The sequence below is a fragment of the Gastrolobium bilobum genome, unplaced genomic scaffold, assembly GCF_033153095.1.
Source record: "Gastrolobium bilobum isolate Gb01-03AN ecotype WA unplaced genomic scaffold, APGP_CSIRO_Gbil_v1 utg1211, whole genome shotgun sequence".
NCBI lineage: Eukaryota > Viridiplantae > Streptophyta > Magnoliopsida > Fabales > Fabaceae > Gastrolobium > Gastrolobium bilobum.
Window position 1 is genome coordinate 396472 of NW_026898913.1, and position 58309 is coordinate 454780.

At 35.2% G+C, this 58309-nt stretch overlaps 4 protein-coding genes across 9 annotated transcripts; 1 reads left to right on the forward strand and 3 right to left on the reverse strand.

The window, feature by feature from the left end:
- Positions 1-718: 718 nt before the first annotated feature.
- LOC133285365 (transcription repressor OFP14-like) lies at positions 719-3835 on the reverse strand. The gene is made up of 2 exons (XM_061482575.1): positions 3000-3835; positions 719-1124 (listed from the first exon to the last, which is right to left on the reverse strand). Exons 1-2 carry the CDS (start codon positions 3833-3835, stop codon positions 719-721), a joined length of 1242 nt encoding a protein of 413 aa, XP_061338559.1.
- A 32015-nt stretch (positions 3836-35850) lies between these two features.
- On the reverse strand, positions 35851-37180 carry LOC133285389 (uncharacterized). 4 transcript variants are annotated; one of them, XM_061482598.1, is made up of 3 exons: positions 36560-37180; positions 36186-36257; positions 35851-36086 (listed from the first exon to the last, which is right to left on the reverse strand). In XM_061482598.1, exons 1-3 carry the CDS (start codon positions 37049-37051, stop codon positions 36084-36086), a joined length of 567 nt encoding a protein of 188 aa, XP_061338582.1. In that variant the 5' UTR covers positions 37052-37180; the 3' UTR covers positions 35851-36083. The 4 variants fall into 4 exon arrangements, with proteins under 4 accessions (XP_061338582.1, XP_061338581.1, XP_061338584.1 ...); XM_061482597.1 differs by having other exon boundaries at positions 36515-37180; XM_061482600.1 differs by lacking the exon at positions 36186-36257.
- A 3652-nt stretch (positions 37181-40832) lies between these two features.
- On the forward strand, positions 40833-43584 carry LOC133285341 (ras-related protein RHN1-like). 2 transcript variants are annotated; one of them, XM_061482548.1, is made up of 7 exons: positions 40833-40981; positions 41509-41586; positions 41700-41867; positions 42271-42319; positions 42742-42815; positions 43075-43168; positions 43427-43584. In XM_061482548.1, the coding sequence occupies exons 1-7, from the start codon at positions 40943-40945 to the stop codon at positions 43525-43527; spliced, it is 603 nt and encodes a 200-aa protein (XP_061338532.1). In that variant the 5' UTR covers positions 40833-40942; the 3' UTR covers positions 43528-43584. The 2 variants fall into 2 exon arrangements, with proteins under 2 accessions (XP_061338532.1, XP_061338533.1); XM_061482549.1 differs by having other exon boundaries at positions 40887-40985; positions 41489-41586.
- Positions 43585-44173: 589 nt separating this feature from the next.
- Positions 44174-54006, reverse strand: LOC133285339 (protein ROLLING AND ERECT LEAF 2-like). 2 transcript variants are annotated; one of them, XM_061482547.1, is made up of 5 exons: positions 53192-54006; positions 52873-53137; positions 52348-52523; positions 45524-45747; positions 44174-45245 (listed from the first exon to the last, which is right to left on the reverse strand). In XM_061482547.1, exons 1-5 carry the CDS (start codon positions 53876-53878, stop codon positions 44459-44461), a joined length of 2139 nt encoding a protein of 712 aa, XP_061338531.1. In that variant the 5' UTR covers positions 53879-54006; the 3' UTR covers positions 44174-44458. The 2 variants fall into 2 exon arrangements, with proteins under 2 accessions (XP_061338531.1, XP_061338530.1); XM_061482546.1 differs by having other exon boundaries at positions 52873-54006.
- Positions 54007-58309: the final 4303 nt, after the last annotated feature.

A 58309-nucleotide genomic window follows, 5' to 3' on the forward strand; every position in this document is an offset into this window, starting at 1 on the left:
ATTTTTTTAAAAAAATTAGGTGGGAAGTCATCTTATTCCAAGGTCAAAGCATGTTGTAAGTCTTAAGTTTTACTGCGATATTTTTTTAGATGACTTATTAATGACGGATTACCAAAAAGTTTTAGGTTGACACAGTTGAATCTTACAAACTAGATGACCTTTAAAGTTTATTCACTGGCCTTTTAGGGGGCGTTTGGTTGAGGAGAATTTTTTTGAATACTAGGGAAATGTAATTGATAGGGAAATGGTTGGAAAATGAGTTTGGTAGGAAAATGTAAAAAAAGTTGTTTGGTTGAAAAAAATTTACTGGGCAAATTAGGTAAGATTTATAAAGTCTATGTTTGGTTTGAGGTAAAATATAGATGGGGAAATAAGTGACAATTACGAAAATATCCCTGTTTTTAAATTTTTTTGAATCAACGTTTACCTTTTGTTTATTTTTTTTTACCAACCCCTCTAATATAAAAATTAAGGAAGTTGCTAGAGAAATATAATATAAATATCCTTTACCTAAAAGTTTAATCTTAACAATGTTCCACATTTTCCAAACTTAGAAAGACGCATAATCAGTATCTTGTAAGCATCCATTGACATCAAACACACCCTAATTTTCTTGTCTTCTTGTAAATCATCAAAGCAGCATATGGTGGACCATAGCTACATAAATATTTGATGAATTGAGTTATAGTCCCCGTAGAAGGCACAACTCCAGAACTCCTTACCTTAACATCTCATCAAACACCAGAAGCGCATCTGCCACTTTTCGGGCTCTGGGAAAAGCAGTAGGTGTATCAAGATTAGGTTTACAATTATCACTCAACATCCCATTATAATACTTCATACATTCATCAAAATCTCCAACTGATATGAAATTGAAAATCATTACATTATAGGCAGCAGTATCTGGCTGGCAAGTTTTCTTCTTCATATTACAGAAAACCTCAACACCCTCTTCCAATCTACCTGCTCTGCCCAAACCCTCAAGAAAGAAACTAAAAATCGTGCAATCAGGACGAAAGGCATCAGCTTCCATTTCCTCCATAATCCTCTCAATCTCATTCACTCTTCCAAACTTAGACCAACCACCAGAAACAGCATTGTATGTAGTAACATTTAAAAGGTATCTTGCCTTTCATTGAATTAAAAATAGAACTTGCAGTGCGAGCGAATGAAGACTTACCAGAGGGTATCAGAGGGTATATTTGGGATGATATGTTGTGGGCCCATGTGACATAGATGGGTTTCTTCAAAAAACCACCCCATCCTTTGCTTTTCAAACAGTGCCGATGCATAGCTAAATGGGGAAATAGGTGGAATGATATGCATTGTGTTTCCGTGGGCATTGAGCAAAATCTGCTTCAACCAAACGCATGCTTCCCATAATCCTTGATTCATTTGCATGGGGTAATCCAAAAAACCCCCAACCAAACACCACCTTAATCTTGAAGAAACCTATAAAATTTCTTCCATTATCATTTTTCTTTTCTTTCCTTTGTGGTATATACTTTTACAAAAAGCGAATTGGCATGCTCAGCCCAAACTTTTGGCAAAAGAATATGAACGCTACTCGTACATTTGACAGTTCGCAGCAATCTGAAATATCTCGATTAGAATTTCTGAGGGATGACTTTTAACTTCTGTGAACTGGCCCACTTAAAAAGACAGGTTTGTTATTACTTTTTTACAAATAATTTATACACTTCCTAATTGAAGCATTATTGATAGAATAACACTTCAAGCTGGCTTTGTTACATAAGTGGCTTGTAGAAAATTGTTTGTATGTAGTTCCGTGAGTAGCTTTACTCACCTCTAACCTGTCTGAACATCAGCAACTCCGGTAAGTACAAAAATTTGCTGATAAATGTTAACTAATTTAAAACGAGGCAGTATGGTTATGTTTTGAATTAAATTGTAAAAAACTAATTGTTAAAAGCGAATAAGCGATAACGTTACTTACCAACAAAGTGTTAAGAAATCGATTGTGAAATGATGCAAAAAGTCTTTCCAAATAAAAAAGGGATGTAAAAACTTTGTTATAGAAGATTTGATTTAGAAAATTGATTTTAGAACTTCGATCGTTTGGACTAAATTAAATTTTAAAATTAAAATTTAAAGTATTGCACATCGTTTATGTTATATATACTTTAATAAATTTAGATATTTTAAATTACTGACTCTGATACAATTTAATGAAAATTGGCATGTCAAGGATAATTTTTTAATTTGTATGATTTTTCTTCTTTTCTCAATTACTTTATGTTAATACACACACGCATAAATTATAAACACTATTTTCTATGCTTATTAAGATAATATGTACCATGTGGAACATCGTTAACTTATACAAGCAAGGGAGACTTCGCTGTAAATACTAGGGAACAAGTGATAGACAATTTCACCATCAATAACAGCGATATCTCACCGAAACCCACAAAATTACAAAGCTTAAACCATAAACAAAGTGCTCATTTTTCTTCAGGAACACTCAAAATCATATGGTACAGCTTACAGCACGTGATCCCTGAGTAAAATTAAAAACCCCGAAAATAAAAACACTTCAAAGTTCAAACCCATGTGGTCTTTCTTGAACCTCGTCCCTCGCCCATGGAACATTTCTGACAAGCTTTTGGAAGCTAAGAAGATTTTTTCTTATTTCGGATGGATAACCACCCTTGGATCTTTACTTAACTAAAATATATACATAACGTTAGTTATATTAATTTTTAATAAATAAACATTATTACATATATCTTTTAAAATATGCATTTCATTTATCAAATTTGTCCTACACGCTATTAACTCGATGACTCATTTAACCAATACAATGCATATTTTAAGGATTCATGTCATACTTTTTATCTTTTAATAACTCAATCCATTTAACGAATAATAAGAAGAAGAAAAAAAACATAAATTTAACGATTACCATTTCATAAGATGAAGAAAAACACATGTCAGACCTTGTCCTCTCTCAAGTTTACTAGGACATAAATTCTAACGTTGTTTCTCTGGTCTTCTTCCTTAACTCCCTTCCAATCCTAACAGTTCGAACACTCCGTGGCTTCGCCGGAGCTGTCTCCAAATTCCGACGCATGACGGTGGTGAGATCCACAAAAGCAGCGAGAATGAACTTGTGCGATTTCTTCTCATTCAGGTTTAGGTAACAAAACAATATCTCCTCCATGAAATCCCAATCGATGACCCTTTCACGGTTCCAGAACCTCGCTTCCACCATTTCTTGCATGGAACGCCGAAAATCCTCGTAAGGGTTCGGCGAGTATGTCAAGAGTGCGATGCAGTTCTCAGGAAGAGTATGATCCATGGCTTCCTTTAGATCTTGAGAATTGGAAGGTGAACCATTGAGGGTTGTTGTGGTAATTGAGGTTGATCCTGCTTCGTCACATGTTGTGGTTGTTGTCATGCTCGTGAGAGCATCCTCCATCAGTGACCCTGAGAACCCTGGACTCACGAAGAATCGTGCGGAGCCACAAAGATCACGTGGTGTTTCCAACAACCTCGGTGATTCGAACAAGATGGAGGCTAGTTTTGGAGATTCCTCGTTGCTTTCTTCGGAAACCCTTTTGGTGTTGTTTTTGTTTTCATTTTCTTCTTCATCTTCTTTGGAGTATAGAGACTTGAAATTCTCAAAGAGGAAACGATCAACATCGGCTAGAGTGGCTGCATCATCGTTGTGATTGTTGTTGCATAAGGCAAAAGAAGGTGTCTTTGGATGCTTGCGGCTAGAGAGAATGTTAAGGGGTGATTGGATTTGAGGGTGAGGGTTTTTGATCTTGAAGAGGTAATCTTGAAGGGTCTTTTGAATCTTCTTGGGCATGGTTCTCGCTATTTGCTATTGTGGGATGAATGAAAAGGTTAAGGGGAGAAGTGTGTTTTATAAATAAAAAAAGGACATGGAAAGGAGGAGAACGGGGATAACAGGTAATATACCATATTAAAAGCTAGCTCAAAGGTGAGAGTGCCCAAAGTGGGGGGCGTGGGCCTACCTGTGCGAACAAAGAAATTCCACTTAAAAGAAAGTGGGGGGCGGCGATGATCGAACCCGGGACACGAAATTCCACTTGAAAGAAAGTGGGAGGCGGCGATGATCGTAACCGGGACACGAGGGTCTGATACTATGTAAAGAACCTTGAAGGATGGGAGTGCCCAAGGCCTTATAAATTTCACATTAGTTGCTCAATCTATTGCTTGAAGAAAAAACGAACCAATTAAAAATGTTTGACAAATCTAGGTTTATGTCTTTTATTAAAATTATTTAGTTAGGGGAGAATTTGGTGAAACGCACAGACTTGGTTGAGAATCATGCTTCTTGCCAAATCCATAATCTTTTTTAAAAGTATTATTAGATTCAATGAACACGAATTTCTTCACTAAACCTTTCGCGTGATAGTGAATGAGATATTGTCTCTTTCTCAGTTGCTCTACAAATCTTTGGATGAGGATTGTGGTAAAAATAAGGAGAATGATATTTACACACCTAAAGATTTACGAATTAATGATTTCTCATTGTTTAAAAAATAATTTAACAAAAAAGTTGTATGAATATCATCATTATAAAAATAATACCTTCCCAATATGGTTTAGACTTTAGAGGCTGTTTATATGCTTTGTCTTATAACTTATGGGAAAAAAATTTGAACTTCAATAAATAAGAAGAAAGAAATTTACGAGAGCATTAATGATGAATATAGTACTATAGTAAGAACGTTCACGTGACTTGTTTTTCCATGAAATTTTCATGTTATTACTGCGACTTTCAAACTACATTAAATTTGGTATAGGACGTTAAGTTTGACTTCGAGTTTCAAACTAAATTAAATTTGGTATAGGACGTTAAATTTGACTCTATTTAAATTTTATACCATTGTAAATTATATTATTTATTAACGTGGGTGTGTGGATGTCACTTTTATCCAATAATTTATGTGTGTGTGTGTGGATTTCACTTTTATCTAATAATTTATGTGATTAATAAATTAAAATTGTTAGATATAAGTAAAATTAATAGCTACTAATAATTTGTTGGGATATGTTATTCTACCTACTATTTTTTCTGCCTACCTTTGCCTATCACCCTCCAACACCGTTAGATCAGAATCTCAAGAAGAGAGAGAAAGATAAATGTTAGTTAAGATTCTGATCTAATGGTGTTTTAAAGTGGTAGGCAAAGGTAGGCAGAAAAAATGGTAGGTAGAATAACCTATCTCTAATTTTTTTGTGATTAATGTTTTGATGAATATATTTGATGACTTTAAGACAAGATTCGTCAACTAGTGAATCCTTAAATTGTATATTTGAAAAAAAAATTATTTAAAAAAAGTAATTTTGTATGTACCAAAAAAAAAAAAATTGTATATTTGAAAATTAGTGTATCGTTATATATTAGTTTTTGATATTTTTGTCATTAAATTAATTATTTAAAATCTAAGATATTACCACTTTTATTATTATGATAATTAAAGTGGGGATATAAGAAAAAAAATATTATTGTTTTTTATCTTTGAAAGATTAAATTAAAATAAAAGTCTGTAAAATGCTAATGTGATACTGTTTCATTATGTCTTCTATTCTAAGATGTAATAATTTCAACCTAACAGTAGGCTACCTTCCAGTGTTTGGGTGGGAGGAGTGCTACACTACCCGAATATAAATGCGTTTGAGGGATGAAATTAAATAATATGAATTATTCAACTATCCGAAAGTCAACAATCATATTATTATTTGTAATATTTTGTGTGCACTCAGTGTATTAATTTAATTATGATATTAAGTGCAGTTAGATTTTTCTTTTTATTTTTTATTTTTTTAATACAAAAAAAGTTTAAGTGGGGTTAGACACCGGTGTCTCACTAGGGTCAGGGAAGACCCCCAACCTCTTTGAGGATTTCTGGGAGAAATTACATATCATCCACCAACAAAGTCCTCACATCGACCAGCGGGATTTGAACCCACGCTCTTGAGGGGTATGAACCAAACCCTTAGCCAACTGTGTCCACCTTTGTTGGCAGATTTCTCTTTTATTAACTAATGTAAAGTTATGAATAAACTTTTTCTTTCCTTATTATGATATTAGACTCGACTACTGGTGCCATAAAGTCCATAAGTATTTCTATTAAAGAACAATAGAAAGAAATATACTCTATAATTGAATTAAGTACCGAACAACTAATACTATTTCCAAGACTAAAATTATATGACACCATCGTTAATTCTAATATTTTACTATGTTAAACTAGACATCTTGAGCTTTCTAACAAGGTATAACATTAACAGTTTGACTAAGTATAATATGAGTCACGCAACTCGCAAGACAATTGCTTGACTTCTGGAAGGAAAGCAACAACTTTAAAATAGAACAAGGATTTACCCACTAATCAATAGGTCCTAATATTTTGTAGGGTTGTAGTAGGTCTTTGAATTAACTTCACATAGGTTCAAACCTCATTTTATTTGAAATTTTCTAACTCAAGATATGCGCGTTTTAGTGCGCTATGTTGAAATTTTTTGTATGTTGGCACCAGAAGTGCCAACCCGGCGTTCGAAGCATTGTGGGACTGTTAGCTTCTGTTTCTTGGTGTTGGGGGCACCAATTCTGGCACACGGAGTGCCATGAAATAGGGGATACTTCAAAATTTAAGTTTAAAACTCTCCAAATAATGTTCTAGACCACTTTCTAAGTGTATAACTCCAATTTTGTACCTAATAACCATGACAATCAATTAAACTAACCATTCCTTATGACAATCAAACATCAATATACACATTTATTCATCTCCTTTCACATCTTATGATATTCAACATTCATCAAAATACATTCCTTTCAAAAGTAATGTCCTAAGTTTATAAAAATAAGGCTTATGAGCCTTTCAATTCCTTTACATGTATGCCATTCAAGTGAGGCATCAAAATATGCAGATTTATACACACGTGTCAACCCTCATACCTCGTTATGTTCAAGGTTATAAAAATAAAGCTCATTGGCTCTCCTTTTGACATATATATATATATATATATGTATATATATATATATATGTGTATATATATATATATATATATATATATATATGACAATACATGCTTCCTCATAATTCAATTGTACAAACAAAAAAAGGTCTTAACATGTTTCTATGTCAAGAGGTTCTAATCAAAATGTAAAGCTCCATCCTTAAACTGACCTCTTTCCACGAGAGATCTCATATGCATCACTTGGTGTACTTGAAATATGATTTCTCACACGAGATGAGATACAATCTCAATAAACTAAGGGTCTTTGGAGATTTCTCTACCTTTAAGTTCATTCAAGATATAGGCATTAAATAAGCATGGCATATCTTATATACACAAACATGTATATATATATATATATATATATATATATATATATATATATATATATATATATATATATATATATAGCACTAGAGCCATTCCGTTGGCCAACTTGACAAACTCAGGAATGCTCATATGACACTTTCAAGAGAAGTCCCTATGGGCTTCTCATCTCAGTTTTTAACCAAAAGGAATTTTCTCCACGCAACTATTATCCCAAGGGAAGTCTATAATAGGCCTAACTTGTACAATGTCTAATTGTATAAGATTAATTATTTAATCATGTCTAACATGGATTAATTAAGTGAGAGGCTTAATAAAATTAGGTAATGTTAATCAGGCATATTGTAGATAAAATAAATTGAATACTTAGTTCAATCAATGTGGAATGTGATTTATGAGGAGAGCCCACTTTTGAAATGGTTAAGTGGGTATAGGTGAGGAAATGGGCTTTTACGCTAAATGGGTCTGGCAGCCACTCCTCACTGGAGAGATCGCTCAAGCGAGCTGTCTAGTGAGCATTGCAATTACTCGCTGAGGAAGCTCCTTAGAGCGAGGGGATCAACTAGCAGTTGCAGAAGTGGTTTAATTAGATGGAAATCGAGACAAATTTCGGGGAAAGAGAAAAAGAAACACGGAGAAGCCATTAATGTGCATTTAGTGACCCAAAAACCTAGTCTCCTCTACACTCAATGAAATCAAGTAAGGTTGGAAGAAAAAATGAATAGATTATCACCCTTAACAAAATCCATAGCTTAGAATACATTGTGAAGGCTTGTGGGTGGAGATTTTGGCTTAAAAAAGTGGCAAAAATTTTGAGGTTTGAGGAGCTTGAGGTATTGCATTGCTTCATTGGGTGTTGGAAGATATTCCTAGTGCCATTGTGGAGCTATTTGTGGTAAGCATTCCTAACCTCTTTGTGTTTTAAGTTGAAATGCAAAGTTAGAGTTTTATGCAATCAGTGTTGGTTTGCTATGTTGGAATAGGATTAAGGCTTAGGGTATATTGGAAAATATGCTAAGGATGAGATTTAATCAGTGAAAATGAGATTAAAAAACCTTTTGAGTAATCTTCCTTATTTTCCATAAATTGCATACCTATGTGTTGGTGTTGCTTATGTCTCAAGTAACGCAAATGGATTGTATTGATGGTGCCCATGGTGTTTCTAGGATCGGGACAAGTGGCCAAGAGCTAGGTGGCTAAACCCCGGTTAAATCCATGGAATTGGATGTTGAAACTTGATTGAAATCAAGTGTAGGTGAGTTCCTAATATCATTGTGATTTCATGATAGAATTGCCTATGTTGATATGGATGTAGATGTATGTTCATATATATTGCAATTTGATTCATTTTAAACTCACCTTATGGTTAAGTGTTTTGATCATCGAATTGTTTGGTTATTTCTTCGAGCATAATGTTTGTTGTGAGGGACTTTGGTGCTTGGAGCAGGCATTGGTGAGATTTTTTACAAGTAAGCTTTCGGACCTTGAGATTTATTCCTTGACTGTTCCACCAAGCTCGTGTGGGTTTTGGTTTATATGGTTGTGCAATAGATTGAATATAATACATGTTATGTGATGCTTGTTGTGTGGTGTAAGAGGGACTTTTATAATGGTATGTGGCAAGACGGTTCTTGTGTAATTCATACGGTATATTGCACGATTGCGTAATTCATACACTGTACTTTGGCCTTAAGATTTTGTCTTAAGCATTATGTTTAAGGTATGTTTACCACGAGGGATGGCCAGGACACTGTCGTTTGTATTCCGAAGACGGTGCGAGGCACTAGTAGGAATATTAGACAATTAACTTGCACACTTTGCATGTATACATACATTCATGATTATAATGTTTATTGCTTGTATCCTGAAGTGAAGTTTGGGGTGGAGAAGTCCTCCAAGGACTCCTAGTTTACTGATATGTCTATCTCACCCCATGTTGCGGGGGCCCTCTTTCAGGTACTGATGGCGTTTGGGCATCTATTGACAGGAGGCCACAGTGGATTGCATGATAATGCTTTATTTTGATGTATTTTGGGATATCCTATGTATATGTTAGTTGAATATCTATAAGATTTACATTTGTAGTCTATTTCATATATCATGATTATTTTGGTGGACTTAGCCTATGATCAACATCCTTTGGTATCCTCATGTTGTTGGATGGAGCTAAGGACCTTAATCATAGTCATTTTGTATAGCTAAGTTCCAATATGTATAATTGAGTTATTTGATGTAATCGGATATTGTGTAATCATGAACTTATACATATATAAAGGAAGGGCATGAGTGCATATTTTGCATGTTTGAAGTCTATTATATATATATATATATATATATATATATATATATATATATCTTGCTTGTATATTGTTGACCATGTGTAAGGAATATGCATGAATGTCATAGAGTAAAAAATGCTAAGTAAAAGATACAAAACTTGTCAATCAAGAAAAGATAAGAATGGTCTTGCATTTTTATACTGGTTATGGTGTAAGAACACCCTAGTTTGTTGGGTTAAGGGTTGCCATTCCATATTTATTAGGTACTCAAGTGGTGTGCCAAATGTTGACGAAAGAGCCATGAAACAAAGAGTATTTGTCAAAAATCTGGCTCTGCTCGCTCCAACGAACTAAATAAAATTGAGATAGAAGCTAACTCGAAGCAGGGGACCCATCGCTCAGCGAGCTGGTGAGCGAGCGAGCGAGCTGTTGGCCTCATTCCAGCAAGGGAGGCTGCGAGGAAACAGAGCACCTGGGTAGTAGCTACTGCTTGGGGATTTAATTTGCTCGCTGTAGTGCTCGCTTGAGGGAGTAGTACAATGAGTTGAGCAATGTGCTTGCTAGAGAGCTCGCTTCAACGAGGAGCCCAGCAAGCTGTCCAGTTTGCTGAAAAATGAAAATAAGGCTGTGGGGCTTATAAGAACCCCATAGTTGTGTCTAATAGGACTGGTATGATATGAATAAGCTATAAATTATTATTCCGCAATGTCATTGGGTTACATTTACTGCTTCAGTTTACTTTAAATACGGTAATTATTGTAAATGAAATGAGCAATGTTTAAAAGAAAAAGTTCAGCCGTATTTTTAATTGAACTATTGTGATTGTAACTGCGCTTAATATCATAAGTAATGATAACACACCAGTCCAGTAACAGGGTGTTACAAAGTCCATATTTTATATTCTTCTGGCAGGGAACCTCCTCATTCATGCATTCATACAAAGCATATATCATCATATCAAGCATCACTACTCATTTTAACACACAATGCATTTAAATTCATAAAACTATTACTTCTCATGGAGTATGATGGAACAACAAAGGGGATTAACCCCAAGGTCCAAGAGTTTACCTCTCAAGGTTATATCCTATACTTCCTCTTGGTCCAAACAAGTCAATATCAACTAAGCAACGCTAATCCAACCTATATCAATGGGTGGATTTCCATCAACAACATATATACATAATAGAATTACCAATCAATGGTTACCATTCCTTCAAGAACTCAATTCAAACAACTTACCCAAATTCTTGAAGTTTCAAGAATTACAATCCTAGATCAAAGGTGGTCCAAGGTTGCTCTTTTATTAAAACACCTTAAATTTTCAATACTCCTACAATATGGCCATAACATAGAGCATTAATCTCATCATCCAAACACTCATTCTCCAAAACTCTAACTTCCCTCATGCACCTTAACCCCAAAGTCATGAAATCCGACAAAACCCTTGGAAATATATGCTTTCTTACATTACAAGTCCTAAAGCACTTGAAAAGGATGATTCTTAACCTCCAAGTGTGTGAGAGGCTCCTCTCTTGCCTCACTCTTAGGGATGCACGAAAACGGGTTTCAAAAACACAAGGAAATTGGTTTCTCCTTTCTTGGTTCCTAGCTTTAGGGGTGAAGGAACTCGGGTCTTTATGATGGAACCAAGTGGGGATGATGGTAAAGCTTGAAGAAGGAAAATAAAGGTGACAATGGAGGGGATAGGGGAAGAGGAGAGACTATGGGGGAGGGAAAAAAGAGAGAAAGGGAAGTGAGGGATGAGAGAGAGTGTTTAGGATTTTTGAGAAAAATATATCCCATGGTGAATTGACTGTTTTGCCCCTCTTTTATTTTTCTCCCACACCCACTCAATTAAGTCTCCTAACTTATGATTATGGGTATAATTAGAGTGTGTCACACTTAATCTATTTTTGGGTCTTACCCACTTGGCTTAATTTTTACTTTTAACACAACACTCTTATTATTTACACTTTTATCCCTAAAGATTTTTAATTATATATTGGGCTCTTTGTCTAATTAAACTTCTGATTACACTTTAAATCTCTAATTAGTGTAATTTAATTATCTAGGTTATAATAATACCACAACATTCAAGTAAAAAACATTATAACAAAAATGTCTTCCTTTTTGGTGTCCCCCTAAATTTGTTTTGTTGATTAATTTTTTCTTTCTTTCATGTCATTCAAATTTATTCCAAGAATGTTATCAAATAGCCTTTTGACGAATATTTTAATTATTTTCACAAAAAAGAATACTATAATTATATTTGATTAAATTACCCTTTGTTAAGATACTTGAACTATTATAATTAATATTTCCTCTTATTTTATTTTATTAATAAAGATTAGAATGGAAAAATATAAATTAAAAAATAGATAAAGTACCTTTTAATTTTTTCAAATAGCAAAATATATTGGGAAAAGAAATGACACAACAACTGTATTTCAATTAAAATAAGGGAAAATATTTGTGCTTTTAAAGGAGAGACAATCATTGTTTTTATTCAATATTTAATTTTAAAAACAAATGTCTCACTTTCTCTTACCATAATTTTTGTTTCTCACACTTTAAAATACTTTCTCCTATAATAATTTCTGTTTCTCACACTATAAGGGTGTGCATGGCAACCATTATATTCTTTGGCACTGTTTCTGAAAAGAAATAATTCTTTTCTATTTCGGGTGTGCATGACAACCATTCCGGAATCAATATTTTTTTTTAATTTCTGCTCCCAGGAACAGAAATGGATAGAAAACTCGTTTGGTAAAATCAGTTTATTTTTTTGTTCCCGGGATGAACCGGTTTAATTTTTGTGCTAGGAAATAGAAAAAAGACTAAAAAATTTTCTGCTTTTTTGTTCTTGGGCACAAAATGAGAAACACTTATCTCTCTCAATTACTCTTCACCACTACCATTATCACCATCACTACCACCATCCCGACACAACCACCGCTACCTGTAACGCCCGACCGCTTCAAGAATCAATGACTATCCTCACATACTAACACAAGACTTTTCAGTGTGTTTTTTCCTCACTCGCAACTGTCCTAAGGATACTCAGATGCAAATAGTCCTACTGGCCAGCTAAACTACTAAGTATGAATTACGCATCGTCATGCAACATACCAACATAGGGAAACACCATCCTATGCCACACCAAATGCATACACATACGTATAACAAAGCATTAAACTATTTCATTGCATTTATATACACTATCACAACCACTACCCATTCAGGGCTTGGTGGAACAATCAAGGGAATTACACCCAAGGTCCGAAGGTTTACCTCAAAGCTTCAGTTCAACCTTTGTTCTTCACCAATAAATTTTACCACCAGTCAACTTCGATCTTAACTATAACTTGTAAAATACACACCTACACCAAGGTGTCACAGAAATCAATCATGCAAGTAAATGAATATTTGTATATCCATCAACACTACAACAACTCTACACTATCAATTAGCATGAGCTTACCTATTCCAATGAGCTAATCAAGCTCCATAGCTTCCTCCAATGGTTGGTCAATCAAGATTGGTCCAATTGCCTCAATCCTAGACATAACATGGACACAATCAATATCCAACCAAACCAAACCATTGATTACTAATGCAAGAAAGTCCAAAATCAAGTATATAATCTTGCAATTTTCAAAGCATAATCAATTGACTATCTAAGCTCATTTTCACCGATTATCATCAGATCCGAATTAGGCAGGAAGATATTCCGAAGAATGCTTTCCGATCTAGATATGGACATTATGAGTATCAGGTAATTCCATTTGGACTCACTAATGCTCCGACAATATTTATGGATTATATGAATCGCATTTTTAAGCCGTTTCTGGATCAATTCGTGATTGTGTTTATTGATGACATCCTGATATATTCCAAGAGTAAGGAAGAGCATGCAGATCACTTGAGAATGGTGTTGAAAATTCTTAGAGATAAACAGTTGTATGCAAAGCCTTCCAAGTGTGAATTCTGGCTTTCTCAAGTACAATTCTTGGGTCACGTCATTTCTGCTGATGGAGTGGCGGTTGATCCTAGCAAAATAGAGGCAGTTATTGATTGGGAGAGACCCAAGACTGTAACAGAAGTAAGGAGTTTTCTGGGTTTGGCTGGTTATTACCGGAGATTTATAAATGGATTTTCTGCAATGGTTTTGCCATTAACCCATTTGACCTGGAAGGATACTCCATTTATTTGGACGTAGGATTGCGAAGAATGTTTTCAGAATCTTAAGGAGAAATTGACCACTGCTCCGGTGTTAGTACTTCTTGATCCGGAAGGTGAATTTGAACTATACAGCGATGCTTCTAAAAAGGGATTGGGATGTGTGCTGATGCAAGATAAGCGAGTGGTCGCGTACGCATCAAGGAAACTGAAATCCCATGAAGAAAACTATCCGACCCACGACTTGGAACTTGCTGCAATTGTTTTTGGACTGAAACATTGGAGACATTTCTTGTATGGAATGAAATTTGCAGTATTTAGTGACCACAAGAGTTTGAAGTACTTGTTTGATCAAAAGGAATTGAATATGAGACAGCGACGGTGGATTGAGTTCCTAAAAGACTATGATTTTGAATTGAAATATCATCCCGGCAAGGCTAATGTTGTAGCTGACGCATTGAGCCGGAAATCTGTGAGCGTAGCAAGCATGATGATGGGGGATTTTGATGTGATTGAGAGGTTCCGAGATATAAATTATCTGAAGTCTTTCCAGGCAGAATTTGTAGTATCGAAATTACGAGAATCGAAAATGAAATGATGACCATAATTAAAGAAGTTCAACTGCAAAATGAAAGTGCTAAACGACTAAAAGGTCAGAGTGGTGTATCCTGCAATGAATAGGGTATATTATTATATCAGGGTCGTATTGTTGTACCTAGGCAGTTGACAGAGGAAGTAATGACAGAGGCCCATAAGGGTCAATTCACTGTCCATCTGGGAGCTACAAAGATGTATCAGGACCTAAAGATTAATTTCTGGTGGCCTGATATGAAGAAAGACATTGTTGAATTTGTCTCTAAGTGCCTTATTTGTCAGAAGGTCAAGATTGAGCATCAAAAGCCTTCTGGCATGTTGCAACCTCTGGATGTTCCTGAATGGAAATAGGAGAGTATCTCCATGGATTTCGTAGTGGGTTTGCCGCGAACACATGCTAGTTATGATTCCATATGGGTAATTGTGGATAGATTGACCAAGTCCGCACACTTTTTGCCAGTACGAGTAGATTTCTCTGCTGAGAGATTGGCTAGGCTCTATGTGAAGGAGATTGTGAGGCTTCATGGGGTGCCTGAGAGCATTGTTAGTGATCGGGACCCAAAGTTCACTTCTCGCTTCTCGGGAGCATTGTAGGAGGCTCTTGGCACTCAGTTGAGACTGATCATTGCCTATCATCCACAGACGGATGGTCAGACTGAGAGGACCATTCAGACGTTGGAGGATATGTTGCGGGCTTGCACCCTGGAGCAGGGTACTGCATGGGATCGATATCTCCCGCTGGTTGAGTTTTCATATAATAATAATTTTCATGCTAGTCTGGGTATGGCTCCCTACGAGGCCTTGTATGGTCGCAGGTGTAGGACACCTACTTGCTGGTCTGAGGTTGGGGACACAGAGCGATTTGGATTGGATTTTGTTCAGGAGACTACTGAGCAGATTAAAATAATTAGAGATCGTCTGAAAAAGGCTCAAGATCGCCAGAAAAGTTATTATGATCTCAAACATCGGCCTCTAGAGTTTGAGGAGGGAGATCATGTATTCTTAAAGTTATCACCGATTACAGGTATAGGACGAGCCCTTGGAGTGAGGAAGCTGCGTCCAAGATTTATTGGACCCTACCAGATTCTTCGTAGGGTAGGACCGGTTGCCTACCAGCTTGCCTTACCTCCTCAATTATCAAATTTGCACGATGTATTCCATGTTTCTCAGCTGAGGAGATATGTAGCTGATCCTTCTCATGTGGTTCAACCTGATGATGTTGAGATTCGTGAAAATTTGAAAACTCCAGTTGGGCCACTGAAAATACTTGAGCGAGATGAGAAGAGGCTGAGGAATAAATCCATTCCTATGGTGAAAGTTCAATGGGAAGGAAGGACGCCTGAGGAGTCCACTTAGGAGCGGGAGGACGAGCTTCTCCGACAATATCCTGAGTTTAAGGACATGTATGTTCTTGATTTTGCGGACAAAATCGCAAAAAGGTGGGGTGACTATAATAGCCCTAACCTAATTAATTTGTAAATTACATGTAATTAAATAATTAAGCATGTATTAGTGAGTAAAATTAAGTATAGGGCCTAATTAAGTGAATTAGGGTCACTTTTGAGGTAAAAAGTGTACTCAGTGAAAATTAAGGGGTATAAATGGGTGTAGGCAAAAGTACCCAAAATATAAAAATGGAAGTGAAAATACTCCTAGAAAAATATTTCAGACCTTTGGGTAAAGTTTGGTGGTGAATGGAGTTGAATTGATAGATTAGCTAATACCCGCTTAAGGTCACTTAACATAAGTTAAGTGACCAAAAACACAATCCCATTTCATTCTTCTCCTTTCATCCGTCGAGCCACCAAGAGAGAATAGAGAGGGAGAGACTCTTTTGATTGGAAAACCCTAGATTCCACATTTCCTCACCAAGTCCATCAATTCCAAAGCCTAAACCACTTAGAATCTTCCTCTCATCCTTAATCCAAGCTTGGTTGGTAGTGGGGAGCTTTGTGGTGTGAGATTTTTCTCTCAAAAATTCGCCCCCTTTGAAGGTTGAAGGGGTTTGGGAACCTTTCACTTCTTGGAAGCTTGAGGAACCATCACTCCTTGATTATGCAACCATTGGTGGCAAGATTTTACTCCTTGAACTCTATTTTCATGGAGATTGTATGTTGAGGAAGATGATGAATAGTGTTTTTAGGGTTTCATGATAATGTGAGTGGATTGGCTATGTTCTAGGAGGATTGAGACTTAGTGTATGTTGTGAAAAATGCTATGAATGACATTTAATCGGTAAAAATGAGCTTAGATAGTCATTGATTCTTGAAGCGGTCGGGCGTTACAAGTGGTATCAGAGCAGGGCCTCTTATCCAGTACGGTGTGGTTCGAGGACGAACCAGGAGGAAGCAGGTGGGCATGTAACATCCCGACCGCTGACGAGGGCAGGGAGTAATCGCCGGTGCAAAGAGGCACAGACAAGGAGCAGCTCATGACAGGCTTCCAACGGGGGGTTACATGCATGAATGAATCGAATCGACACCCGAAAGAGAGGGATTCTAAAGGTTGTGCAGGTATAAGGCTGCACAGTTTGGGATAACTTATAAGAATTAATTGGTACTACCTATGCTAACAAGATGCATCTGCTCTTCGGTAGCCCGGATCGGAAGAACTCCACAGTTAAGCGTGTTTGACTTGGAGCAATTATGGGATGAGTGACCTCCTGAGAAGTTTTCCCAGGAAGTGTGCGAGTGAGGAAAAAGCACACTGAAAAGTCTCGTGTTAGTATGTGGGGATAGTCATTGATTCTTGAAGCGGTCGGGCGTTACACTACCATTGTCATGCCACCACCACCACCTCTATCTCACCACCACTACTACTGCCATAGTCGCCGCCGCCACCACCATTACCACTGCCACCACCATGCCACCATTATCACTACCATCGCCGATGGTAGTGGTGGTGGTGGCAGTGGTAATGGTGGTGGGGGCGGCGACAATAGCGGTAGTGGTGGTGGTGATGGCAGTGGCTATGATGTTGGTGGTGGTGGTGGTTGGTGACAGTGGTAGTGATAATGGTGGTGACGGTGATGGTAATGGTAGTGGTGGTGGTACGACAATGGCAGCGGTGGTTGTGTCGGGATGGTGGTGGTGATGGTGATAATGGTAGTGGTAGAGAGTAATTGAGAGAGATAAGTGTTTCTCATTTTGTGCCTAAGAACAAAAAAACAGAAATATTTTTATTCTTTTTTTTTGTTTTCCAGCACAAAAATTAAACCGGTTCTTCTCGAGAACAAAAAAATAAACCGATTTTACCAAACGAGTTTTCTATCCATTTCTGTTCTCGGGAGCAGAAATTAAAAAAAAATGATTCGGGGAAGGTTGTCATGCATACCCTAAAACACAATAGTTTTGATTAAAATGATACAATTTTATGTCCTTTAAAATAATAAACACTAATCTCTTAAAAAAAGAAAAAAAAGTGTCGTTTGGATAAGTTAAACGTCAGAGATAACAATAATCTTGTTCTTCTCACTGCAATGTTATCAAAACCAACTCGGTCATTGATTCGACCGAGGTATCAGGTCATTGGGTCATTGCTTCAACTTGTGGGTTACCGATTGAACCGCATAACCCAGGTTGGTACATAAAAATTTATATTTTATATATAAAAATCCCGAAAATATGTAAATACATGTAAAATATTTTGATGATGAACTTAATTAATGACATGGATAAAGTTATCAGTGTTAGAGATGAACGTGAGGCAAGTAGCAGCAGAGAACAACCACTCAGGAAGAGAGGAGAATGAATGCACGGTGAAGGAACAAAACTGTTTCATGCCAATTGCAAATGTAATTAGGATAATGCGGAAGGTCTTATCGCCACATACAAAAATCTCTAATGATGCAAAGGAAACAATCTAAGAGTGTGTCTGAATCTGAATATATAAGCTTTATAACAAGGGAGGCAAATGAGCGTCGCCCCTCTGGCAACGCAAGACAATCACTACGGAGGATGTGCTTTTGGGCCATGGGCAAGCTAGGATTTGATGACTATATTGAACTAATCATAATGTACTTTTACCGATACCATGAGATGGAGGGTGGCCGCACCTCTATTAGAGGTGAACCACTTGGGAAGAAGATTGTGGAATATGGGACTCTTAGGGTACCTTTTTTTTTCTTTCTTGCATTTACAAGTTCCACACCGACCTATAAAGAAATGAATTCATTCTTTATAACATGTTTCAGTAACAAAAGTAGCGAACTTGGTGAAAGGTGGGCCGCACGTGACTTGCTTAAAAAGTTGAATTATTAACCGAGTTTGTTTTGCACCAGCCAGCTGCGGGTTTCTACTAAAATCGGCTGAGTCAAATGGTTCTTGCCGGTTTGAATACATATCTGATTTAACAAATCACTCGGACCGGCTACATGACCGGCTCACTGATTTTTTAATCAACTTGGACTCCAAGCCGGGTTTAATTACACTAGTCTAGCGAGACAAAATTTATTTAAATATGATATAGCATTTGAATATGATATAGTTTTTTTTTTAAATATTTTAAATATAAATTTTGCAAACTAATTTTAAGGGTAGAAGAACAATAAAACTTCTTTGAATATGGTTGGATTTAAAGTTATAAAAATTGGATTTATTTATAAAAATATCATTAATGAACTTTTATAATTACAAAATTGAATAAAATAATTTAAATTTATTCCAAAAAATGTCATTAATGAATCATCATAATTATATAATTACACTACAAAAACAATAAAATCAAAAAATAACTTTTGAGAACATGTCTAACTCGTTCTCCATTTAGTTTTAAAAACTAAAAAAAAAATTATTGTTTTGGGAATCATTTGGTAAATCCTTTTCAAACAATTTTGTTTAGCTTTTTTGTACATTTTTTTTTTGTACAAACAGAAATCAAACGGGTCTTGTTTTTGATTTGTGAAACATGCTTATTCTATGAGACACCATTTCCCCCCTGATTTTTTTTGACAATTTTGGAATATAGAAATTAAATCATGTAAAGAATCATTTCAATTTAAAAAAGGAAATTCAAATTTTGTGAGTGACCCATTTTAATTGGACCATTCAATTGATTAAATTAACTTTTAATTCCAATCTCGACTTTGATCGTTTTCATCGGGTTTGGACCTTTTCGGGTTGTTTGGGCAATTTAACTATAGAGAGCAATTGGTGTTGTGAGATTCACTGGAGAAGATTTTTGAAGGGGTGAAGGAGGTGGCAGTGACAGAATGAATGACAGAGATATGGAGAGCGGTTGATGTTGTGGCATTCACCAGAGAAGGATTTAGAGGTGGTAAAAGAGGTGGGAGTGAACGATCGAGGAGATGGTGGTAAGTGGAAGAAGATTTTTTTTTTAATGAGTAGGAAATAAATTTTATTAATTGAAACACCATCGTTAATTAAGACGACACAATATTATGTTATTTAATATGACAATTTTTTTTTTTAAATATATTAAAACAAAACAATTCTTCTAAAATAACATAATATAAAAGTAAATAGTATTTTTTATATATTTTTTTTTTATGAATTTGCTCTACGATCCAATCAAGCTAGGTAGAATCACAAGAAGAGGTGGACTGATGACGCTGTTGCCTGTGTCTACACATGCAGACACAAAAATTTGAGAATTTTTTTTTTCAAAGGGGTGGGTGATTTAGGTCAAGTGAAAAAAAATTTTTAGAAAAATTGAAAAGAAAAAAGTAACACAGGCCCAACTATGGTAGTTAAAATCGGGATCTTACCTAAAATCGGAAGGAGGATAAACAATCGTAAAACGTAAAATCTTAACGTAAAAAAAAATCGTAAAATCGTAAAAGTGTTTGGAATTTTGAGGAAATCATTTTGATTAAAAAAATCGTAAAATCACATATTTAAATCGGAATTTTAACTAACATGGCCCAACTCAACCAACCCCTATAATTAAAAGCTTAAAGCTTAAACCCTATACATTTAATTTTTTTTTAAAAAAGAATCTTCGAGGGCGCTACCTCCGAATCCCCAACTTAAGTGTGCACACATAAAAAAAAAATTCTGGGCTCGCCACTGATCACAAGAATAATACTTATGACTCCAAGTTGAGACTAATGATTAAATTAGAATAATTCCATGCTAATTGATCTTTGCGTTGAGTGGTCATGTACTTAAGCTTTTCTGTTTCACTTTTTTTTCAGGTCTCGAATTTACATTCTTTGCTTTACGGGAGCCTTGAGCTGCTATCGCTCAGCCAACACCTTGTTAATTATCTGTTTCACTTGATTATATTATTATGTGTTGGATAAAAAATTGTCCCCCCTAAAAAAAACATGAATTAACCCTTGCATCTTGTTCATTATGAAGAGTTTTATTATTTTTTTCAATTAAAAAAGAGTTTCATTAAATAATTCAACGATTTTAAAAATAAAAATGTGCCGAACCAGTTTTATTATGGAATCTGTGCGAAAGTTTAAACAACTTTTATTAAAAGAAATTGGAATATTCAAACTTTCGAACATATTTTATTTATAACTGCGCGCATGCATGTTAATTGATGTCACTTAATTTTATTTGGTGAACTCTTAATCCAATTAATTTACTTGTTATAATAATAATTAATTTAATTTACAAAAAATGACTAAATAAGTTTATCTACACAAATGAAGGCATGCATATAGTGTCAACGCTTAAGAATAAGACCCATTGTTCACAAAAAAAGGACCCATTAATTTAAGTTTTTGTGGACTACCTTAATAACCGTGGCAGTCTACATTTAGTGAGTTTTGCTAACGACAAAGCTTTTATACTTCTGCCGTCATTGCAATTTTTTTTTTTTCAGCAATACACAAAAAGTAAGGATATACCGACGGATCCTGAATTTTTTTTTTTAAAAAAACCTGATGGGACCTTTTTTTTTTTGGTGTCTGTTGCACCAGAAAAAATGGTGTAACCAGCAGAAAAAAGACACCCTAACTTTAATATAAGAAACGTTTTAGTTTTTATTTAATATATCTTTTTATTTCACAATTAACGCCTTAATTTAAGGCAATTGTTAGCATATCAATATTTAATTTCAGTTTCAGTCAACGACAACTCTAATTTCTTGCATTTAACTGTGGGTCAATAGACGTTAGCAAATGTATGCAACACGGACGGGGGACTCTTCACGGAAATAAATGTTTTTTAGGATTATTTCTTAAACCTGAAGCATTTTCTTTTATGAGGATGTCTAGTTAGAGAATATTGTTAATCGTTGTTTAGCACTCGTTATTATCCTGGCTTCTTGTTGGCGATGTCAAGACTTGAGCATAGCAATTTCTATATACAAATGAGGTGGTTTTGATTGTTTGAAGCTAAAAATTGTTTGTTCATTGCATTCTATTTAGTATTTAAAATTGCATTTAAATTATTACAATAGCAATTTTCCATTAGTAAGTTCATATCATCATTGAAAAAGATGATATTGAAACTATTTAATAATATTATATAATATTTGGACTAAATTAAAATTTCATTAAAACTTTAAGTACCACAAGAAGAGCTTTTGCTTATTATTATAGGGAAAAATGTTTCTGCAGTTAATGCAGATAAGTTATCTGCATTCATACCAAAAATGACGTCGTTTTGGTATTGAAATCTTAAAAAATTATAAATATAAAGACTATTATAACCTTGAAATAAATTAAAATTACAAAAACACCATGATTTCTGTCCGAAAACGACGTCGTATTGGGCTTACTGCAGATAACTTATTTGCAGTAACTGCAGAAAAAGTGAACCCATTATTATATGTGAGATTAAAAACTTCGTAATAAAATAAAAATGAGATATATTTTTCTTATGTTGTAGAAAAAAATTATCTCATATTGTAGAAATAAAAGTATAAGTGGGACCCACAGATAAGAGGAGAGAAAAAAAGAGTGGTGAGACCCAACTCCTTTTTGTGTGTGTAGAAAAATTATTTATCTCATGTAGAATGAGATAAACATAATCCAATAAAAATTCATGTGGAACTAGTTGTATTAAAAAGATGGGGAATATTCAAGGTCTCATATAGATTATACCTATAACTATAGTATATATAATTAATGTCAGTTAATTATTTTTGGTCAACTTTAAATCCAATTTATTTATAATAATAATAGTAATAAAATTTAATTTACACAAAAGCCTAAATAATTAAGATGGGGTAGATTATTCTTATATCGGTAAAAGAATAAAAACTTTTACACAAAATCTTTACCATTGATTTGGTTTGATCTAACAGCTCATATATCTAGTAAATAAAAGTTTAAATATAAATAGAATTAATAGTCAAAATTAAAAGTGTAACTTATATTAATATAAAATAATTCTGACTCACTTAAGATTACGTACAAACTTTGGTTAAATTTGACAAAAAATATATAAAAAAATTAGAGATATGTTACATTTACAAACTTTTTTGTTTACAAACTATATTATGTTCTTCTTCTGGGAGAACACTTATAACACTATGTTCTTATAGGAGAACATAGTGTAATTTGTAAAAATTTTCAAATTTTTTTTTGTAAATAGATCCAACTAATAATGCGGTCAGGGTGCCGAAATACCGCGTGTATCTTTAAAAACTCTCTTAAATGGACAAATTAATATGAAAAAATAAATAATAGTTTTTCTGAAAAAGTGGGAGGAAAAAAAGTCATGAAACGTATCTCGTTCAGATGTAGTCATATGCAGAGAGTGACTTTGCATGAGTCAACGCTTAACAACAAGACCCATTGACGTTTTTGTGGACCACCACCATAACCGTCTGTATTTAACGAGGATTTATTGACGAGTATTGTAAACTAAAGTATTAAGGGAAGAATATACTTACAACCTATTTTTCTTATAATCTCTTATAACCATATATCTTAACCGTTGATTTCCTTCAATCAACGGTTATCATTTATTGTGATTTAATAATTAATTAATAAATTTAATTTACAAAAATCTTAACCGTTGATTGACGGAAATCAACAGTTAAGATATATGGTTGTAAGAGATTGTAAAGAAAATAGGTGGTAAGTATAACTTTTCCCTAAAAAATATTTAATATCTTTTATAAAATTATTTAAAGAATGGAATATTTAATGTTTTTTTGAGTTTTTTATATAATAAATGCTTTTTTTTTATTCAGAGTTCTGTTGTATTCTCTTGAAATGACCTTTTAATAATACTTAATATGATATTATTAAATAAATTTTTTTATGTATATTTAACATCCTGCTTACATAAAACATAAAACATTTGACATTTTTGCATTTAATATCCCTGAATGTGCAAGGTTAGGTTTCTATAGCAATTGAGGGTTACCAATAATTACTGGACATCGCAATCAAATGCCATTATCACCGTTCAAGTATTTGGTCCTATTTACACAAGGTCCGAAATCATGTTAATTCTGGTTTCTGGCATAGCAAATGATCTTATGATACTAGAATTACCATGCAAGAACCAAAGAACAGAGAAGATAGAAAAATGAAGAATCTGAATATTTCATAAACTGAATTATGAATACGAGTAAAGGAAAGTGTTTTATACTACTAACTCTAAAACCTATCATCTAACAAAACTAAACTGAACGTAACTAACTAGTTAACTAAATAAAATCAGTTAAGTTACAATGGGCTGGACTTTATTAAGCCCAATATCATTATTGTCCAATAACACCCCCCACAAGCTTGGACTGGTTGATGAACGTCCCGAAGACCAAGCTTGGCATGGAGCATGTTAAACGGAGAAGGCAGTAAAGCCTTGGTGAAGATGTCAGCTATCTGATCAGTAGTGGAAATGGGAAGAAGATGCAAGAGCCCATATTGAATCTTCTCACGTGTGATATGGCAGTCAAGTTCGATGTGTTTCGAACGCTCATGGAAAACAGGATTGTGAGAAAGATAGATAGCTGAATTGTTGTCACAGAAGACTGGAATTGGCTTCTCTCGTGGGATGCAAAAATCTTGAAGGAGAAAGGACATCCACTGAATTTCACACGTGATTGCAGCTAGAGCTCGATATTCAGCTTCAGTAGACGAGCGCGAAACAGTGGTTTGTTTCTTCGATCTCCAAGATATGAGAGAAGAACCCATAAAAACACAAAGACCTATGACTGAACGACGGGTGTCAGGGCAGCAAGCCCAATTAGCATCAGAAAATCCACTGAGCTGAAGTGTTGAGTCAACAGGGAAGAAGAGACCTTGAGCTGGTGAGGCCTTGAGGTATTTAAGGACACGATGAGCAGCATCTAGGTGAATATCAGTTAGGGTAGACAGGTATTGACTGAGTTGATGAAAACTGAAACTAATGTCTGGACGTGTTGTTGTAAGATACAACAAACGACCAATAAGTCTACGGTACCCAGATGCATCAGGCAGAAGCTGTCCCAAATCACGACGAAGACGTAGGGAAGAATCCATGGGAGTGTTGACAGCTTTGCAAGCTAACAAACCAGAATCAGAAAGCAATTCCAAAACATATTTTCTTTGATTTAGAATGATCCCTGAAGAAGATCGAGATACTTCTAAACCCAAGAAAAATCTGAGTTGTCCTAAATCCTTGATCTTGAATTTCATATCAAGAAAGGACTTAACTCTTGTGATTTCTGCCATATAATCACCAGCAAGTATGATGTCATCAACGTAGATGAGTAATGCTGTGAAGGAAGTATCATTTTTCTTGGTGAAAAGAGAAAAATCAGCTTGGGACTGATGGTAACCCAGGGACAGTAATGCAGTGGAGAGTTTTGAATACCATTGCCTACTTGCTTGTTTGAGTCCATATAAGGACTTGTGAAGCTTGCAAACCATGGAAGAATTAGGAGATGGAATCCCGGTGGCACAGCCATGTAGACTTCCTCATGCAAATTCCCATGGAGGAAAGCATTGTTGACATCAAGATGTTCCAAAAACCAGTGTTTGGAAGAAGCTAGGAAGATTAGCATTCGGACAGTGGTGAGCTTAGCTATTGGACTAAATGTGTCAAGGTAGTCCAATCCCTCAGTTTGTGTGTAGCCTTTTGCTACAAGGCGAGCCTTATGTCTCTCAATGGAACCATCAGCATTGAATTTGATCTTAAACACCCACTTACACCCAATGGTTTGTTTGCCAGGAGGAAGGGGCACAAGGCTCCATGTGTGATTGTGCTCAAGAGCTGAGATTTTTGCTTGCATTGCTCTACGCCAGCAGTCATGCTTGGAAGCCTGTATATAAGTCTTTGGTTCTATGTGTGTGGTGATGTTACAGCAAAATTTTTTGTATGTAGTAGAGCAGTTGGCATAGGATAAAACAGAAGAAAGAGGATGGGGAATAGAGGAAGAGAGATTACCTGAGTGAGATGGGTCTGGTGATGTAGCTGATAAGTTACAGTGATAGTCATGCAAGTAGGAAGGCTGTCTACTCAAACGGTTGGACCTGCGTGTTGGAGCAGGCAGGGGTTGGGGTGGAGGAACTGTGAGAAGAGATGATGGCAAAGTGGTGGTGTTAGGTGGGACTGAGGTGTCAGGTATGGCAGTTGGTTGGATGGGGACATTTGCTGGGATAGGTGGAAATGGTAAGAAATCAGAATCATGGTTATAAGGAAAGGAAGATACAGGAGATGGAGCTGTATGTGGTTGTTGAGCAGCAAAAGGGAATTGATTTTCAAAGAATGTGACATTTCGGGAAAGAAAATTTTTTCTGGTGTTTAAATCCAAAAGAATGTAACCTTTAACCCCTTCCTGGTAACCCAAAAATACTGTTTTATGAGCCCTTGGAGAAAATTTTGTTCTGTGGGACAAAAGGGTTGATGCATAGGCTAGGCAGCCAAAAACCTTAAGATGAAGTAAGGTAGGAGACTGATTGAAAAGGATGTCATATGGAGTGATGTTGTTTAGCAAAGGAGTAGTGGTTCTGTTGATAATGTGAATGGCATGTGTGATTGCATAAGACCAAAAAGAAAGATGTAATTTTGACTGAAAAATAATAGCTCGAGCTACATTCAAGATGTGTTGGTGTTTCCTTTCAACAACACCATTTTGTTACGGGTTCTCCACACAAGTCTTTTGGAGAAGTATACCCTTCTCTTGGTAAAAAGGAGTCATAGCAAATTCAGCACCATTATCGGATCGAATACATTTGACAGTTAAATGAAACTGAGTTTGGACCATTAAAATGAAATGTTGCAGTGACTGTCTGGCATCAGCTTTGGATTTAAGTAACAAAGCCCATGTAAAACGTGAAAAATCCTCAACAATGGTGAGGAAATATCTATGGCCATGAATAGAGGGGATGGAATAAAGTCCCCAAATATCAACATGAATTAGTTGAAAAACAGAAGAAGTTTTGGTAGTGCTAATAGGGTAAGGTAGTTTGTGTTGTTTTGCAAAGTGACAAGCATCACAAGGAGAAATATCTTTAGCAGAAATGAAAAGGAACTTTATTGCCATATGTTTCAAAGTGTGAGCGGATACATGTCCTAGTCTAAGATGCTATAACATGAAGGCATCAATATTATTAATAGAATGATCAGATACATGAAAAATAGAAGTATGTGGTTTGCTGTCAGTATTGTTGCCTTTAGCAGTAGCAGTACTTGAAGACTTCATCACATATAACCCATCAGTTTGATCAACTGAACCAATCATCACATTGGTAAGCATCTGTTTAATGAGGCAATAAGAGGCACAAAATATTAGATAACAAGGAATGGTGTGAAGTAGTTTAGTAACAGATACTAAATTGACATGAAAAGAAGGAACAAATAAAACATCAAGTAAAGTTAAAGTGGGAGACAGAACAACTGTACCAGCAAAATTAGCTGTAGTGTGTGATCCATCAGGAAGAGTTATTGAAACAAGATTGATTTTGAAAAGATTGGAAAAATGAGAAAGTGAACAACTGATATGGTCAGTGGCTCCTGTGTCAAGGAGCCACCTAGATGAGAGTGTACTTGGCATAGGAGCAGTGTTGACATTTAAAGCAGTGGTATGGACCAAATTGGTGGAACTAAGTGGAGTAACTTCAGTGGAAGTGCCTAGATGCAAGCCTTGAAGCAAATTCTGATATTCCTCATGGGAGATAGTCATCATTCCTTCTTGATTGTCAATTCCTTCAGTAGTGTCAATGTCTTCTTGAGAGGCAAAATGAGCCTTTGGATTTGGACCCCTGGACTTAAATCCTGGAGGAAAGCCATGTTTCTGGTAACAAGTATCAATGGTGTGATTGGGTTTGCCACAGTAAGTACAGACCTTAGGTGGACCATGCAACAGTGTTGTTATAGGCCCTGCCTCTTCCAAAATATGGTCGATGTTGGCTATCAAAGAAGCTGTTAAAAGCTTTGGTTTCACCATTGTCATCAATTAACAATCCACACTGTATTTGTCGTTCTTGTTGAACTATCAGGAAAAACACACGAATCAAGCTAGGAAATGGATCCGTCATCATAACTTGGGAACGAACATGAGCATACTGCTCATTAAGGCCTTTGAGAAACCTAACAACCTGATCACGGTCTGTGTAGGTTCTCATCAAGGCATAACCTCCACACACACAGGGATTAACACATCGACACATAGGCAGTGGTTTGAGATTGTCAAGCTCATCCCACATGATTTTCATTTGAGTATAGTACTCAGTTACTGACCTATCACCTTGGTGCATGCGATACATTTCTTCTTGTAAATCAGAAATGCGAAAGATATCTGAATGAGAAAACCTTCCGCGTAGATCAGACCATGCATCATTGGCTTGATCAATCCAAAGAATGGATTTTGCAATAGAACTCCTAATGGAACGGTGAATCCATGATAAGACGATCATGTTACAGCGCTGCCATGCAGAGAAAGAGGGATCATGTTCCGGTGGTGGAAGAAGAGTGCCATCCACAAAACCTATTTTGTTCTTGCTCAGAAGAGCCATGGTCATAGATCTGGACCAAGAGTGATAATTCCTCTCATCAAGAGGAGGTGAAACAAGCACCAAACCTGGATTTTCGCTTGGATGCAAGAAAAATGGATTTCCAGGATTTGTATAGAAATCCGGAAGAACATTGTTTGGATTTTCCATGAGTATGAATCCAAAAGAAAAATGTAACAGAAAATCAAGAAAGGAAGCAGAAGATCAGAGATGCAAACAGCAAGAATAAGAAGAAGTGAAATCTGATACCATCTTATGATACTAGAATCACCATGCAAGAACCAAAGAACATAGAAGATAAAAAAATGAAGAATCTGAATATTTCATAAACTGAATTATTGAATACGAGTAAAGGAAAATGTTTTATACTACTAACTCTAAAAGCTATCATCAAACAAAACTAAACTGAAAGTAACTAACTAGTTAACTAAATAAAATCAGTTAAGTTACAATGGGGTGGACTTTATTAAGCCCAATATCATTATTGTCCAGTAACAAATGAGCCCATAAACCTACCAACTATAATCACAAGTGGGCAAAAACGATTAGGTTTCTGTTATATTTATTTGAGCAGCGATTTGGTTGTGTATTGTTCTTGCACCTACTTTCATGTGGCTGCAATTTTAGTGAGTCTAATTAGAAGAATAGCATAAAGATAGGAACCTTGATTCATTAGTGTAATGAATTAATTGAGCACCCAAGTGAAGTTCTGTCTCTGATTTGGAAGCCACTAAATTGACCCCTAAGAGACAGGTGCACAGTAGATGTTTGTAATTGAATTGGACAGGTTGGTCCAAAATATATAGGATGCTATAAAACCTCGAGGACAATCATTAAATTCCATGAGCCCCGCTGCACAGGTCTGAAACCCTTCTCTGTGACAGTGATAGGAGTGGTAATATAAAAGGGATAGCAAATTAGGATGTAAAGCAAATGCTCCAATAACTTTTGCTATTTCTATTTATGTTTTGTTTCTCTCTTGTATAGAAGCTTCATAAGAATTCACAATGTTTAATGCAGTTTCTTCTGGCTTTTTTACCCTTATAACCCTTTATTATTAATTAATTATCGATTTGACCTTGATTATAAATTATTTCAAAAATTTAACCCCCTCAAAAAACATAACACCAATCTGCCCCTGTTTGACCGTTGACCACCAAGCCTACCCGGGTACACCCCTCTGTACCCGGGTATTTTTTGAAAATTTTTGTCTACCCGGGTAGGGAGGCGTGTACCCGGGTATTGTTCTTCGCACCTGAGAAATTGCTTGAATTATTTATCCGGGTAGAGAGGGGTGTACCCGGGTAAATCTTCAACCACCCGGTATGATTACTCTTTGGATCTCCCATGCACTCTTCTTCTCCAAGCTTTGAATATGGAGGCACCGACTATCACGTGCTCTGCCTCTGCAACTTTTTTGGGTCTGTAAAGCACACAAATATTTTTCAATGATTATTTCAGAAAGAGAATTCTCAGTTAACAGTATAAATCCACAACCACAAACCTTGTCCCATGCATGTCTTCCCTGAACGTGATAATTCGTCATTTACCAGTAAAATGAAAAGCTGCATGCTCACACTAAATTTCTGTACCATGAACCCTGTCTTTATTTTCTTTCCGTCTCACTCTCCCCAATAGACCCGGTACCACATTTATATATAGGAGCGCGATTTTGACGTACATAAAAGTAGACCCCATCATAATCGATACGAACAGGGACCGCTTTGATGAGCAGTAAAGTGTTGATGTATGGAAATTCCAAATCCATTCTCAAAGCTAAAAGCTCTTCAAATTGGTTAGGCATGCTTAACTTGATAATACTGATCTATCTCATTAGCTGTAAAAAAGAGAGAAAAAATACCAAATGGGTGGTCGAAGATTTACCCTGGTACACCCCTCTCTACCCGGGTAAATAATTCAAGCAATTTTTCAGGTACGAAGAACAATACCCGGGTACATGCCTCCCTACCCGGGTAGACAAATTTTTTCAAAAAATACCCGGGTACAGAGGGGTGTACCCGGGTAGGCTTGGTGGTCAACGGTCAAACAGGGGCAGATTGGTGTTATGTTTTCTGAGGAGGTTAAATTTTTGAAATAGTTTATAATCAAGGTCAAATCAGTAATTAATTAATAATAAAGGGTTATAAGGGTCAAAAAGCCAGTTTCTTCTCCACCTTGTATCATAGCAGAGACGCTTGGAACCGACGCAAAATGAAGCCCAAGAAAAACAAGAAAAAAATAAAAGGGGGCAAGAAAGAAAACATAACCTGAGAAAGACAAGGGAAAAATGTTTGGGTAGCATCAGCCCATGTTCACAGCACATGGTTGTTGCAGTTACTGCTTGTCTAGATTTTTCAGATATAGTGATCTAGAAAGCTCAGGAAGTACAGTACCATTATACAGTTCTATAATAATCAGCAATATAGGGGATTTTGTGCAAGATAAACATGATATCCTCTATTTTGTCATTTTCTTACAAGCAAAGACCACATAGGAGAAAGACTATAGTCCTCAATCTCAACCATATAAAATCACGGCAAGATGGAAATAAAACAATTTAATCTCAGGTTACATGGTGTTTTTTAATTATAATTTTGGGTTTAAGTGAATGTCATTTTAAAGGATAGAAGGTATTTTCTTTTAAGAGTTTTAATTATGTATCGGCAACTTATAATTATAATATTAAAAGTTATATTTTTTTGATATAATATTAAAATTGTATTTTTTTTTTCTCTCTTCAAAAAATATCTGTTGAAATGGAAAATAAAAAAATATAACTTTAATATTACAACTATATATTCTTAAAAATACATATTTAAAAATTATTGAAATGATATAAGTTGTTATCATTTAAAATACACACTTTTTTCTATAATTATTTACAATGTTGAAATGTCCTAATCTTAAGCAAAAAGAGGAACAAATACTAAACCTGTACTTATGAACTTGAGTGGCTTCTTTAATGATATTTTAAATGCAGTTCGATACTCTTGGACTGACGGCAACTTGACTAAAGTTTTTTTAGCTATAAGTCAAAGGGTCAATCAAAACAATGGAAAGGAAGTTTATCATGAATTGTAGGGTGTTCACCATTTGCATTGGGTTTTGTAAAAAAAATCATCTCATTCAATTTTTTTTTTACAAATTATTAGAAAATTCAAGTGTTTTGGATCGAATTTTTATTAACTAAACTGAAAATCGATCCAATTCAATTAAAATATGTCGAGATTTTTTTGATGTTTGATTTTTTGATTTTCGATTTATTTGATTACTGCCAGATTTTTTGTTTTTTTATTTTTTTTTTCAGTTTCGTCATCACGATTTGAATATGTTCATGAAACCCTAATCAACTGTACCGTATAGGAAATGATGAAGGAAAATTATATAAAAAAAAAAAAGATGAAGAGGAAAAGCGAATGACAAAGAAAAAGAATTGGAAAACTCAAATAACATCGATCTCTTTTATAACTTCTCATCAAAGAGATAACGAGATATCCAAATCTATGAGGCACGAGCAACCACATCATAATTCATTGAAGTAAAATTTTGAGTTCAAAAGAAATCAAAATTACACCATGTTGATCTTATTATTTATCTCCACCACCCACCATTTCACTGTTCTCAAAAATCTTGGAGGGGACTGCGAATCGAGCTGAGAATGACCGAGAAACGTTATCAGGGTCGGTGGAATAACCATCATCAAAGTTTTGTGAGTAGGAGCTGGGGTCGTATTGGACATGAACTGCGGGTGAAGAACTGAAAAACCTCCTCTTTTTCCCCTTGGTCTTCCTCCAAAAAGTTCTCCAGCTTGGCATCTTCAATCTCCTAACCAATTCATCGACACACACAATGGGATTGTAGCAGATTTTCACATATCTTGATGAAGTGTTGGTGTTTCTGTTTCTGGTGTGTACACACGGGCAATTTTCAAGGTTCATGGTATATAGAACAGAGAAACTTGGGAGCATAAAATGGTTATGGGTACCATCTACTGAGGTGTTTCAAGAGCATGCTCGCTCTAAGACTATTTTTTACAATGTGCCACCGCACCATCAAAGCACGTACTTATAATAGGAAGAGATGAAAATAAAGACTATGGAAATTGTGATGATATTGATATTGGGATAGGATATTGTGACACACAAATAATGTTAGGCACAATGTTACGACCACATCTTAACTGTTAATTTTCTCCAATCAACGATTATCATTTATTGCGAATTAATAATTAATTAATGAGTTTGATTTGAAAAATGATAACCGTTGATTGACAGAAATTAACGGTTAAAATGTGATCGTAACATTGTGCGTAACATTATTTGTGTGTCATAATATCCTATCCCATTGATATAATCTCGAAGCATTAAAAATACCTTTGGGTGTGTCAGAAACTGAAATTTCAATTTATGACTTTTTGAAACTGCTCCGTGGCTGAAATATATGTAGTCACATTGGACAAGGTTTGAGCAGTAAAGTTACATGGGAGAAAGCATTGGGCTATTTAGATAAATTATAGAATATATCCAAAAGAAGAAGAAGAAGAAAAATTATAGAATAAAACGTTGTTTTACCCAAAATGAAATTGCTGTTTCAAACAGGCAACAGTTAAGTCCTATCCTATGAATTTGATGTGCCAGAATGTTATAAACAATATATTTCCTCAAGATAACTTTTGCATTTTCCTGTCCATAGTAAAAGTCAATCCAGGAAATAAGCAACAATTTGAGGAATTATTATTATTATTATTATTATTATTATTATTATTAGCTTTATTTATATTTATAAACTTTTTATTTATAAACTATATTATGTATTTTGGGAGTACAAACACTTAAGTGTATATTCGTTGGAGTATATAACATGAGTTCGCTTTCTCTACAGTTACTGCAGATAAGTTATCTGCAGTAAGTCCAATACAACGTCGTTTTGAGATGAAAATCAGGATGTTTTTATAATTTTAATTTATTTCAGGATTATATTTTTTAAAAGTAATTGGTATAGATAACCGTTAGATGGACGGAATCAATGGTTGAGATAGGGAGTAAGACTTGTAAGTCTTACTCTAGAGTCAAAAGATCCCTATATATATATATATATATATATATATATATATATATATATATATATAGGAGTTTACTAATCTCATGTTACACGAGTTAGTACTCTCATGTGGGTGATACAAATATGTGGGGTCCACAATTTAAAAAGAAAAGAAAAAGTGGCACAAAATTCTATGGGTGTATTACATGATATAGGTATCTTATGTAGCATGAGACTATCATTTCCCATTAATATATATATATATATATATATATATATATATGTAGGATCCTTTAACACCGGTGTCAAATTTAAAATTTGACACTTCATCTGAGAGTCGTTACATAAAAAAAGTTCAACGACTCTGATTTGTAAGCATGTGACACCATTGATCTTTTTTTATCTAAGGAAACTCAGATGAGGTGTCAAATTTCAAATTTAACACCGGTATCAAAGGATCCTACCTCATATATATATATATATATATATATAAAACTTATCGTTTCTCAAGCTGTGCTTGATATAACTTTATCTTCGGCCACTAAATCATAACTGTATAAAGACAAATCAATGGTGGCAAAGGAAGAGAAAGAAAAAAATCATAATCATTTGAAGGTTAATTAATTAATAGAAGAAAATAAATAAACAAGAAGATATAATTTTGAGATAACCGGAGATAAATATATCTCAAGCAACTTGAGAAATATTTTTCTCTCATATATATATATAAATATATATATATAAGGTGAATTGGTGAAATATTATATATTTTTAAAATGTGAATTAAAGATTATTAAATAAGAATTAATGGTACATTAAATGATGAATTAATGATATATTAAATGCAATTTCTTTTTACAAATGACAGTGATGTCAATTTTTGTGTGCCTTGTTAGGTATCGCGTACAGGTAATATGTCATGTATACTATATAGTAATAAATATTGTTTTTTTATAATGTTATTCAATTAACCATTATATTTATACTTTTCTCAAATGATTTGTTATTTAATGTTTTTATTGTAGATTATTTTTTACTACTATCACATAAAAACTGAGTAGGTTTCATTATATTTTATTAATTTTTTCTTCTTCTTATTATTATAATGAGTTCCACTCATTTTTATATGAATATGGTAAAAAATTTCTTTTGTAGTAAAAACAAACAGTTTTCTCTTTCTTAAAGTAAACATCACTTTACACATTAGTTGTATTTATTTATTTATCTAGGAGCTATGTACTTAAAATTCTTCGCAAATTAAGTAGCTCTGCTCAAATGGGAATAGAAAGAAAGGAATTTCCGAAGGATAGAGAAGTTTTTTTTTTATTTCTTTTAGAGCCTTTTTTTTTAAACTAGCTAAAAATTACTTTTAAGTTAAAACTACAAAAAAAAAAGCTTTAAAGTTAAAAGATATATTATGATTATATAAAATTTTTAATTAAAAAATATTTAAAAGCTGTTAATTTCAAAAAAAATTGTTTATTTTAAAACAAGTTGATACAACTTAAAAAATTTATTTTTAATAGTTTTGTCTTTTGCTTTTTTTTATTATAAAAAAAACTCTTTTTATTATAAGAGATTTTTTAAAAATCTATTTAATCTAATTTTTGTTTATAATAAAAAAGAAGCTAAAAAAAGATACCTCGTAAACAAGGACTTAAAAAGATGGGGAAGTTAGCAGAGAGATCAGGGAACGTATTAAAGCATGCTCGAAGTCCAATTTTGAAATGTTGGAGCGCTTCTATGCCACGAAATGGGCCTTTCAAGTTTCGAGTTTAATCCACTTAGTACAGTCGTGCAACATTATACTGTGATAATAATTCAAGAGAGTTTAGTTCAGGAGATTTTTTTTTTTTTTTTTCAGAATTATGATTTTGAGAATACGATGAAATTTGTTTTTTTTGCCTAGAATATTATGAAAAAGTTGTTTGATAGAATAAAATTTTCTAGTAAAAATTGGGTTAATTTAACTAATTGTATGTTTGATTGATTGTAAAATATAGCTGAAAATTTGAACTGAAATTACAAAATTGCCCATCTCATGAGAAAGAAACCTGATAACTTAAATCGAGGGCAGTTTCGTCTCATAAAATTATCTCATTTTCCATGAGGTGGGAAGAAATAAATACCATGAGAAAGATGGTATTTGAGTTTGGGAATTTGTAGTTATAACTCAAATGATCAGAAAAAAATAAACCCGCAAATATTTTCTCTTTTAGTCATATCAAATGCAGAATTTTTTTTTTCCGCACCTCACTTTCCCATAATTTCTCCCAAAATTCTCATACCAAATAGCCCTTTAGTGTGATAATTAATAACATTACTGGGCGTCACCCAACATTTATTTCCACTCCTTTTCCTTCCGCCTCCACCCCTTTGACCAACAGAGTTATTAACTTATTATTATTGTTTTGAAAAAATGGAAAGAAATAACCTTGAGTTTAAATTCTCATTAAAAACCTGACAATAAAAAAAAAACAATGAAATTCTGATCAAAAAAATAAAAAGCAATAAGAAACATTTAAAATCGGCTTGTAGCATAATTTACAAGACTGAATCATTATCCGCTGTTACAATAATGATCGTCGTATATATGTAACTTTAATACAAGGGTTGGGGAACCAGCTACTAAGTACGAATATATGGTCTCACAGTGATGCTTCACATTGCACCAACCTAAATTTGAATGGATGTATAAATATGGAGAGGGGGCTAACATCTTTTGTCTCTTTTGCAGACACTTTGTGGCTACTGGCTAGCCCTTCGGTTCATCACTGTATTGAGATCATATACAGATTCAGTGTAATTAATATATAAGCACATTCATTTAGAAAGTTTATCAACAAATTGCAGCACAATCTCACTAAGCTTACCACATGAAGACAGTGTTGACGAACAATTGTCTGGTTTAGTGTACTGACCAAAACCTCACATGATAGTTTTGCCTGTTTGGATATTATCATTTTACAATATGGAGCAGTTCAACAAATTAAAAGTACTAGAAAAACTCAAGGAAGGAATAATTTCCCCGTTTCTGATCCAATAGTTTTCTTTTCAGTCATTCGGGTTTCTTTTCTTTGGATTTTCACTCTGACTTTTTTATTTTTATTTTTATGAATTGATCAAAATTTCATTTTTTTCAAAATAAAATAAAAATAAAATATTAGTGAATGTAATTTGATTATTGGAAGTGTGAAATTACCTTCATGGAAAAGTGAAAGAAGAGAAGCCCCAGTTGGAACCTAACCTGACTAACAGTATCAAAGGGAACCGTACCCTTGGCCAGGTCCTCCAGCAACAGCACCATCTCAGGGAGCAGACCAATCCCGGCGAATTCCACGTCAGCATCCACGTAGGACAATCCCCTCGCCCACACGTGCCCGGGCTTCGACTTCACGTGCCCCAGGCTCTTTCCCCTGTAGCCGACGACCACGTCAACTGCTCCGAAGTCCATGGAGTACACGTCAGCGTTGTGTACCCTCAGCGTGAGGAGCATGGAGATGTCTACGGTGAAGCGCGGCACAGGGTGCACCTTTACCCGCTTCAGCTTCAGCCGCACGATCTTAAGGTCAGGATCGGACGGCCAGAAAATGTACACGGTGGTGAGGAAGAGCATGAGACCCACCGTGCAGGTGACTCGACAACGGCGGGAAAAAACGACGTGGTTTTGATGCTGACGAAGTTGGCGTAGGAGATGGGTGTAGCAGGTAGCTTTTGAGATTGGCAATGCCATGGGCATGGCTTTTCTTTTAAGACCTTAAACACTCCGTGGAATTTGATAGCACTTTATCTTCCAAGTATGAACAATTGAACATTGAATGATGGTATGTACCAAATTATTGGTTTTTGTTTTGGTCTGGGAAATTGTGGTGGTGTTTCCTACTTTCTGTTTGATATGTCTTTCTCCTTTTTCTTTGGTTAAAATTTCTATCAAGTCATCAGCTTCTCTTCTGCTTCAAGTACAAGTTGAAAAAGGACATCTTTGGAGCTTATCTTAATAACAATAAGTGAAATATTACTCACCTACTTTCACACGAGATATTATTTCTTATTTTTTTCTCACTTCTATTTTCTTACTTCACTTTTTTCTTTTTCTTTTTTCTTGTAATAGTGGGATCCACCTATTTTTTCCTACGGATAACTATCTTATGTTAAATGAGACTAATAAAACTCTAACAATAATATTGTATTACATTTTAATTTATTATTATTGTTATTATCAATTACTTATTTAATGATTCAAATAAAAATTTAAAAAGTTATAAATGCATTTTGTTAATCATTTAATAGATTTTTTTGTTTTTAAATACGTACATTTATCACTAAGGGTTTTATAAGAGTTATGTTGTAGGAAAAGTGATTGTGTAATGTTATAGAGATTCGTTTTGCGTGCCTTAACTTTTTTAATTTTTTTATGTTTTAAAAAGTGTGGGTCCCACAAAATGTTGTGTGTGTAGGAAATTTGATAGTGTCATGTTAAAGGACAAACTACAATCCCTTGTCACTAAATACTTATCAACTTCTCGCTATATTACCTGCCTCATGGATTGAAACGGTATTAATTTAAAAATTAATTAAATTAATAAATGATTTCATATATCATATCTTAAAATTGTAAAGCCATTTCAGTGTTCTTTTGGGTCGGGTACAAAAGACCATATATTCTAACTTAAGTAATTTTGTGCAAGTTGAGCAAATAGGATTGATCTAAATGGTTCATGTTTAATTTAAATTTTATTAAATATTATTTTTTTGCTTAGTGAAAAAGTTTAAGTGGGTTAGATACCTATTAAATAATATTTTAAATTCGATGTAATAGCATGTATATTTATTATGCTATTCATGTGTTATGTTTTTAGTGGACTGAGTACTCAGAGAGTCAGAGTACATGAAAAACATATCCTAATTGCCAAGGAATTATAAACAAACGTGCATGTCATAAGGGTGTATTGAGGTGCATAATCTTAATGTTAATTAGGTTTCAGAGCGGAAGAGAATTGAAAGATCAGAGAAAATGAAGAGAGTGAAAATTTGAGAAACTTTTAACTGAACTTAGATCCAAATGAGCTTGTAAAAAAAAGTTTTTATACCTTGCTTATTTTAGAAGTGTTTTTTTTACCAAAACTTAAGTTATTTATATTTTTATAAAAATATTTTATTTTTGAAAAAAATATTTAGTTGTTGGTTTCTGTTTTTTTTTTATAAACTAAAATTTTTAGTTTCCAAAAGAAGTAAATTTTTGGGTTTTTTTTGTGACTTTTGTGTTTTTTAGAGCAAACATTCAAATAGACTTTGTAATAAGAAGTGATTTTTTTTTCTTTCTGAAAATAATTATTTTTGGAGAAAAAAAATCCATCCAAAAATACCCTTAATATTCATTGACGAGTCGTAGAAGTTATATGCACCGATGTAGTTGTAACTAGCTAAAGGAATGTATAACGGACATAACAAAGTGAACCAATATCCTCTGTATCATACAAGCAAATGGAAGTGCACCATTATGTTTGGCCTTAAACATCATCCAACAGATATAGTATCTCCAGTTCACCGTAACACTATGTCGGATAGCCCACATGATAGGAATGTCATGTTCCAAAACCCTGGAATGATTGAAAGCTCGCGAAAACAGAATGTGGGTGATGACATAGTGTAGTATACGAGACTCTACACTAAGCAGGCCCACCGTAGTGAATGTTTTGCCCACGTCCGATATCAGGCCTCCTGGCCTCCTCCACGGCATCACCTTGGGAATATCCAGGAAGTGTTACGTTGCTATCTGCGTCATACTCCATAGTCTGCGAAGAATCAAAGTCATTGCCCAGTAACTCCAACCATACCGGAGCCGTCATGATGATATCCACCCCGCAGACCCTCGACCTCAACTCACCCTGTATATAGCTGAGGTTATGGTAGGAGGCTCGCACCATCAGCTCTGAATACAGACACAACATCTCAGCCAACACCCTAAGATGTGCCTCCAACAACTCCACAATGTCAAATCCCTCCGCGTTAAAAAATGTTGTATCCAATGATTTCGGAGGACATAAGGGTCGGTTCACATGGTCACGTACAAATGCATCGTGAACCGAGGGGTCATTCTCAAACAAGTATCCAAATGGGAGGTCGACAGTAGCAGGTTCTTCGTCTTCTGGCCTTGACGAAGACGGCCGGTCTTGTCGTTGCTTCGTGCGTCTCTCACTTTCGACACTCTTGATCTTCTATGGCCAGCCATTTTAACAAGCGTACCTACAATGCAAGTGGAAACAATATCAATAACTCGAACAATAACAATATCAAAAATCAATTGGACAATAACAATATCAAAAAATTTCAAATATCAATATCAAAATCTAAACCCTAATCCTAAAATAAAATAGAAACCCTAACCCTAAAATAAAATAGAAACCCTAACCTTAACATAAAAATAGAAACCCTAACCCTAACCTAAAACAGAAACCCTAACATAAACAGAAACCCTAACCCTAACCCTCACATCAAAATCAACACCCTATCCCTAACATAAAGCCACAAAAACTCAAACAACGTTCTACCATAAAATAGAAAAAAAAAACAGAAACAATATCATGTAAAGGAGAAAAAAAAATTAACCAATACTTAAAACACAATGCAAGTGACAAAACGTTACCTACAATGTCAGTTTCACAAGGTGTAAACCAATGATGGTGCAATGGGACGGCCAAGGGGAGGGGATTCAGTGAGTTCTTGAAGAGATGGTATTTTGGGGGCTCTTAATCGACTAGGGTTTTAAAATAACCTCTTTTGCGAAATGGAGGGTTTTTTTAAAAAACTGATCCTGCGCAATTTAATCGACTAAATAATATGTTTAGTCGATTAAATCTCCCTGAAATTTAATCGATCAAGATGCATTTGTAGTCGATTAAATTTCAGGGTTCTTATTTCCTGTATTTTGTCAATTTAATCGACTACAAATGCAACTTAATCGATTAAATGGGGGCAGAATGATGGATAGTTCTGGAGGAGGAGCAAATTGGTTATTAATTAATTAATGAGAGGCAAAATGATTAGAAAGCCGACATAACAACCATCCAACAAACTGTATAAATTACCAGAAACATAGATAACAAATTGTGTAAACACTAAGTAAAATAAACAATCATATATACGTAATTAAGACTCGGCAGTGTAGTTCAATTAACTTCAAAACTTAATTAATTTCACATTCATTGCAAGCAAAACTATGTCTAGGTTGCTGTCATTCAAGCTGTACTTTGAAAAGGAAACATGGTTGAAGCCAACAATTAATAGGGTTTTGTATCTTGAAGTGTTTTTTTCTTCTATGTTCCGACATATAGCAACATGTTTGCAGTTTTTAGGCCCCATAAGATATTGGTTACGAGAATACTTTTTAATGGATAAGAACACCACTAAAGATGAATATCAAAGCAGTCCGAGGACATTTTGACTTACATTTGACTAACTAACAGTCAACGTTACACAAAACTACCAGTCTCTTGCCTTGTTTTTCGCCAAGTTCCCAATGAAAAATCTAGCCAGCAGTTTCTTTGATCTAGAATACTCTCTTTCATCATAAAATTCTCTTCTTTTTTCTGTAACTTGTACAATTTTTTTTTTTTCGCAACCTAGTGGTATGGCAAGGCCGGGGAATAAGATCATTCAAGCCAAGCTGGTGGGTATGTCTTACCTTACTCTTAAAATTTTATTTTCTCTTCAGATATCAGTCATTTTTATTGCATCTGTACTTGATTTTCCCCACACTTTGATCTTGAAATGAATAATTTAATGACTTTTACGGTTATATAAAAATCTATTACATATTTCATTGTTCATACACTATCAAATATTAGTGCATATAAGTTACATGAAGGAAGGAATAACTAATATAGTTAGAATAACAATAACATGAATAGATTGTTGATAATTATGGAATAGAAACAGAATAAGAAGAGCAATATTGCAGGATCAAGTAAACAATAAGATTTTTTTATTGTAATTTGACCAAATTTTCAATGTGATAGTAGGTCATGGAATCTCGAGATGTTAGGACTTCGGATCTGATTATTACATACAAAGATTCACATAAGCAGCAACTACATGTTACAATATCAAATTTGCAATCATTTTTTAATTTTCATCTAAAAATATGTTTATTAAGATTGGACTAACAGATTTATAGATCATGCCCCTTTCTTGTAGGTTCTTCTTGGAGATATGGGAACTGGAAAGACCAGTTTAGCATTAAGATTTGTAAAAGGCCAATTCTTTCATAACCAGGTTTACTTCCATTTGATTTCATTAATTGAAAGTTTCTTTCTTCTTTCATATCAGTGTAAATCCAGCACAGTAACCACTACATTTTAGGAACCTTATCATGAATCTACATACAGGAACCAACCATAGGAGCTGCTTTTTTCACTCAAATGTTATCATTATCTGAAGCGACTGTGAAGTTTGACATATGGGACACAGCTGGACAGGAACGATATCATAGTTTGGCTCCAATGTACTACCGTGGTGCAGCAGCTGCAATTGTTGTATATGACATCTCAAGCATTGTAAGTATTCAGTTTGTTAAATTTGAAAGCATTCAGCCATTCCTGCGTTTTATCATTTAAGGTTCTATCAGTGGATCCAGTGGAAGTTGTGATATGGCAAGCCTTTAATAAAATATACAACATTTGGTTTTATTGAAATTTTGTTTGAAATGATTACAGAATTTGATAAAGAACTTGTAATACTGTGCCTCCTATGCAATATTCTGTAATGTTCTCTTTGCTCTTCAATTGTGTCTCTGACCTCACCCTCAACAAGGAAAACAGTAAAAGAAAGCATACTGAATACTACATCAATAACCTGTATTTTGGAATTTTTTCTAACTCTCCCATAAATCTTCATTTCTTTCATGCACATGAATCTTAAAACTTTTTCTAATTGCTATGGTCTTAACTTCTATTTCAGGATACATTTGTTCGAGCCAAAAAATGGGTTCAGGAATTGCAAAGACACGGTAATGCTTCAAACACAAGAAATAAACAATTATTGTGTTGTCTTTGTCTAACCATCCGGTTGTTAGCAGAATCCTTGTGTTCCACATCACGTGATAAGTAGATTGTAATATTTCCTCATCAAATTAGTTGAGAAATCATAAGTTTGCATGAGTTGATTAACTGCTTCCATGTTTTTTGTTAGCGGCTAAGTGCATCCATGAGTAGTTATTGCTTCACCCTTTTTTTTTTCTTATTGCTGCGATTCAAATTTGTACCTAAGGAATAGAGTTGGAATTAAAGCCATTCTCCAAAATCATCCACTTATAAGTCATTCACTTATTTAAGTCTCTTCGGACATAAATAACATGTTTTGTATCTTTCTTTCATCAGAGTTTCCTTAATGTATATCTCACTACAATAAAACCATAACCATTTCTTGTAGGAAGTCAAAAGTCAGTGATGGCATTGGTAGCAAATAAATCTGACCTGGAGCCAAAGAGAGAGGTTGAAACAGAGGTAATGTTGGAGATCATCTTCACACCCTCTCCAAGTAACCTGTTCTAAGCTGTACTATTTGTCTATTTTCATTCATTTCTCCTCTTTATTTCCCACTTCTCCATTTGAAAACACATAAAAATTAGTACCTTACTTGCTAGTGCCTTTTTTGCCCTCTCTGCAGAACTTGTGGACAGATCTACGTTTTATAACTGCAACAGATCCCTCATCCCTTCTCTTTTTTCCTAGTAACTTGTTTGATTAAATTAAATAATTGCAGGAAGGAGAGCAATTTGCTCAAGAGAATGGAATGTTCTACATGGAAACTTCGGCTAAGACTGCAGAGAACATCAATGAGCTTTTCTATGAAATAGGTATGTATGTGCTGAATGTCTGTATAACACTTTGGCCTGTTCAATTATTTAACTCTAATGGTCAGTTAGGTACGGAGTAAAAATTATTTGAAAAATTCATGGACCAGAATTCAATACTACTTTACTAATAAGACTTATCATTAAAAATTTCACCTCCATTTTTACCTACATACTAAATTGACCATAGGAGTTAGTTTGATGAAATAAAGCAGCTGTATTAAGAGGTTGTTACTAATTGTTTCTATCTGATAAATGCAGCAAAGAGACTAGCAATAGCTATGCCACCAAAACCTACGGGAATGAAGTTCAACAACGAAATACAAGACAGGGGGAGAAATTTTTTTTGTTGCTCGACATGATATTCCTATGTAATCAAGTCACAGAATAACGAATGGTATCAAGGTGCCCTTGACTTCCTTCTTGTAATGAGTACTTACGTGAAATTTTTGCGATAAATTTTATAAATCAAGCACTCCATATAATGAGTACTTACGTGAAATTAATACACAAAAAATAAATAAATCCAATTTTCCTAACTCCACGTTCGACTATGTGTTTACCATCCTCATCCTTAAGATAGCTACGAAAAAGTGATTATCAATTTACAACAATTGGTAAAGAAGTTGCAATACTCTGCCTCCTACGACCATTCTTTCTGTTGGAAGGTCAAAAGCTGAAAAATTGACATTGCCTGGTCATAGTCTCATAATAGGCCTTGAGAGAAATATCAATATTATGGCTCTGTAAAAAAGTGACAGAACAGTGTAAATTATAACAGGAACACCTGCATGGGTAATGTAGTAAAAGCAAGCTGCATCCCTAATGTATTTATATAGTACGTGTGTTCGATCTTTTAAGTAAAACATGCGGAAGGAGAGTCACAGACAGCGTTTCACTCGCAGCCCGATTGGAGTGTTGGATCCAGGAGTGGGCCGTACTCACCTGTGGCATGGATCAGTGGATCGCCTTTTGCAAAAAAGAATGATTTTAGTTCAAGCAAAAGTATTATAAACTAAAAGAATTGGACTAAAACATTTTATTACAAGCTATAAACATAATCGTATCAGCCGGATATTTCATTAATTACAAATATGCAACTGCAGGCCAACAGCACGAGGTATAATAAAACATAAAAAAAAATGTACCGTTTAATATTCAACTTCCATGCTATGCAATCATATGGAAATTCAAATACAGTTTATTTGTAATTTTCAGGACTCGTCCCTAATCAGGAGACCTCAATGTAAACCAAAAATAAAAGAAAATACACAAACCACCTTATGATGAACTCTAGCCTGGGTTCTGTGAGATTGACCTCAATTCACTGTACATTTTGGAGCATTCAAGAGAAAAATTTGACAGAGCCCTAAAAAGCTCTGGCATGCCATTTTTCAGACTTCCAAAAGATTTTTGCCTCACATTGTGGCAATGCTTATCATAGGCTTCTTCCTCCGATTCCAACCTCCTCCTTACTTGTTCAACCAAAAACTGCTTCTCAGTAATAACTACATCAGGAGCATTAGGATCTTCTGCCCCATCTAGATCGAAATCACCTGGTATTTTCTTTTGCATATATTTGGAATACCACTCTTCAAATTGTCTGGTTTTGCGGGCAAGCTCCTTTCGTGTATCCTCATATTTTCTCTTCAAATCCATTTCTTCTTCTTGCATATGGAAAATAGTATCTATCAAAGCAACAAAGTTTCCTATAGCTGTCCTAGCAAGCTCATCAGGAAGTTTCTCTAGACGCAAATGCCATGCACGGAGAAGGCCTTGTATGGGTGGACTTGTAATTCTTGGTGGTGAAGAAACCTTTTCCTTTAAGCTGCTCTCAATAGGGACAAGATTTAACTTTAACCAATCGTTTAGTGCCTTTATGTATTCCTTCTGATTTTTTACTAGCAACTCAAATTGTGAATGCCACTGTTGCACAACAAGCAATAGCTGGTGAGTTCGGCCATGATGGTTTTCACTTGTTTGCTTAGGAGATTGGTTAATGTCCAACGTTCTCAGCAACATCACAGTACTTGATTGCTTCTCATGGTGACCTAGCATAATGTTCCACATTGTGGCCATCCTGCAGTCCATAAAAAACCTATAAATATTAGCAGAGAAGTTTGGATATGTTTGTCTGTTTATGCACTCGTACAGATCAGGCTTAACTACTAATGGGATTAGTAAACAAACAGCTTCCCTGCAAGAAACATGCAATTTACATTTCGATTAAATAGAGTTGAACGAAGTAGCATCCCAAAGAGGTGGGGGAAAAAAGAAAGAAAAGAAAAAAACATTTCTTCAAGGTTACAAGACCAGCCGTCTATAATTATAAATACTAATTTCTGCATTATAACTCACCCATCAACAAGTTGAACAAGTCTTGTATACAACTGTTCATCACGTAAACGGTTAATCTCTGAGACTGTTGAATCCAAGGATTGCATATCTACAATGTATCTTGTATGCAAAAGACTGACAGCCGCTTTTGCTTTCTCCAATGCTTCAGAGTTGGTACCTCTGTTCTTTAGCTTGTTAAGCGAGGCAACTTTTTTTTGGTACTCAAATTTCATTATTTCACCAGCCTACAAAATAACATCAAGCGGCAAAATTTAGAACAGTTATGTATATATATGGCTGCATATTTAACCCATAACTAAGCAAAGATAGACTGGTAAAAAAAGGATAAGCAGACAGAAGAAACAGAAACTATACTTAACAAATACGTACATTTATGTGGATTGTTAAAATTTAAATAGGAAAGGAAGGCAAGTAAAACTTGTAAGAATCCATGGGTGTTTCCATGGGTGATGAATAAGAAGTTAGAAATAGAGGAAATGAAGGGGATGAAGGAAGTGAGATTTAAGGAGTCCCACATAGGAGGGAAAAGGAGGAGGAGAAATCTTTATAAAGTCTAGCGTCACTCCCTAAAATACCTCTTGGGGCATCCCACTTTTTTGAAGGGGGGGAAGGACGTAAGTGATGTGTGGTTCACCACACGCACGTTGCCCACAACTGTATGAGAAATAATTATTTTATTTTTATCCTAAATGCCCCTGCCTTATTTGGAAATTTTCAAACTAGTCCGTGACAATCACCAATGGTTTTTCCTCAGACCGATGGAGAGGGCAAATTTACTTTAAGGGAACAACTTCGGTTGGGCTTGATTTCCTGCATACGTATGCATTAACAGGGTTGTTTCCATGTTACAGGTTCTTAATCTTTGTTGTTTCTATTCTCGGGTTCTTCTACACAGGTTCTTCGTTCACCACACGTGCGTTGCCGCCGGCCGCATGGGAAATAATTATTTTATTTTTGTCCTAAATGCCCCTGCCTTATTTGAAAACTTTCAAAATTGTCCCTATAATGGTTTTCCTCAAATTGGTGGAGAGGACAAATTTGCTTTAAGGGAGCAACTTCAGTTGAGCTCGGATTTCCTACATAAGTCTGCATTTACCGTGTTGTTTCCGTGTTACAGGTTCTTATTCTTTATTGTTTCTATTACCAGGTTCTTCGTCTCTTCTGCTTTCTTTTATTATTTTACATACACAGGCACTAACAGTTGGAAAAATATATGCAGTTAGCATGTAAATATATTCTGTTTCCTTGTAATCCTAGTAGTTTCCTATTTGATAGCTTGTTAGCATAGTTGTTGATATTGTTAGCATGCTGTTAGCCTATTTTCACGTACAGCTTTAGGCGATTAGTTAGTTAGTTTCTTTTCAAGTTTTGCTAATTACTTGTATTTATTCTAAGCCTATTTAAAGGCAACTGATTAATGAAGCAAACAAATCATTTGGTGCCATATTTTATCTTGGTATCAGAGCGATCCTACGAAATACTTCCGCAAACACAAGTGCGTGAGAAATGGCAGGAGAAAACAGCAGCGCACTGAAACCTTCGGATCCTGACTCTCCTTTTTATCTAGGAGGATCGGATAATCCAGGTGTGATTCTAACCATCGTGCAACTGCGTGGAGAGGCCAATTATGATAATTGGGCCAAGTTAATGAAAAATGCACTCAGTGCAAAGAACAAGCTAGGCTTCATCACTGGTGATGTGAAGAAACCAGAAAAGGATAACGCCGCGGAATGGCGTGCATGGGTCCGGTGCAACTCGATGATAAATGGGTGGATTCACAACACAATCGACCCTCAGTTGCAACCGCTGATCAAATGTTTTGATGACGTCAAAGACTTGTGGGATGACTTAAAGGAGAGGTATGCTGTTCAGAATTTTCCTAAACAGTATCAACTCCGAGCTTCTCTCACACACACACGGCAGCAGGGAAGCACCGTTGGTGAATATTACACCAAACTCCGCGCGATCTAGGATGAGCTCGAAGGCAGCAAGATTTCCAAATCATGCGCGTGTGGAGATAATTGTGCATTGGCAAAAGAAATCGAAGAAGTTAAAGAACATGAACGAGTGTACCAGTTTCTCATGAGACTGGATGAAGCGTCATTTGGGAACTTACGTTCTCAAATTCTTAATGCTTCTCCTCTTCCAAATTTGAATAAGGTTTATGCAACTGTTACACATGAGGAAACACACCGCGCCATTGCACGCGACCATGATGATCGAGGTGCTGTTGTTGGTTACGCAACGCGTACGGAAACTGACGGAGGAAAAGCAGCTGCTGCGTCGCGCATGATTGCTGATCCCTCAGTTGCTCGCACACCGTGTCCACACTGTGGGAAGACTAATCATGATCCCTCTCGTTGCTGGAAAATTATTGGCTTTCCCTTTACCCGTGGTGCACCTCGCGGCCGTGGAAGGGGACGATCAGGTGGACGTGGGATGCATGAGCAAGCCTTCGCGGTGCAAGCTTCGGATGTTTTTCAACCAGGAAATACGTCACAACCTTCAGCTCCTTCGTCGACAGCAAATGCAGCGCCTTATTCAACAGCAAATGCAGCAGCTTATTCAGTCCTCACTCCAGAAGTAGTGCATAAACTCATGACACTGGTGGATCACTCTCATCAGGCTACTGACAAATTATCTGGTAAGGCTATTCAGACACAATGGCTTATTGATAGTGGTGCCTCGCAACACATGACAGGTTCTTTGGAATTACTGACTAATGTTACAAAAATCAAACCCCTAGCAGTGGGGTTACCTAATGGTGCACTTACTCATGCCGAACAACAAGGGACAATGGTGTTTAATGATGAGTTCACATTGTCTAACGTTTTATTTGTTCCTCATTTGCGGTGCAATTTGATTTCAGTTTCTCAGTTATTGCAGCAGAGTGATAATAAACTAATATTTACTAATGGACAATGTATTTTACAGGACCAAGCATTGATGAGGCAGACTGGATTGGGTGATGTTCATGCAGGAGTTTATGTATTTCAACCAAAGCATGCTTCAGTTTCTACTGTGAGAATTCAGGAGTCTGCAGAGTTGTGGCACAAGCGGTTGGGTCATCCATCCTATGAAGTTGTGTCTTTGCTTCCGTTGTTTTCCCATATGTAAGCTAAAATTGCAGCAACTAAAACGGCATGTACCATTTGTTGTCGTGCTAAACACACTAGGACTATGTTTCATTCAAGTAATAATCGCAGTAAAGAATGTTTTGATTTAATTCACTGTGATACATGGGGGCCCTATCACTCTTCTTCTTCTTCAGGTGCACATTATTTTTTAACGATTGTTGATGATTTCAGTCGATTTGTTTGGGTATATATGTTAGCTGAAAAGAAGGAAACATGCGATCGTATTCAAAATTTTTTTGCTATGATCAGAACTCAATTTGGAAAAAGGATAAAAATATTACGTTCTGATAACGGGTCCGAATTTAAATCAAATAAATTGCTGCAGTTATATCATGATAATGGGACAATTCATCAAACATCGTGTGTTTATACACCAGAACAGAATGGACGAGTAGAGCGAAAGCATAAACATATTTTAAATGTATCTCGGGCATTATTATTTCAAGCTTGTTTACCCGTCGATTTTTGGGAAGAAAGTGTGCTTGCAGGAGTCCATTTAATTAATAGAACACCATCCAAAATTTTATCTGGTAGTACACCTCACGAAGTTTTATATGGGGAGGCTCCAAATTATGAACACTTGAAGATTTTTGGATGTTTGTGTTATGCCAATGTTAGACCAAAACCTACGGATAAATTTGCTTCTCGCTCTCGCAAGTGCATGTTTATAGGATATCCGGTTACTCAAAAGGGGTGGAAATTATATGATCTGGAAAATAGAGAATTTTTTGTATGCAGGGATGTGAAATTCTATGAAGAAATTTTTCCTTTGGCTTCCTTATCATCGCATCAACCTGAGTTTTCATCTGCAATCCCTCCTTCCCATGAGACACAAAACATGCTGTTTGATTATCAGGCAGACGACGCTGATCACAATGGTATACTTCGGACGCATGCAGACGCCGATAATACTGGTGCACTTCAGGCACATACAAATGACGTTGGACATGCCGCACTTCCAAACCATGACGTTGGTCAAACTGGTCAAACTGGTGCAATTCCCGAGCAGGCAGGCGACGCTGATTGTCTAGCAACTTCTGAATCCGATACAGTTGACAGGGGGAGCAACGATCAGGTGCTTGTATTGCCACCAACAGTAGCAGAACCGCAACCAGTAGCAAGCTGAAACCAGCGATCAAGGAAAACTCCGGCATATCTTCAAGATTATGAATGCAATGCTATCAAAACACATAAATCTCTTCCTGCTACCCAAATCAGTCACTCTTCAAATGCAAGGTCAGGTATTAAATATCCATTATGTAATTTTCTTAGTTTATCTAAATTTTCTCCATCCCATTGTGCATTTGTAGCAGCTCTTGATGCAGGATGTGAGCCTCGTCATTTTAAAGAAGCCATGCAAAATCCACAATGGGTAGAAGCCATGAGAAAAGAAATTAATGCACTAGAAGATAATGGAACATGGGCAGTCACGATTTTGCCTTCTTATCGACGAGCATTACCTAGCAAATGGGTTTTCAAAATAAAATATCATTCTGATGGAACCGTGGAAAGATATAAGGCACGGTTAGTTATTGCAGGTAACCATCAGATAGAAGGCGAAGACTTTGGTGAGACATATGCGCTCGTTGCAAAAATGACTAGTGTTAGGACTCTTTTGGCTATTGCAGCAGCCAAGCAGTGGGAATTGCATCAACTGGATGTGCATAATGTGTTCCTAAATGGAGAGCTTAATGAAGAGGTATATATGAAGTTCCCTCCAGGATTTAGCAATGGAACAAAAGATCAAGTCTGTCGTTTGAGATAATCTCTCTACGGATTGAGACAATCTCCAAGAAACTGGTTTAGCAAATTGAGCTCATCACTTATAAAATACGGGTTTCAACAATCTCATGCAGATTATACCTTGTTCACATTCCAAAGAGGTGATATTTTTCTTGCTCTTCTAGTTTATGTTGATGATATAGTGTTGGCCGGAAATAATACTCAAGCATGCAATCAAGTCAAGGAATATTTAAACAAGTGTTTTAAAATCAAGGACTTAGGCAAGCTAAAATATTTTCTTGGAATTGAGATAGCCCGTAACAAAGAAGGGATATTTTTGTGTCAACGAAAATATGCCCTTGATATTTTACATGAAGCAGGTCTTAGTGGAAGCAAACCAGCTGTATCTCCTATTGAACAAAATCATAGACTTGGTCTTGCTGATGGCCCAGATATCGAAAATCCTGAGAGATATAGGAGACTGATTGGCAAATTGATTTATTTAAATATTACAAGACCAGATTTGAGTTATGCTATACATGTCCTTTCTCAATTTATGCAGCATCCAAAACAAGGTCACTACGATGCGGTCCTACGAGTGTTAAGGTATGTGAAACAAAATCCTGGTCAAGGACTTCTATTAAAAAGCGCATGTGATCTCCGCATTCATGCCTATTGTGATTCCGATTGGGCCTCTTGTCCTCTTACAAGACGATCTGTTACTGGTTATTTTGTTATGTTGGGCACATCACCTATTTCATGGAGAACAAAGAAGCAGGTCACAGTTGCACGTTCTTCTGCTGAAGCTGAGTATAGAGCTATGGCAGCTGCTACAGCAGAGTTAATTTGGTTAAAGGGATTCCTTGCCTCTCTTGGTGTAAATCATTCAACACCCATGCAGTTATTTTGTGATAATACAGCAGCTCTTCATATTGCTGCTAACCTCGTTTTTCATGAGCGAACGAAACACATTGAACTCGACTGCCATTTCGTTCGAGAACACATTCAGGCGAACACCATTGCTACTTCGCATGTTCGCTCCTCCGCTCAGCTGGCAGATCTTTTCACCAAAGCTTTGGGACAATCTGTATTTCTTGCATTCCTTCCCAAGTTAGGCATTTCATTCTTACATGCTCCAACTTGAGGGGGAGAGTTGGAAGAATATATGCAGTTAGCATGTAAATATATTCTGTTTCCTTGTAATCCTAGTAGTTTCCTATTTGATAGCTTGTTAGCATAGTTGTTGATATTGTTAGCATGCTGTTATCCTATTTTCACGTACAGCTTTAGACGATTAGTTAGTTAGTTTCTTTTCAAGTTTTGCTAATTACTTGTATTTATTCTAAGCCTATTTAAAGGCAACTGATTAATGAAGCAAACAAATCATTTGGTGCCATATTTTATCTTGGTATCAGAGCGATCCTACGAAATACTTCCGCACTGAAACCTTCGAATCCTGACTCTCCTTTTTATCTAGGAGGATCGGATAATCCAGGTGTGATTCTAACCATCGTGCAACTGCGTGGAGAGGCCAATTATGATAATTGGGCCAAGTTAATGAAAAATGCACTCAGTGCAAAGAACAAGCTAGGCTTCATCACTGGTGATGTGAAGAAACCAGAAAAGGATAACGCCGCGGAATGGCGTGCATGGGTCCGGTGCAACTCGATGATAAATGGGTGGATTCACAACACAATCGACCCTCAGTTAGCATGTAAATATATTCTGTTTCCTTGTAATCCTAGTAGTTTCCTATTTGATAGCTTGTTAGCATGCTGTTAGCCTATTTTCACGTACAGCTTTAGGCGATTAGTCAGTCAGTTTCTTTTCAAGTTTTGCTAATTACTTGTATTTATTCTAAGCTTATTTAAAGGCAACTGATTAATGAAGCAAACAAATCATTTGGTGCCATATTTTATCTCTAACAAAACTCCTATCACATAACATTTGGCTATGTCAGCTTACCTTAACTTCGTCATAAAGTTTCTTTTCCCACGCTAGCAACTTGTCCAGGACGGTAGCATGAGTTTCCTGCTCGTCTGTATCAAAATCATCCTTCTCCACTTCCAAATTAGGTATTCCTTTAAAGGATCGATTCCATGTGATAACTCGCATGACCCTTGCAGAGTGATCAATGTGTCCTGCAAGAAGAATAAAAAACAAAAAATAATGCATAAATACAGTTCAACATGAAAGATACATACTACGACAAAATAAATCAACCGATACACAGTTTGTTTCCCCTTGTACTAGAAGAAGTTAAAAGTTCATGACTTCAAACAACTACTCAAAATGATGTGGTCTCAACTCTCAAGATTGAAGCGGGCCTAAATAAATCATTCCGATTAAAAACCAAAGCATTTCTATGTTCATTCTCTTTCTTCACTACTTCCATTTTCTTCTTTTTCTTTAGTTTATAAGTTCTAAATTTAGTTAGGACAACATTGCACTGAATTCCTAAAGAAACAAAGCCAACAAGGTCAGAAGTACCTTTATTATCAGCAAAATTGGAGTGATAGTGCAGTCGTGTGGCCTCAAGCATCTTTGAAACCTCATGAGCACTCTCCGAAGCCTTGAGAAAATGGTCATCAAGATCAGCAAAAATATGAAGCAGATTGAGACTATGTTTCACAATCCTTTTACCCTCCATAGAAGCCGGTGCCTGATTCACCTTAGGAGGTGGCAATGGTGACTCCTCTGCCATTTCCTCCAACACAGGATCAGGCTCGGGCTCGGGCTCGGGCTCAGGCTCGGGCTCCAGCAAAGGAACCTCATTATCCCTCTCACTTCTCACAACTTTGTTCACAACATCCCTTCTATTGGGCTTTACATCAAACACCTTCCTCTCAATTTCCTCTTCCTTGTTGAGGGTATCTTCTTCTGGCCCATTCAAGCTTGGCCCTGCCATGTTCTCCATTGGTGCAAAGAAGTACTCCCAAGCAGCGCTCTGCTGCGATTGCGGCGGAGGTTGCTGCGTCTCACTCTCAGACATGAACGGAGGAGGCACAGGAGGTCGAAGCGTTTCTTCATCCACCCTTTTATTACTTGTGCTTCTGTTGCTTCTTCTTTTCCTCAAAGAACCTTCATTCTCCAATTCCTCTTCATCTTCCTCTTCAATAATGGTACCAACGGGCTTGGACTTGGGCTTGGGCTCGGGCTTGGGGATCTTCATCTCGGGCATGCTGGCGGCGCGCTGAAGAGGAGGGGTGGGAGTGAAATTGGGAAGAGGGGGCGGCGGCAGAGGAATCTCGAAGGGTTGCTTCGGCGGCGGCGGCGGCATGAAGGAGGAGGAGTTGTCGGCGGAGGAAGGCAATTGAACCTCGCCGTGGGCGAAGTCGCCGAGGGCGGCGCCGGTGTTCTTGAGGCATGTGGTGTACGTTGAGTGTGCGGCGGCGAAGGCGTTACGGCTTGACACGGCCTCCTTCATGAAGCGCTTCCGCTCCTTGCACCGCCCCAACGCTTCTTCGTTCTCGATCTTCGATTGGTTGCAACCCATCTCGTTCCGATGATCTGTCTTTGCCGAGATTTAGAAAGAGAAAGCGCCCATTTTTAGTGAGAGGAACTGAATTTTGGAGAACACAGAAAGAAAAAAAAAAAAAAAAAGTGTGAAATGGAAATTATTACAATGTTTAGCGTTTAGTGAAGTAATGATAACAGAATGTGCAGACAGACAACGGAAACAGAGAAAAGTCAACACATTTGGTGGATAAACTTTGATTAGTTTTTGTTTTTGTTTTTTCATACACATATATAACATACTGATAGCTTGGGATTAGTGAATAATGATTCATTAATTAATGGGGATTCACAAAATCAGCCCAAAATGAGAAGCCAATCAGGCTGATGGAAAATTAAGGCTATTTTTTTAAAATCATTAATATTTTATTGAAGTTTGAATTAACGCAAATAATCATATTAAATAAGGGTATGATATTGGTCTTTTAAAAGATTTAGAGTTGTGTTATTAGCAAATAATACAAGCATGGGAAAAAGTGAGAATTTTTTTTTTAAATTTTGAATTTTAAATAAAAATTTAATTTATATCTTTTTTTCATTCAAAATAACATAATTTTATAATATTTAAAAGAAAATAAAAATGTTTGTCATTTTAAATGACATAAAATTATGTCATTTTAAGAGAGAGATAGACACAAGAAAAAAAATTTATTTAAAATTTAAATTAAAAAAAAATTACCCACTTTCTCTCTCCCATAATTTCTATTTCTTGTGTCTATCTCTCTTAAAATGACATAACTTATGTCACTTAAAATGACAAACACCAAACCCTTAAACGAATAAATATTTTTTCCATAAATAAATTTTCTTTTTTCCCTGATATATATCTCAGTAATTTGTGTGAAGAGATGTTTTGCTAAAAAAAAAAAAGTTAGTTCAATTGGAGACACTAACATTAAGAGCACGTTTGGTACATAGTATAAGACCTGATAGTATAAGGCCTAATTGAATTTTAATACTATCCGGCGTTTGACACAGTATTGTATAAAATAATAATATCATCTAGTATTTGGTAATGCACTATATAATATTATATATGATAAAAATAAATATTTTTAATAAAAATATCTTTTAATAAAGAATTTATATAATTCTTTAAAAATGTCATATGATATTAATTTTTATAAAATTCATTGATGAGTGTGTCCAAAATATAATTTAATTTTTATAAAAATAAAAATATTCAATATTTTAAAAATTAATATATTGAAAATTAATTTTTATTTTAATAGATTAATATTAAAATAATATATTAATTTTTGAGAATTACATTGGTCAACGATATTAATACATCAATCTCTTATCAGGCCTTATCCTTCATCCTTAAGCCGGATTAAGTTATACATCGTTTTGATGTATTAAGAAATTATGTTATATAAGCTTATACTATATGATGGTCATATCAAACAGCTAAAAATGTCGTAACGTATAATATAATACTATTATGCTTTATACGTGACACCAAACATCTTTAAGTTTAAGATTTTTATCTGACACTGTCACTGTCGCTGGTAAGGAAGGAGATTTCGAAACTTAAATGCACTTTATTTGGTGCATATCAAACTTAATTATTCAAAGTAATGATTTCAGATTTTGACATTGTTTTCATCCGCCGTGTCGGTCTGGTTACTTGTCAAGAGATCGTTCAACCCTATGATCGTTGAGGTTTTTTTATTTTTTTGGGTAAGATCATCGTTGAGGTCTTTGGTTGTTCACAATCAACAGCATAATTGTATTATTTCCACCAGCTCCGATAATAAACAGAAACTAGGTTTTTCAACTATCCAACTTCAATATAAGATGCATGACAATGAAAGAATTTCAATCATACTTTAATTATATTTTTTACAATTGCGATTAAAAAAATATGTAAGAAGATTTATTAACCATTCATTTAACAAAAAAATAAAATAAAATGGTCAAGACATGACCAAGGATAAGAGTTTCAAAATAAGTCAAATGAAAAACAAAAAATATAATTAAACTTGACAACTGAAATAAATAAAACAATTGAGTTATTATCAAATTCACGTAAATTAAAAATAAAATTTGAAAACTATTTTGTTTAATATACTACCCTTTTTAAAATTGAAATCAAGATTCATGAATCAAATTTTGAATAGAAAATTAATTTCACTACATGTTATACTTCCATTTAAGAAATGGTGATAGACTGATAGTAAATTATGAATAAATTTTCTAAATATTTGTCTAACCAAAACAAAATTAAATGAATGAAATGATTATTTATAAAAAAAATTGTGAAAATAGAATATCGTGCACCGGACAACTTAAAATTACGTCTTTTTTTAAATATTTGTTAGTTAATTTTATTTTTTCAAAAACATTACTTCCTTAAAAAATTTCAGTTAATTAAATTTTACAAATTTAGATCATTAAACTATCACATCTGAAATGTCCATTTGTGCAAGATGCAGGACTAATAAACCGTCACAACTTAGCCCGGAACAAATCCACTTACCACCAATAAAATTTAGGCTTTAATGTTTTTAAAGTAAAGGTAGATAAGTTATCTATATTCGCTCTCAAAACGACGTCGTTTTGGGTTAAAAATTAAAAAATTATAATAAAAAAGACTATTTTAACCCTGAAATAAATTACAAAAATACCTTGATTTTCGCCTCAAAATAACGTCGTTTTGGGTTCAATGTAGATAAGTTATCTACATTGACTGTAGAAAAAGCGAACCCTAAAATTTATCACTTTTTATTATTAAATTTTAACCATTGATTTCCGTTCATCTAACGATTATAATTTATTGGACATTTATTAATTAATTTTTAATTTTTAATAAAATATAACTTTCATATTGACAAAAATCAACGGTTAAAATTTAATAAGAAGAAATGATAAACTTAATTAATAATAAATATATCCTACCCCTTTCAATAAACCATATGGCTAATGAATCATCATCACTAAACTTATAATATTCATAATTTTTGCAAAAAAACATAAGATATCTCAAATATTTATATTAAACTCAATAAAATAGTAATCGTAATCTAACGAATCTAATAGTTGGAACTAAAAACTCAACGCAACACAACCTTTGAACCTTTTTTTAAATTTCTATAACGCGTGTTGGAGTGTCGGGGAGTGTCGAAGTGTCCGAGAGTGTCGAACACGACACGTCAAATTTTTTGAAATGTTAGTGCTTCATAGCTTATATACGAAGCCACACAGATGTTGAAAAGTCGAGTTGCATAGATATCATATCACTACAATTCTCTCTTAAATTTTTTTACAAGCTTTATATCTATTAATAACAAGCCCAAGTCTTCATGATTTTGGTTTATGATAATATAGAAGTCTAAAAAATTATTTTAAAATTTTAATTTCATTAAAACCTTTAAATAGGTAAAAAAAATTAGACTTCTCAATTTTAAGATGAGTATAATATTTAATAAAAGAATAAATAGATATATTAGTATATTCAATGTTAAAACAAATATATTCCTCCAAAAAATAAATAACTATATTAATATATTAATTAATAAGAGTCATGATCATTTTACATTATCCCACTTATATATAATAACTTAGTGAAGCTCACCTTCACTGGAAGAAAATGGGCAGACTTCGTCAGTCTGTCCACAATGACCCATATCGAGTCACAGCCAACCTGAGTCTTCGGCAGACCCACAACGAAGTCCATGGAAATGCTCTCCCATTTCCACTCTGGAATCTCAAGAGGTTGAAGTTTACCAGACGGCTTCTGGTGTTCAATCTTCACCTTCTGGCAAACCAAACACTTGGACACAAAGATAGCAACATCTTTCTTCATGCCCGGCCACCAGAAGTTCTTCTTCAAGTCTTGATACATCTTAGTAGCACCAGGGTGGATAGAAAACTGACCCTTATGGCCTTCTGCCATAACCTCTTCTGTCAACGGACCTCGAGGAACCACAATCCTCCGCTGGAACAAAAGCAATCCATCATCATTCCAAGACACACCGTCTTAGTTCTTCACATAATCCAGACACTCTTTCTGAACTTGTGCCTCTTTAATCTTTTCTAGCAGCTCGTTCACGACATCTGATGCTTCCAACCCGAGAAGTACGCTCGCACACGGAGCGGTCACTGCCAAGTGGCGGAACTTCTCAACCACATCGAAGTTACCAAGTAGCAAACTGGATGAACTACTGGATTTCCGACTCAAAGCATCGGCTACCACATTGGCCTTGCCAGGATGATACCTAAGCTCAAAGTCGTAGTCCTTTATGAACTCCATCCATCTCCTCTGCCTCATGTTCAACTCCTTCTGGTCGAACATGTACTTCAAACTCTTGTGGTCACTGAACACCACAAACCTCAAACCAAAAAGATAATGCCTCCAAATCTTGAAAGCAAACACAATCGCAAACAACTCCAAATCATGAGTCAGGTA

Excerpts from the sequence above, each read along its gene's own strand:
- LOC133285389 (XM_061482597.1), bottom strand. The coding sequence starts at position 37,051 with ATGCCCATGGCATTGCCAATCTCAAAAGCTACCTGCTACACCCATCTC. Across the intron at positions 36,258-36,514 it reads TCTTTCACTTTTCCATGAAG|GCAAAACTATCATGTGAGGT; the intron begins GTAATTTCACAC and ends ATATCCAAACAG.
- LOC133285341 (XM_061482548.1), top strand. The coding sequence starts at position 40,943 with ATGGCAAGGCCGGGGAATAAGATCATTCAAGCCAAGCTG. Across the intron at positions 41,868-42,270 it reads TATATGACATCTCAAGCATT|GATACATTTGTTCGAGCCAA; the intron begins GTAAGTATTCAG and ends CTTCTATTTCAG. Across the intron at positions 42,816-43,074 it reads AGAGAGAGGTTGAAACAGAG|GAAGGAGAGCAATTTGCTCA; the intron begins GTAATGTTGGAG and ends AAATAATTGCAG.
- LOC133285365 (XM_061482575.1), bottom strand. The coding sequence starts at position 3,835 with ATGCCCAAGAAGATTCAAAAGACCCTTCAAGATTACCTCTTCAAGATC. Across the intron at positions 1,125-2,999 it reads AAGAAGACCAGAGAAACAAC|ATACCTTTTAAATGTTACTA; the intron begins GTTAGAATTTAT and ends ATGAAAGGCAAG.
- LOC133285339 (XM_061482546.1), bottom strand. The coding sequence starts at position 53,878 with ATGGGTTGCAACCAATCGAAGATCGAGAACGAAGAAGCGTTGGGGCGG. Across the intron at positions 45,748-52,347 it reads AACTTTATGACGAAGTTAAG|GCTGGTGAAATAATGAAATT; the intron begins GTAAGCTGACAT and ends GTTATTTTGTAG. Across the intron at positions 45,246-45,523 it reads CTTGTTCAACTTGTTGATGG|GATGGCCACAATGTGGAACA; the intron begins GTGAGTTATAAT and ends TATGGACTGCAG.